Raw genomic sequence first — 66,293 nt, forward strand, 5'->3', positions numbered from 1 at the left:
TCATTTATTGACGACATGTCTGAAGTTTGCAAATTATTTGGACCAAAAGCTGTACTTTTTATTTCCAACGATGATAAAGCCAGAGTTCCATTGGGTCTTGCTGCAGCAAGCCTTCAGGCGCTGTTGCTGATGCATATGGAATACAAGGTCAAACTCATGGATCACGACTTTGTTGTTGGCCCACAGCATAAATTGATCCCATCAGTGTATGGCATATGCGAAGTTAACAAAACTAGAAATGTATCTTACTGTGGGGACACTTTCATACGCATAAGAAGTGGGAAACACGATACATCAAATGCTTTTATAAATGCTTTTGATGTTAGAGAGCTTTTTAAAACCAAGTTGGTTGAACGTAGACCAATTATGTTAATAAAGACTGATGGAGCTCAGGATGTGGCACCGCGCTTCCCTAAAACCTTAGCAAATGCTGTTGATCTCTTCCGCTTGCTTGATTTAGATGCCTTTCTTTATGGTGTAAATGCAGCTGGGCTTTCAGACTTTAACTTCAGGAAAACAATCGACCAAAAATTGGAGCTAGAGAACTTTCAAAAAGTGGCTACCGTTTTAGCCCAAGTTTGGGAGAAAACAGTCATTGATGGGTATCCTGTTCATTGCCAGGCTGTACCAGTTGGAAAAGCATATGAACCACCTACTCCTGATTCTGTTTGGGTAGAAAAATATTGTCAGCAATCATGATATAGCCTTCAAATCGTAAAATGCCAAGACAAGTCATACTGCACACCATTTCAAACAAACTGGATGAAAAACCTCCCCAAAGTTTCATTCCATTTCCAGCCATTTACGAATACTGCGAGAATGATTATAAAGCAATAGAGCCGTCTACATATTTTAAAAACGTATCAAACCAATCAACATTTGCACCACTGACACATCGCCTTTTGCTACATGATATACCTACAGAAGGATTAAAATATAAAATAATACCATTTGATCTGTATTGCCCATCGATGAAAGAATAGCTATCAAACGGAGTTTGCGTTAACTGCAATAAATACTAGCCAAGTGAGGCTACAATGAAACGGCATAAAAAAGCACATAAAAAACAAAAAAAACGATTGAATTGGAGAGTGAGGAGAGTGTAAGTGAAAGTGAATATATTAATAGAAGTGAAGATGTCAGTGAGGAGGTTGTCAATAAAAGTGTGGAAGCTGAGTTCATGCCTGTATTTGATAATATGTTTGACTTATTTAAGTCACCATTTGTGGAAATACAAAATATAACATACTCGCAAGAATCCTTTTTCATAATATTATTCTTTATTTTTATTATTAACTTACCGGTTTTTAATTAAGTACAGAGAAATGTCGAAATAACTAGATATTTTTTGGTCTTTAATGTTTTATAGCAGCCGTGGTGCAGTGGTTAGAGCATTGGACTCGTAACCCAAGGGTTGAGGGTTCGATCCACGCTCGAAGCAAATAAACGTTATTGGTGAAGTTGGAAACTGAGAGCTAACTTAATAAATGATATTCTTCTTGTGGCGGTGCTCTTTGATAAGACCATTAGGACTTCTTAGAGCACCTAAATAACTAAAAAAAAGTTACGCATTCAGTAAGGGGGGGGCTTTATTTTGGAATAAATAATGCGTACGTACGCAAGGGAAGGGGAGGGGGCGTCGAAAGCGTACAAGGGGGGGTTCAAAATCAGTACTTTTACTGCGTACGTACTTTATGGATGGTTCCCATGATCTCGGTTTTTTTTTACCAAAAGTTTTTGCTTTTGCCCTAGTATTTGGTAGTCTTCTTGTGACAACAAGTTGCAATTTCTTTTTTTAGTGAGATATGCAATATCTTTTTGTAAAATAAAAATTTCTTTTTTTAACTGATCTTGTTTTGGGGCTTGTTTTGTTAAAACTTTTGAGAAATTAGAGTTTAAATTAGAATTTAAATTAGAATTTAAGTTAGAGTTTTAAATTAGAGAAAAAGAATTTTACACTCTTCACTTGTTGTAATTGATGGGGTCGCGTCAGTCACGCCACCAAAAGTGATTTTAGATTAAACCGCACGCTTTTTAGGTGTATTCGGTACTTGGTTCGATAATTTTTTTCGGAGTTCAATTTCTTTTAGCTTTTTCCATTTTCTTTCAACTTCTACATTTAATTCAGATGATTTTTAGCTCTTTGTTTTAATCTCAGACCAGATTTTATTTGTTTCTTCTTGAGACTTTTGCTCTGGTTTGTTTGCAAATGCTTTTAAATATCCTTCATAAATAGATTTGTAAAGTTTTTCTTTTCACTAGACATTTTGATTCTATAACAACATCAACAACAAGAAATTAATTTTCCTTACAACCATTACGTTAAATAGGTATATAGTAAAGATTGTATTAATAATACCAAAATGTACTATTACTATACTACTATTACCAAAATGTTATGTCATAGAAACCAAATAACTTAAAATATAATAAAAATAACTAAACGTAGCTGAAGTAGTCTGCCAAATTCATTATAATAGAGTGTCACAAAACATTAAAGTAATAATAACAATATAATATAAAAATATTGTATAACTAAAATATCTATAAATCAGATGACAATCAAGAATGACATTTATGTTTAAAGATCAAATTTTAAACAACTATTAATACTAAAATTTTTAGTATAATTATACAAATATTCATTAAAAAATAAAATAAGATTTTTAACGGTAACATAAATTGCTTTTAAATAATCGCCCACTATCTGATTTTTCTATATTTGTAGAATCAAAATTTCTTTTTATGCCTGCGATTACCACAAGGAATTAAAAAAAACTCATTTAAAATTTTTATTTTCAATTGTTATGACTCCGTTAAACAATAAACGCTACTTAGCTACTTGGGAAGTCGTTGCATGTCATTTTTCTTGAAAATTTTCGTATCGTATATTTGCAATTATAAAAAATTATACGGTGATAAAAAATTTAATTTAAAAAATTGTTTGTCACGTCACACTGTAGCAAGCCACCCCCCTCCTCCATGTGATATTTGGTGACATTTTCCAATACCTCCTTCCCCCTAAGACTGTCACGTATTACTTGAACTGCCCCTTAAAATATTATCGATTAATGTTGATGAATTTCTTGTAATTCGAGTTGGCCTATTTATAAGAGGAATTACACCAAATTGGAAAATATCATCGTAAAAATTTTGTGTTTCTTTGTTATTGTTATAGTTAAGATTAAAATCTCTCAGTACAAATAAACTCTTTTTTTCTTGGAAGCTTTTCAAAATAATATTTTGAATATGGTTTGAGAATGTTTCTGTTGAAGACTGTGACGGTTTATAACAGCATGATATTATGGTACTTTTAGAGTCATTGTTATTCATTTCAATAGAAACAAATTCCCTGTCGTTATCAGATATGCATAGATCGTGTTGTAATTTATACCGCAAACTATTTTTAATCAATTCAATTTTCTTTGCAAATGTACTCCTTCATAGTTATTTAATTAAAAATGCACGCTTTCGTTAAATTCGTCTTCAGTTAATCATGTTTCGCTAAAACAAATAATATTAAAAATGAACATGCTTTCTTCGAAGTATATTTTAAAGTTTTCAAAACTTGCTTCAGCACTTCTTATATTAAGATGAATAAGAGACAGACCCTTATAAGGCTCAACCTCTTTTAAATACTTTTTTATTTCATGTGGAAGCATATAAGGTGTTTCCATATTCGTTAATGAAAAGTTATCAATAAAGCTATTGTCTAAGTCATGCTCAACAAAAGTGTTTAGATCATTTATTTTAAATACCTTATCTGAAATGTTTTCAAAAATATTTTCGTATTCAAACGTTTTTGGATTCATTTTTTCCATTAAAAAAAACTGCGCACTTTCACACAAATGTATCTTTCACACACACACACACACACACACACACACACACACACACACACACACACACACACACACACACACACACACACACACACACACACACACACACACACACACACACACACACAATTGCTGTATCAAGTAATCCATACTTGCTAATAAGAAACAATTGCTTTATTTTTAGTTTCAACTTGTTTTACAATGATTTTGTTTAATGAAGTAAAGACCTTATGAAATATAGTTTACAAAATAATGTTACTTACCGAAAGACTCATTGAATAACATAACTTAAAAAATGCTTTGTCATCAAAAAAACACAAACTTCGACCCCTCGCAAACCTAATGATGTCAATGATATAATTTTTTATCAAATAGTAAATAGTTTTATCTCTAATAGTAACTGTTGCATCATATAAAACTGGTTGTCACTACTCTTAAGATGCCTCCACAATTACAATGTTTCATAGTACCCCATGCATCATGATGTCCCATGATACATGGGTATTTCTTTCCGTTTTTAAATTTTTTTTAAAAACGAAAAGAAATACCCATTTTCCTCTACTATCTTTTTGAGAATTCAAAAAGATAGTAGAGGAAAAAAAAGTTTGAGCGAAAGCTGCCAGTAAAATTTTTAAATGAAACATAAAAATTCATATAAGCACTTGTGTACCAAGCATCTAAATGGCTTATTACCTTTTTTGAAAAAGTAGAAATAACCTTAAATGTTTATCACACATCTTTAAGGTTATATCACATATCCTACCCCTTAGCGTAGATAATTATTACGTATATAATAAGTAATAACTTAGTAGTAATAATGTAGGTTAAAAAAAATAATAATGAAGGTTAAAAAATAATATAGATAATAATGTAGGTTAAAAAAAAAGTATTTTTTGAAATACTGATTTAAAGAAAAGACTTTAAATCAGTATTTCACTTCTAAAAATAAGAAAATTTAAAATATCATGCCTGACCTATTTATTGACAATATAATCCTAAAAAGAGAAAAGCTTAAAAAATTTCTAGGAGTCATTAGAGATAAAAACCTTAGAAATTAAAATCTTTGAGACAACAACTTGATGTTTTCACAAAGAGTGAAAAACATTGGAATTTTATGTAACATTAGACATATGCTGGCGTTAGAATAATAGGGATTAGACATATCCTGACGTTAGAATAATAGGAAATAATAATAATAAAATAATAATCTCCATTTTGTATTGAGAGAATTTAACAAAATTTGCTATATTCTCCTTAATTTTTAAAACTAAAAAACAAATTTTGCTAAGTTAGTTAAATAAATGATTAAAAAGTCAAACTTATTATTTTGGTTGCTTAGAACACACATTAATTATTATTTATTATTAAAATGCATACCGTGACGTCAGATTTATAAGGTTCTGTTTATCATTTTTCATGTTGAGAAAAGTTAACTTGCTGTTTTTATTTATTATATTATTTTTTTGTTCATCATTATATAAATATAAAAAGAAAAGTTAAATTCTTTTAAAACTATAATCGGATCAGAAACACGCAGCTCGCAAATTTTATAATTAATAATAAAAAAAAAAGTTAATTAAATTTGTAAATCGTTTTTCAATACCACTTCTAAAAAAAATAAAAGCTTTGAATATTTATGAACTAAATAATTACAATTTTTGCCAATTAAAAAAAAAAAAGGTCCTCGTTTATTGAAATTTGCCGAATACCTAGTCGACATTTGCCGATTGACTTATTTAAAAGGGTCAAATTTGCCAACTAAATGAACAAAAAATTCTTTTATGTGAAAGGGGGAGGGGATCGCACACCCATTGCGCCGGCCTTGGGTAAAGGGCTTAATCATAAGATCATGCGATCTTCTAGAAGTCTTGCCAGTAATATATTTAGTAATATATCAAAATAATAAAATTTTCAATTATTTATACGAAAAATATTTCCATAAAAAACTTTATTATTTTATTTTTGGCATTTTCCCTTGAGGCCGGTTTTCGTGTCACACCAAATAAAAAATCGAAAAAAACTTTTTTTTGGACTCATCCTACAATATAATCAACATAACTTTTTTATTTCATTAAATAAAGTCGATTTCGCTTTTTTAAACGTTGTTGGTAATAATATGAGTACCATACTTGCGTTTAATACCACTGAGAGCATTATCTTAATATCATATAACTTCTTTATTCGATTAAAAAAAAATGAAGTATGAAAAAAGATAAAATACAGCATAGAATAAGAAACCATAGTAATAAAGTAAGAACAAATGACGTATTTTATTTATTTTATAAATGTCTGAAAGCATTTTTATAAAGTGTAATAAATAAAAAGTTTGGTTGCAGCTATATATTTAAACTTCCAAAAATACACACACCAACACCAAAACCACGTCGTTGGTGAACTGATGAGTAATATAGTTGTTTTTTTTATTAATAAGTTCGAATTGGATATTTGTTTCACCACACTTACACCAAGTTTCTGTTAGATAAATAATTTTAAAATCGTGTTTTAATTCACTTAACAAAAACCTAAGATTTTCAAAACTTTTATTTAAACTTCCGCATTTACTTTAACGGCGAACAGACGTGTTTTTTTTGATCGAAGAAATTTTTTTTTTTTTTAATTTGATAATACAAATTTAAAAGTATAAAATACAAGTTGCTATCAATTATTAAATATGGCAGTAGCCATTAGTGAAATTCGAACAATGTTCAAGGAAATGTTTGCGGAGTACAAAAAAGACATAGTATTACTGATAAAACAACAAGAAGAAAATATTCTTAAACTCATCAGTGCGAACGCAAAAATAACGGGCGACCGACAACAAAAAGCTGAAACAAACATTACCGACAGCGAGGAAAAAATTAAACGATTAGAAAAGGATGTATTTGATATCAAGGAAAGTTTAAATTTTCACGAGGAACTCATCAAAAAAAGGTCAAAAATAATATTGATTCTATTGAAAAAAAAAAGATTTTGTAAAACCGAAGCACATAAAAACGATGAATTTATTGACTTTAAAAAAAACTTAGAGAGATTGAGGATCAGTCACGAAGAAATAAACTTAGGATTGATGGCATAAAAAATAAATGAAAATGAAACGTGGTCTGATAGTGAAATAAAAGTGATTAAACTTTTTGAGTAGACTCTAGGGGTGGAAAATGTGAGAATCGAACGAGTGCATCGCAGTGGACGCCGAGATGCAAAAACACCACGCACAATCATTATTAAGCTGTTAGACTACGAAGATAAGGTAGAAATTTTAAAAAGTTCTTCTAATTTAATGGGTGAAAATATCTACATAAACGAAGATTTTTGCTTTGAAACGAATTTAATAAGAAAAGATCTTAAAGAAAAAAATGAAAATTGAGCGGCAGCTGGGAAAATTTGCATACATATTTTATGATAAGCTGATTGTATTTTATAACTCATCTTAAACCATTCTTAATAAATATAAATAAAACCCGAAGTCATGCCTACTTAGTTAGGGATTTTAACATTGACCTAATAAACCATACTTCCAATAAAAATGTTAACAATTTTATAAATACTCTTCTTCAAAATAATTTAATTCCGACAATAAACAAGTCAACGAGAGTGACTAACAACTCTTCTACACTTCTTGATAATATAATAACTAATAACCATCTTAATAACCGTCTTTACACAGGCGTAATCAAAACTGACTTATCGGATCATTTCCCATCATTCCTAGTTACTAACAATATATTATTTAACAGTATTCCTTCTCAATCCATTATATTTAGGCGACAGATCAATAAAAATTCGGTAAAACAACTTCAAAATCTTTTAAGAGAAAACGTTGATTGGAATCTGGTATTGCAGTCACATGACATTAACAACGCATATGATCTACTTTTAAATCGATTCTGCAAGCAATGTGATCAAGCATTTCCTGAAAAAAAATCATTGTAAAAACCAAAAACTGTTTTAACTCCATGTATGTCTAACGGGTTACTAAAATCTTCAAAAAGAAAACAAAAGTTATTTGATAATTCAATTGCTGAAAAACTAAACAGCTTCTTTACTAATGCTGGTCCGAATTTGGCATTAAAAATTCCTATGAATTCAACACTATTTGAATCTTATTTAAAAAATTACGATAAAGTTATGGATGAACCTAATTAAAAACTAATTGAATTGCAAACCGCCTTTTTTTACCTTAAAACTAACAAAAGTGCTGGATTTGATAAGATTAACGTTAATGTTGTAAAATTAGTATATAATATCATAGAACCCTCTTTATTTCGCATATTTAATCTTTCATTAAAAACAGGTACTGTCCCTGAAAAGCTAAAAATTGCACGAATCACGCCGATGTTTAAGTCCGGAGATGACTCAAACATCTCTAATTATAGGCCTATATCTATTTCAGCTTGTTTTTCAAAATTACTTGAGAGAATAATGTAAAATAGGCATTTTAATCACTTATCAGAAAACGACATGCTGTATTCAAAACAATTTGCTTTCAAAAAAAAAATTCAACGGAACATGCAGTGGTTGAACTAGTCAATCAAATATCAAGTGGATTCAGTAGTAACTACTTTACCTTAGGAGTTTTCATTGATCTGTCAAAAGCTTTCGATACCGTTAATCATAATATACAAATAAAAAAACTTGAACACTATGGAATAAAAAATAACAATTTACTTTGGCTCAAAAGTATTTATAGTGTATAAACAAAAACAAACATTCCCGACTGCCGTAACTTGTGGGGTTCCCCATGACTCTATTTTAGGACCACTGTTGTTCCTAGTGTATATTAATGATTTAAATTTAGCAACAGACCTATTAAATTGTATTCTTTTTGCTGATGACTCCAATCTTTTTTATTCCCACAGAAATATTAATACACTATTTGAAACAACAAACGAACAATTATTGAAAGTTAATGAGTGGTTTAAAAGTAATAAACTTTCTCTAAATGTGAATAAAACCAAATTTATTTTGTTCCACAAAGTGAATAAATCAAAAAATATTTCCATCAAATTGTCTAATCTTATAATCAATAACAATAACATTAAAAGAGAAAACTCAGTAAACTTTCTGGGCGTAATTTTAGATGAACATTTACGTCGGAGTTTACATATAAAAGTATTGAAAATAAAATATCAAAAAGTTTAGCAATAATAAATAGGACTAAACCATTTTTAAACAATTGTTCTTTAAAGAGTTTATATTTCTCTTTTATTCATTGTTATTTAATTTATTGCAATATTGCATGGCAAGCACAAACAATACAAAATTAAAAAAATTGTACTAAAAACAAACACACGCGTGCAGAATAATTTTTATAGCTGACAGAACTGTACCTAGTGAGCCTCTTCTGAATATACTTGGAGTATTAAATATACAGTATCGAACAAAACGAGTGCGACCAAATAATGCTGATGTAGTTTCTCTATATAAAAGTGCTGCATTTTTTCAATTTAGAGAAATAACTATGTAACTGTTTAGAGACAAAGTTCTTCAAGTTTTATTCATCACAAAGTTCATTATTTGTACACGAAAATTATTAAATTAATCAAAAGTATTAAAAAAAGTTGATTTCCTTCTGGACAAATTAAGTGCAACTCGACAAAATGTTGACCAAGCTGTATTTCGCTATCAATATTACGTGGTGAATCCTTTTGTTGTCGATCACAGCCTTGTATCTTCGAGGCATAGATTCGATCAGGTGATCAATGAAACATTGTGGAATCGCTGCCCAGGCCTTTTGGAGTTGTTCAAATAGTTGATCCTTATTACGAACACCTTCACGATTAATTCTGTGGTTGACGATCTCCCACAGGTTCTCGATAGGGTTGAGATCCGGAGATTGAGGCGGCCAATCCATCACCGATTGTTGGTTGTCTTGAAACCACTGCTTGACTACTTTTGCAGTGTGTTTCGGATCGTTGTATTGCTGAAAAACCCAGTTTATTGGCATATTCCATTCAGCATGAGGTAACATAACATCTTTCAGGATATTTTTATACATGAAACGGTCCATTATTCCATTGTTTCGATGTATTGGACCTAGACCGTTAGCAGAAAAACACCCCCAGACCATTACATTGCCTCCACCATGCTTCATGGTCTTATGGAAGTAACGTAAATCGAGGAGTTTTCCGGCCGGTCGACGTACACGGCAAATGCCATCGCTCCCAATGATGTTGAACTTTGATTCATCACTGAACAGGACAGTTCGCCATTTCTGCACATTCCAGTCAATATGAGATGTAGCAAACAGGAGTCTTTTGTTCTGGTATTTTAGTGAAATCAGCGGTTTCTTTGCAGGGCGTCGAGAAAACAATCCGGCTTCAACAGCACGTCGTCTGATTGTTCGGTCCGATACAGGCAGCTCTAATTGCTTTTGTATCTCGACTGATGATATCCAGGGATCCTTCTTGACGGATCTGACGATCATAGAATCCTCTCTAGAAGTGGTGGAACGCGGTCTTCTACCTTAGTTATCTGCTGCCAACTTCCCCGTAGAACGATATTTGGAACATAGTCTTGATACGGTCCATTTTTTCACGCAATATTCATCAAATACTTTTTTGTGACGTTCCATTTACGCAATCGCCAATAATTTTCTTTCTTAGTTCCAATCCAAGATTGTCGGGAGCCATTTTTGCACTTGAAGTCATAAAAATAATAAAAATAAATAATCACGCTTCTCAAGGCTTACCGTGTTACATTTGCCTTGTGATGATACAATAATGCTCTGTGGAACACAACGTCTTGGTTGGATGTGGACTGTATTGATGTAATGAAACACTTGTTGTATTTCACTTCTTGTATTGATGTTCTTCGATAAAACACTTTGATAAAACTCACTTCGATAAACTGTCTTGATAATACTGACTGATTGACTTCCATATACTGACTGAATTACATGTCGATTTACATGTCTCTTATATAGTAAAATGAACCTGTGTGAACCTGTTCTGGAAGATTCTAGATGCTTCTTTTCGATGCTTCTGGAAGCTTCTGGATGCGTCTGGATGCTTCTGAATGTTTCTGGAATCTTCTGGATGCTACTGGATGCTACCAGATGCTTCTTCTGGAAACTTTTGGAAGCTTCTGCATGCTTCTGGAAACTTTTGGATACTCCCTTTAATGATTAAAAAACTTCTGTGACGTTGAGACGGACCAGACTTAAGAAAATGAAACAAACCAAAAAAGTTGCACTTGTTTTGTTCGCTGCAAAATGGCACTTGTCAACGAAATTCTGCCTGTGTGCTGTCACCTGTCAGCTGATTGCTCATGTCATGGCATGCTATGACTCCAGACTCCTGAACTGTTTGCTGTGGTAGTATAGTTCGTTTCGTTTTTAAGACATGTAAAATTAGCAACACTTTTTAGCATTGTTCGATGTTGGTTGCAAATGTTTTGTCCATTACTGTATATAAAATCAACTTACACCAAGTTTTAATGTTCATGTATAAAACAAATATAGAATTATCTCCTATAATATTTCAATCCTATTTTGACAAAATAGTTCATAAATATCCAACAAAATTTTCAAGTAACAACTTTGTTGTCCCAAAATATAATTCAAAACTAACTTCATATTCAGTTCATTATCGTGGAAACCTTACTTGTGGAAAATGTTTCCCAAAATTGTAAATACATATAAAACTAGTATGGAGCAGTTTAAAGATGAATCAAAATAGGCATTCTTACTTATGGACTTTAATATATCCGATTTTAAATGTTTTTTTTAATTAAAACTCAAATTCAAAAAATAATTAATACAAAAATTATGTCACTAAGTTTATCAACTTTTTTTTTTATTATTATCTTAATTATGGTATTACCTCTGTGGCGTTTGCTAATTTATTTACGTTATTTCTATGAAGTATACTAATTTATTTATGTTATTTCTATGGTGTATATTAATTTATTTACTTTTTATTTTTAAATCTTAGTTTAAATTTTTAAGTTTTAAGCAAATTATAATTTATTTATTTTTTTTCTTATTCACTTGATCTTACTCTTTCCTTATATTTTTCTTTAAAAGACAACGAATTGTTATCCATTTTACTTATATATATTTTTTAATAAATAGTTTGTTAACTATAGATATTTAAATATTACGGTTTTTGTAAATACGTGAGAATGGGGCTCGGTGATAAGGCTAAGTAAGTCTTCTTTTTGCCCCGCCAATATTTATTTTTATTTATATGCTTCGAAACTATATATTATTAAACGGCAAAAAAAAAAAAAAACTTGCTTTCCGTTATTTTTTTGCATTGATACGCATGAAAGATTACTTTTTTGAATTGGTTTAAGTTTTGTACTTTGTTTCCATAGTCATAAAAATTTACTCCATTTTAATTGGATTTAGTTTTTTGTTTCGATAAGCACGAAAGTTACTTTTTGTAATTAGTTTAAGCTACGTTTTTTTTTTGTTTTTTTTTGTTTAATGATAAATAAGAAAGTTTACTATATTATAATCGGTTTCAGCGTTTTCTTTATATTTGATTACATTTTGGTTTCAGCGTTTTCTTTATATTTGATTACATTTTGACTTTTTTTGCTATTGTATAAATGCAATAAGCATAAGTTTTTTAACACTATAAAGTTTAAATAATACGTGGCAATAATTTTTTAATGCCTTTTTTAACCATTTTTTTTATTACGCGTTTTGCTTACCTATAATAGTTCACTTTATTTACTGTTTGTCTTTAATAATTTTTTTTTCATTTAAACGTCAAAAATTTTTTTTTTTTTTAAATAAGAAAAAAAAGCAGCGTTAAAAGCTTTAATATAAAAAAGATTATTTCAGCAATTTAAAAGGACAAAAGAAAACTTAATCTCAAATAGTATTAAAAAATTGTGTTACTTATAATTTTGCGTATATGCTATAAACATTCATAATAACGAATAAGAATATACTTAACGCGTATAAAATAAAACATCTATTACTAGATGTTTTATTTTACACGCGTATTTATATAATCATGTCTGAAAGAACATCCAAAGAATGTTTGCTTTCTGAAGTTGAGACTTTTAAACTTCCAGTAATGTTGGTGATACGGTCCGATTTCTCATTAAATGAAAACCTTATTCTTTATAATGGTAAAAAAATTGCACTTCTGCAACGAGAACTTGTCAAGCTTTTATTTGGTACCGATTGGTATGGAAAAGAGTTTCGTTTAAATACATATGACCAGATCAATATTCTCGTTAACGTTGTTGACGTTGTATACCCAGAAACTCTAGAAGAAGTTAAAAGTTTGGTTCCAAAAAATACATATATTTTATCTAAATCTCAATATGACTATAACATTGTAACGTCTAGTTCTTGCGCAGAACTCAAGTTCTCTAATGATGAAACTTTTAATGACATTAATAAAATCACACTTACTACAATAGATGATAAAAAAATATTTGTATCACTGGACTCTCTTCTTAACAAAGAATATTTTGTGTTTGTTGTATCAAAGGAAAAAATATCTTTACAAATGCTGCTAGTTAAAAATGTTTTTCCGCAAACCGTACGCTTTTTAAACTCGTCAAACTTCCAGTTGCCAGATGGAATAGCAATTTTGCAAAACGTACACGTCTACGATACTGTTGTAACCGTAACCGAAAACCAACCTTGTGACGGGAACCTTACTTATGAGATATTTCAACTTAATTCGAAAATCAGAGTGTCCGTTTTAAAGAAAGAAAGACCAAAGTATCTAATATCTTTTGGCGACTACCATACAAAAAGTTATCGAAACAAAATTGGCGAATTAAAGAATAAAATGAAGTTCAATATTTATTCCGCTCAATTTTACGGTGTTTTTATTGAAGAAAAACCCACTAAAATGCCAGACTTAATCAGCAGGGTATCCACCCCAAAATTGGCTTTTTTGAAAAAAGGCAAGCTTAATCAAAGTTTTATATCAGAAGATGACGAAACTTTATTGGAAAGTTCATTAACAAAGTCAAGTGAAAATTTATCAGCCGAAAGAGATAGCTTATCTACCGAAAATGGACATCTATCAAGCAAAGGTTCTATTGGGAAAAGACGTATGGCAATAAAAAAAAAGTTATCGGCTCAAACAAACTCATTTCATATTGAGGATGATGCTTTTAATGATGAATTACCCATGTTTCCGCTAAGAAAAGACAAGACTCAAAGACTTTCACAATCAGAAAACAATTTAATAACAGCTTTTACTAAGACTCTCAACAAAAGTTTAGACGAAAACACATTATTGAGTATTATGACGAAGCGAAATAGCAAAAGTAGGCAAAGTTTTAATATATACACTTTACAAGAGGAAAAAAATGGACAACACATCCAACTCTTGAAAACACGTTCTTTAGATAGCGACAAAAGTAAACTGCTTAATTCTAAAACTAAACTTGAATACGAGGCTGAAGAAACATCAAGCAATCAAGATAAGAATAATGTTTACTTAACGAGTTCCGAGAATAAAGCATATAAGAGAGCAAAATGCAAAAGTGAATCCTTTTTAAATAGATCTGTTGAATCTCTAAACACATATTACACAAGCTTAATTTACTCTGACGTACCTAAAGCAAGAGTATTTACAAATGATTTGCAGATGCGTGAAGTTTACAGTATTGAAGAAATAAAGTCTTTTACAATTGAAGAAGTTGGAAATGTTTTAAAAAAACTTAATCTAAGTAAATATAAAAATATGTTCAAAAAACAGTTGATAAATGGTCGCCTTTTAATAAATCTTAGTGAAGAGGCACTTCGTGAAATGAAGCTTACTCATTTTGAAGCTCGCAAACTTTATAAGTACGTGCACGGTTGGAGAGCAAAAGAAAAAAACAGTAAATTGAATTCAACAATAGACCGATGGTCTGTTAACGACGTTGTATCTGCAATGGATAAAATTAACTTAAAAAAGTTATCAATGTTTATAAGTGATAACCAAGTTGATGGTGCTTTACTTAAAGATATCATTGACAACGGCATAATAAAAACATTAGAAAAAGAATATGGAATTCATCTAATTAGAGTTGAACAAGAGAGATTACTTACATATATTCAAAATAGTCTTATGTATGAAGAAAAGAGCCCTGAAAGAATCTGTAATCGTTAAATAAACTAATGATAAATGATAAAATAGAAATGTTTTTTTATGCTTATTTTTTATATGCTAAAATGATTATTTAAAATTAATTAAATATGGTTGTCTTAGAAATTTACTTTTAATCTAAACACAGTTCATTTTTTCGGCGTCAAATCACTTAATCCTATTGAATATACACTGGTTAGTTTTAGCACGAAGATTATGTTTAGTAACTTAAACTGACTTGCAGACGTCTGCATTACTTAAGATGTTTTAATCAATAAATATCAAAGTTTCATCCTAACAATAAAACTTCTTTATTTAATTTCTGCCATATAACCATTCATTTGACAAGTTAAATGGTAGAACAACGTTTATTCAGGGTAAAGTTAAATAATATATATTTAAATAAAAAGATATATAAATATAAACCAATTAGGTAAGAGGCTCTATTAAGGTGGTTGTGCTAGAAAAAAGCTAATTTTAAAAAAATTATTTTTTCCCAAGTATTTTAAAAAAATTTAAATTAATGTTTAAAGTAATCTGACAATATTTTATATTAATAGCCTCGCCTACCCATACTTATATAAAAAACAAACCCGAAAATGAGAAAAATTCAAAACACAATATCATAAAATCTAATCAAAAAATCACAATAAACTTTTGACAGTTTGTTCTTCAACGGTAAATGATTAATTTGAACTAAAAAAAACGTATGGAGTCTTATTAGAAAAATATGCGTTATTTAATAGGTTATACACTAAAAAGTACCAAATTGAGAATAAAAAACAAATAGTTTGCAATAAATACATTCCATTATTATAAGATTTTAGTTCAAATGAATTTTATATGTACAATGAAAATACCGTGAAAATTGCAAGCAAACTGAACTTTTCTAACCTTGCAAAAACCTAAATCTTGCAAAATATCTAAGTTCAATAAAACGCAAAAAAAGTTGTCATATATATATAGTGACAATGGTTAAATGTTGACGTCAAGAGCAGGCCTAACTGGTTTATTTTATGCATTTTCTATTCTATTCATTTTTGCACCTTGTCTATTGCACCTTGTCTAAAAAAAGAAAGAGCATTATTCGAAGATCCGCTCCAGATATGACAACTGTATTCAATACAAGGACGAATTTGAGATTTATAGAGATAAAGAATAGAATCTGGAGTAAGAAAGTGACAAGAACGATTAGGGGATGCAACCATAGCTAACTTCGCAATAAATTTGATATATGGTTTTCAAGAAAAATTGGAAGTAAGAACTAATTCTATAAGACGAAGGGTAGATGACTCATCGACTGCATTAACGTTCATAAATATAAGAAGATCTAAATTGTTGCAATAGCAATTCGCTGAAAAATTTGAGTTTTATTGAGTTAAAGTTCACCAGCCACTGAGAGGCCCATACTATAGCAGAAGTGAGATCTTTTTCAAGCCCAAATTCCCCTTTCAAGCATCAGAGAGTTTTGGCTTCTTATCAAGAGAAAGAATAAACGGTTGTGTCATCAGAAAACAATACCACCTTGGATGTGAGAATTTTAGGGCGACCGTTAATGTAAGTTAAAAAAATTGTGGGGTCAAAGATCTAACCTCGAGGAACCCCTAAATTTACAGGAAATGAAGAAGAGTGCTGTCCATTGAGGACTACTTATAATAGTTAGACTTTATCTTCATGCTCTTTAAACGTAAAATATTTTGTTTGTAACATTTAGAGTTTGTAACAACTCCTTACAGTCTGAATAAAAGTAAAACATAGTTAATACCTTTGGTACCATCTTTATATTGTGAAATTGCTGAATTAATACTTATTTAAATTTAATACTTCGTCATAATTCATTATTAAACACATCATCTTATTTTAAAAGTTTGTTTACAAACAAATATGTTTTTAGGGCAATGAAACAAAACTAATGCATTAAGGCTTTTATTTGTATTTTGGGTCTACCTATGTATATATTTAACGATAATTATTTTTTGATAGACAAAACACTGGTTTTTAAAGAGTACTAACCCATATCAATAAATTTATTTCTTTTTACTTTGAAGTTTTATGTAATTTGTCATTTTGATATTGACACCAACCAATTTCAGTTCTTGGACAAAAACAGTGGCAAAACTCTTGATTTGAGTATCCAGTAGAGCGGAATAAAACATATTGTCTTTTCCATGGCATAAATTTTATTTGTATTACTTCTTATAGCTAAACCATAATAGTTTTGCATACTATTGATAATATTCTCCGACATTTTACGTACTATTGATAATATTCTCCGACACTTTATTTTTTCCACCAAGTGGAGTTAACGTTCCTTTCTAACTTTTGATAAAATAAGTATAATCTAATTTTTCAGGAGTTACGAGGTCTTTTTAGGAACCAGATTTTAATACTTTTTTAAAATATGAGCTATCTTTGTCTGCAAAATAATGAGTATAGATAATATTATTATTTTTAATTGAACGTGCAAATATTTAAACAGCACCAGTTGCTTCCATTGACCCAGAAGATTTTTTAAGATTTATATGACAGGCATCTTGAGCATTCCAAGCATTATATTGTGATGAAGCTTTTTTATTTTTTCGTATTCTACAGCCCATGCAAAATTTTGAAATTTATATATTTGACTTTATAATTAACTTACTTATCATCTTCAACTGCACTTACAAATCCATTAAGGGAGGTATCGCTTCGTTGTTGCAATGCAACTTAAACCTTAAAATGCTTTATTATTGGTTTACTATCATCAGTATAAATATCAAATTTTTAGCAAATTTATCATAAGCTCATAATATCTTTATTTGGTTTTGTAAATAAAATAGCAACCAAACAGCGTATATTCATACAGCGACTAAATTTTTTCGTAGCTTTATATCCTTATTCTATTTCTCTAAACCCAAATTTCATTCCAGTTTTTGCTGCAAAGTTTTTTTTTCCCTAGACCATTTTCCATTTAATTTATAACTCTTTTTAGAGGAATTTTTTTCCATTCACATGTACTACACTTAATTTCAAAATGATGGGCAAAACCAATGCACTTAGAAAGACTATCGACAATGGTAACAAGGCTGAAACAATCTGAACATCTAACACTTTACACAATATCAAACAAAGTTGAAAAATCAAAAAATATGAAATAATCTTTATTCACTGTGTCATTTGCAACATGATTTAAAAAGATTTCAACTAATCATTTCATTAAGAGACGATGGACTCATGTATGTAACTCTATATGGACGAAAGGCTCTATCTTCAATCCAGGCTTTTAATGTGGGGCTGTGGCAAGAGATGAGATTCATTGCTGCAACAAATTTACCTTGGTGAGCACTGTCAGATTCTCTAAACGCTAGCCCTTGACTTCCTAAAGTCTAGCATGTATTAATAAGAATTTTGATAATTTTTCTCTTATGCACTTCTATTTTTTGTTCTTCTATAAAAGCAAGTCTTTTAAATTTATCGATAAAGTGATCTATATGTCTTTTTTTCAGAGAAAAATGACAATACTCACTTAATGCAACTTTATGCTCTTGAGAAGTAAAGTGAGCTTAAAGCTTCCCAAGTTTGTTTTTCCTCAAGCAAGATCTTACCCCAAATTTTATCCAAACATTTTTAGTTTTTCACTTCATTCCAAATCTCTTAAGAAAAAAGCAGCCATAAAAAAATGTAGCATCCTGATGGGTGCTGTAATCTAAATGTTCAAACTTTTTATACCACTGGGGATTAAATTTATTTTTAACGCCATTTCGGAAACTAGCAATTTTGGTTGGTGTGGCACTAACTTGAGTAAACACAATTTTTAATTGTCTCTAATCGAATGTGGACGTAAACCTTATTCGTGGCTCATCGATTCAGATACATCTGATTTGTTAATTATAATATTTTGAGCTTTGATATCGAGTTTTCTAATAAAAACGTTTCTCATTTCCAAAACATCTTTTAATACTTCCACCACTGAACTTGTTGCATTTACAATTTCAATTGCAGCGAATTTTTTATTTACTAATTCTTCTTTATAATATTTTGAAAGAATGTTACTAAACTATTTCTGATATTCTAGAGCAGCTGGCTCCGGTGCTACATTCAAATAGTAGCATGAGGGCATTTTACCTTAAAACTAAAACAAGTTTAAATATGGTAGAGTTTCGCCTGTAGTGCGGTGACCGATATTAATTTAATGTGTAAATTTTTATATAAATAGTTGTGATTATGTTTAAACGTTTTGTAATTTATTTCCTTAATAGTGTAATATATTTTTTATTTGCAATAAATGTTTAGTTAGAAAATAATAGTTTAATTAAATTAAATATAACAATTGTTTTTAGTTATTGTATTTATATTATGATTATTTACTTTAAATACTAATAATTTTTGTAACAAAATAAATTTTTTTTTTTTAATTTTTCAGATAAGAACTAGAACTTTTATTTCAACTTTTTTTACCAAATTTTAAATTTGTTTTTAAATTTACCAAATTTTAAATTTGTTTTTAAATTTACCAAATTTTAAATTTGTTTTTAAATTTACCAAATTTTAAATTTGTTTTTAAATTTACCAAATTTTAAATTTGTTTTTAAATTTACCAAATTTTAAATTTGTTTTTAAATTTACCAAATTTTAAATTTGTTTTTAAATTTACCAAATTTTAAATTTGTTTTTAAATTTACCAAATTTTAAATTTGTTTTTAAATTTACCAAATTTTAAATTTGTTTTTAAATTTACCAAATTTTAAATTTGTTTTTAAATTTACCAAATTTTAAATTTGTTTTTAAATTTACCAAATTTTAAATTTGTTTTTAAATTTACCAAATTTTAAATTTGTTTTTAAATTTACCAAATTTTAAATTTGTTTTTAAATTTACCAAATTTTAAATTTGTTTTTAAATTTACCAAATTTTAAATTTGTTTTTAAATTTACCAAATTTTAAATTTGTTTTTAAATTTACCAAATTTTAAATTTGTTTTTAAATTTACCAAATTTTAAATTTGTTTTTAAATTTACCAAATTTTAAATTTGTTTTTAAATTTACCAAATTTTAAATTTGTTTTTAAATTTACCAAATTTTAAATTTGTTTTTAAATTTACCAAATTTTAAATTTGTTTTTAAATTTACCAAATTTTAAATTTGTTTTTAAATTTACCAAATTTTAAATTTGTTTTTAAATTTACCAAATTTTAAATTTGTTTTTAAATTTACCAAATTTTAAATTTGTTTTTAAATTTACCAAATTTTAAATTTGTTTTTAAATTTACCAAATTTTAAATTTGTTTTTAAATTTACCAAATTTTAAATTTGTTTTTAAATTTACCAAATTTTAAATTTGTTTTTAAATTTACCAAATTTTAAATTTGTTTTTAAATTTACCAAAACAACTTCTAAATTTTATAGTTTAGATCAGTACTGATATGAATAAAATATTCATGAATGTCTGTTTGTTGTGCAAAAAAAAAAAAATTAATTACATCATGGAAGCAACCTCTGAGATAAAGATGGATACAAAATTTGTCAATGTTGTACAAGTATAAGTTTGTGATAATGGATAATTAAAAAGAAAAAGATAATCATAAGAATACCATTTATAATGCTGGTTTAGGTTATAGCTTTTAGCTAAATTTTATACTTTTTAAGCTAGAACCTTACTATCAAAAAATATTTTCACAAGGGTGCATATTCTTGCAAATTGTTTAAATATTAAAATTAAGTTTCTGAAATAACTTAGTTTTTTATTTTTTTTTATTTTTCTGTTAGCAAATATTTTTTCGTAATTTTCTATTAAAATTAAGTTATGCAAAATTTAAAAAACTATAGAGTAAAACCAGGTCAAACCGCACACTTATCAATAAAAATTAAATAACTTGTTTATTTTTCAGTTGTTTTTTTTTTATTAAATAAGTAATAAAAAAATACATAAGATAATATAAATATATGCTAAAAAAAAAATAATAAAATTATCAAAAATATTAAATGTGAAGAAAAAAAAAAAAGGTGCGGTTTTTTTTCTTCTTCACAAACATTGAATTTTTTAAACTTTTTACTTTTTTTTTATTATTTTTTTTAACACAACTTCTATTTAAGAAACTATATTAAAGTTTTTACATTTTTTGCAACAAAAAAATTTAGTTCCAACTACATATTTCTTTGGTAAACATGCTTCTTTGCACAACCGTTCCCGACGCATCGAATTCTCGCATTGCAACATTCCTATGTGTAGCTGTACAATACACTTTTTACATTTTGCAACTTTTAATCGTTTGACTGCTGGTACTTGTTCTTCATCGTTGTTTTGATGAGGTTGCTTAGCATTGTTATGCTCAGGCGTTTGAGTACATGGCATAGAGAGTCTACGCTTTGCGTTAAGTTTCGCAACTTTCACGGCTTTCTTTGTTGGTTTTTCTTCATCTTTTTGATTGAGAAAATCGATCACATTTTCTTTGGAAATAAATTTTCCGCCAAGTTTTTACATGTTGCACTCCTTCGATTTCTTAACATGCGATTGGTTTCTGGCTTGAAAAAACTGCTTCAACTCTATCTCGGTACTGTTTTTGCAACGCTCAACACATGCTTGATACCTATAAAAACTTGAAGCTGGTGTAGTTGAGAAAGATGGTAATTAATGTGTAGTTGGAGTAGGAGCTGGGGCGGCTATTGAAGATGATGAAGTTGTGTCTGAGCAAGATGATGTTGGTGCTGCAGAGGCTGCTAAAGTTGATGAAGGTGGATTAAACGTTTGTGTGATTGCTAATGCCTTATGATTTATGTTGTTTTTATTAAGTGGAAATAAGCCAATGTACTAGAAACCAGCAATTACATGCAAGCGTGTAAAACGTTTACCACTCTCGTACAGCAGTTTGAGCAACGGTGGAAAATTTTGTTTATCTAAATTCTTACATTTTGAGTCTTTGTAATACTTTGTAAGAATTTCTTTCCACGCTTGTTTGACATGACAATAGACACCTCTATCCAATGGTTGTAGAATATGTGAAGAATGCTTTGGTAGACAAATGTTTTTTGCACAGCAATACCGCTTCCGAAGTTATCTGAGTTGTATACCCTTCTAATACTAAAATATGAATGCCACCAATTTGATCAGTTTCGGGTATAAATACTTCTTTCGGCCATTCAATAAACGTATCGAGTATCGTGCTCCATCCAAACTGATTTTGAAATTGAATATTTGATGCCAGCTGAACCACCTCTTATCCAGTTAGGGCCGAAGTTTCTTTAGGCTTTGTATATTACAAATGGCGGTGCAAAATACCCATCAGCGTTACAACAATTTTTTTACAGTGTAATGAATTTTTTCATTGTTGCCAGTAAACTTAAATGCACGTCTCGTCCCTTTTCGACATACTACGGTTTCTTTGCCTTAAAATCACCCGAAAAACCTGTTTCACCGCAATTTCAAATATGCAACCCAGAAGTTATATCAGTTTGTTGATATTGGTTGGCGACGCATTTAAAATAATGATAAATTATTTCTGGCGTACAAGAAGCGACTCTTTTAGATGCTAAGTTATCTGCTTTTCTTGCTGAAATTTCTTTTGACCATCTCTTCATAAAGGCATAAAACCAGTCTTTACCGGGCTTGCTATTTTTAAATATGTGCACTTGATCATCGCGTTTAAGGTAGCCACTTACAAACTCTAGAATTTCATTTTGGGTTAAACTATAACCCCAGTTACCAAGTAATTGAAACGCATGCACCATCAATCTTTCTGTTTCATTAGAGGGTACCGTTGTTGCACCTGAGTCATGGAAGCCTTTGTTGTTATTACTTTTCGAATCTTTGAGCCTTGAGACATTCAAGCATGAAAATAAAACATCACTGAGAAAAGCTGCATTCAAGCATGGAACGCCATTCTTGAATGCAGCTTTTCTCAGTGATGTTTTATTTTCTTTTATATCAGTTAATGCAGCTAGTATATCGTCTTCCTTGTATGCATTCGTTTTTTTAGTTGACATGTTAGAGTGAGTGAGTTAAATTGAATTGAGTGAGTGATGATCATATTGAGAAATAATATAATAATTAGTTTTTAATGAGTAAGAGGTGACTATGTTAACAAATAACACTATAGTTCATTCACGGTTAGCACGGATCCTGATAATGCCTACCTAGCTGACCCAAGAACGCCACTTGTGCGGAAAGATAGCGTACACATCAAGGTACCCTGTGATGCAATTTTTAATAATTTATAAAAATATAATTTAATAAAAATTGATCTATATAATTTGATAAAATTGGTGCAAATGTAGCCTATAGCCACAACAAACTCTTGACGAAATTTCAGTCTAACTAGTTGATTGGTTTAGGATTTATGGCGCCATAAATCCTAAACCAATCAACTAATTAGACTAAAATTTCGTCAAGAGTTAAACTAAAACTGCGCAGTTTTAGTTTAAATTTTATCAGTTTTTTGCTACTTTTACCTTTAAAGCGTTACCAATTACTTTGATATTCGGTCACTATTTTTAAAATAATGGTTACATGAGTGTTCTACTATGTAATACCAAGAATTTTTATTATAAATATTTAATTGGTACATGTACCATTTTAATTTTGTAGACCAAAATATTGATTTGCTACTTAAAGCGTGGTTTGAATCCGTCGACACGACTTTCAAAGTGTGTGTTTCAAAAAAAAATTCAAATTAAATTTTGTGTGTGTGTGTGTGTGGGGGGGGGGGGAGACATTTCTCAAACGAAGGACCTCAAAAAAAAAAGTGGGTAGGCCATGGCTTTTTGGCCCCCTGCCCATAAATGCATAGCTTGAATATATCAACATTTCCTAAGGTATAAACTACTGCTAATATGCTAATATTTTCATCAAAATTGACATTAGGTGTGACAAGAGATATTATTTTAAGTGTGACGATTATCGTAAATGTCATTTCCTCACCAAAGAAAGAACTATTTAAAAATTATTTCTTTGTAGTTTAATATTTCCTTGATTAAATCAAGTAAATATTTCCTTGATTTTAATAGTTTTAAATTAATAATATGTGTTACTATGTTAAGTGGATTGTTATCAAATATAAATTTAAGTTAAATTTTTTAAAAGGCAGAGTTTAATTTAAAGTCAGATTTAGTTAATTGCCACAATGTCAAATTAAGCAAAGATTCATAATGAAAATCAAAAGTTTGTGAGCTTGCTCTGTCTGAAAAAATGTTCTTATCTTACTACTTTCCGAGCAGATCGAATATGCGAACTGTACAAGTCAAAGATCAATATCACTGATGCTCGGGTACCAAAACGATTCTGTGAATCGTGTAGAACTACTTTGCGCAGGAAACAAGTGGGGAAAGAAGTTGAACTCCCTCCTTTGTTTGGTTTTAAGTCAATACAAATGAGATCTGAAACAAGAAACACAATTTGTTGTTGCCTAATATGCCGAATTGGTCGTTCAAAGCTGCAAGAAAAACATCCTCTTGTAGAGCAAACCAATATTGAGAAAAAACCAAATGTGCATTGCAGCATATGCCTCAGCCCTTTAGGAAAAGGCTTGCCCCACCAATGCTCTCAAATAATGTTCAGGGAAAACCTTCAATCTTTAGCAGCAAAAAATGCCAAAGCAGCCAAACAAATCGCATCTCGAGTTATTTCAAATAAAGTAATATCTCCGGAAGGAACCATTCTACTTGCTAAAGCATCCGGCGGGCCTCCACTTACAGTTACACCAGATAAATATTTAAACTTAAATAACTTTTACATATATATTGAAGTAAAGTCTTGAAATAACACTAGATAGATTTCAGGAAGAAAGCTATTGACAAGTTTCTAACTTCTTTAAAAGTCTAATCTAATTTCTTTAATAACTAATAATTTGAAAGTTTTATACAACCTTGCTAAACAAAGTTTATTGTAACTATAAAATATGTATGTTTTGGTTTTAGATCAAAGTAGTACTCAACCACCATCAAGCGCTCCAAAATTGACTACTAAAGCCCTTGTAAATGTACAATTAAATACGGGCCTATCAAATAACGGAATAAAGAAACTTGTTAAAACTGTAAACCAAACATCACGCAGCAAGATGGTAGAACCAAGTTTCTACATGAATTTTCTAAGAGCAGGTAAACACTTGAGCGATTTCTTCACCTGCAGTGAATTGAAAATCACGGATGGAAAAGGATATTCTGGTACAGTTTGGGTTGTTGCTCACTGCAATGATTTATCAAATCTTGTGAATCATCTAATTCATCTAAATCATGTTATTCAGTCCCGAAATATTTTTGGTGGCTATTTTGTTAAGCTTGGAATTGATGGTGGCAAAGGTTTTCTCAAGTTTTGCCTAAGCATTGTCGATACTGCGTTACGAGATAAAACCAGCTCACCGCGACAACAACAACAACCTCACACTTAAAGGAGTTGTAAAGACACTGGAGTCAAGAGACAAATTTTTGTTGGGGTATCAGAAGATTTGCCAGAAACATACTCCAATATTGAACAAATCTGGTCACTGATTAATGCAAATGGAGTTAAACTAATTTTGGCTTGTGATATGAAAGTTGCAAATATAATTTGTGGTCTTCAAACCCATTCAAGTACGCACCCTTGCACATGGTGTGATGTCAAATCCAAATGTCTCGCCTAATCTGGAAACTTGCAAACACTGGGCTCAATCAATTCAAGTCTCACGTCTTTTCATCAATCTGGCGGGGTTGTTGCTAATGCAAAGCTGTTCGGCAATGTCATTCGAAAGACAATCGTCTGCGGGCCTGTCAATGTTCTGATTTTGGAAATTATCCCACCAATGGAATTGCATCTCCTCTTAGGAGTTGTCATCCATTTTTTCATGATCCTTAAAACTGCTTGGATAGAAGCTGTTAAGTGGCCAGCCGCCCTCCACATTTAACTGAGCCCATATAATGGGGACCAGTTTGAGGGAAATGAATGTAGGAAACTTCTTAAAAATGTAGAGGTGCTGCAGCAACTTGCTGGTACAAACATGGTTCCCAACATTTTGTGCATAATTGAAGCATTCAAAAGCTTCAATTTAGTTGCGAAAGCTTGCTTTGGATTTCGTTGAAAAAATTGAAAACTTCAAAAGGTATTACTTAATGATAACTGGTCCAAGTGTAACACCTAAAATTCACGCTGTCTACTACCACAAAGGATCACCCTTGGGGCCCTATAGTGAACAAACTGTCGAAACTTCTCATAAAGATTTTCACCAACATTGGTCGAGGTATAAGCAAAACAATAATCATCCAGAGTACAAAAAAAGATTGTTGCGCTGCATAATTGATCTAAACTGCTAAAATAATATGAGTTATTAGAGATTGGGCAGCTGAAATTCATAGCATACGGCTTATAATGAACAAATTCACCATCTTTAAAAATAGTATTATAGAGTATTTTTATAAAAAGAGTACATTGAGCTATTTATTAATAAATATTTTGTGGAGAAAATCAAAAAATAAGTCTTAAAATGTAATCAGTTACTATATTATGGTATTACAATATAAATGATAGAGTTTAAATATTTATTTTTTCACTTAAATTTGAAAGTAAACTTATTTAAGATGGTTTCAAGAGTCAATACAAAAAAATTTAAGAGATCTGCTTTTTTGTTTGTTTTCACAACTGGTAGTCATTTGACCAGATTTTGCACTTTTTTTAGCATTTTGGATGTAGTTTATACCTTAGGAAATGTTGATATATTCACGCTATGCATTCATAGGCAGGGGGCCAGGAAGCCATGGCCTACCCACTTTTTTTTTGAGGACCTTTGTTTGAGAAATGTAGGCTCTTTTTTTTTAGATATGTTGTTTTTTATTTAGAAATAGAGGAGTTGCTTTGAAAGCCGTGTCGACGGATTCAAACCACGCTTTAAGTAGCAAATCAATATTTTGGTCTACAAAATTAAAATGGTACATGTACCAATAAAATATTTATAATAAAAATTCTTGGTATTACATAGTAGAACACTCATGTAACCATTATTTAAAAAATAGTGACCGAATATCAAAGTAATCGGTTACGCTTTAAGGTATAAGTAGCAAAAAACTGATAAAATTTAAACTAAAACTGCCATAAATCCTAAACCAATCAACCAATTAGACTGAAATTTCGTCAAGAGTTTGTTGTGGCTATAGGCTACATTTGCACCAATTTTTATCAAATTATATAGAGTGGTTCATATTTTACAAGTGTTTTTATTGGAGCTCTATGAAGTCAAAATTTTACTCATTACTCATTTTACTAACTTGAACATTCAAATTAGATTTTTTTTCGCAGACAAAATTAAAAGATTTAAAAAATTGCACCACAGGGTACCTTGATGTGTACGCTATCTTTCCGTACAAGTGGCGTTCTTGGGTCAGCTAGGTAGGGATTATCAGGATCCGTGCTAACTGTGCATTTTTAATTAAACTGAATTTAACACTAAATTAATTAGATAAAGATAGGTGCTTAGTAACTTGCCAAAAAACTAAACTATGTAATTAATCGAGTGTGCGTTTTTATCAGAAAAAAGAGTTTTTTTTACCTTTTTTGATTTTTGATTTAACTTTTTGTTCTAGCTACATAAAAATTATACTATCAGAATTAAAATTAAACTTCCAACAAGATTGAGCTAAAATTAATATTATATCAGTTTCGGTTCAGGCGCCATTTTGTTCGCAAGGATAAAAAATATATAAAAAATTTGACTCTCCCTTAAAGTTGTTTAAAGAATAAAATGGAGTTGAATCGGTATATAATTTTATCAATTCGAATAGAGGAGACAGTTCTGTATTTGAAATTTTTTTTTTTTTTCATAGCCATATGCGTTAAGTTTTTATTTGATAATTTCGATCAGTGTGCGGAATGATACGATGAGCGGTTTGACCCATTTTTACTCTATACAATATTTTATGAGTTAACATAAATTCACCATTACAATAAAAAACACAAAATGTTATTCAACAACAGTTCTTGCTACTGCAATCAATGAACTCACAATTGGTGAGTGTTTTTTTTTTTTGCAATACTAACAAATATATGTATACATATATAGAAGCTTACCATTTGAAGTTGTACACCGGGAAGTAGAGAATAAAATGGATGGCAAAATACTAAAATAAACAAGCGGAGAGGAAAGAAGGGGGTGGGAAGAGATCAACAGTATTATTGAAACCTTTACTAATGCAAAACAGCTTGTAAATCGCTCCATTATTGATACATAGGTCTGCTTTTTTACCAATTTTGGTAAAAAAGTCTGTTTTTTTTTTTTTTAATTGCAAATACTAATTGTTGTTTTTTTAATTTTAAGTTGCAAACTTAATTAGTGAATTTGCGATTTCTTTTTAGCATTTTACACTACTCCTTATACATATACACTATTAAAGTCAACAAAGATGAAAATAGAACCAAATGAAAACTGTTGGGACAATGGAACAAATGGTATAAAGCTATAATAACAGCGAGTGAGTTAAAAACTCGCTTTGACAGCTTTTAAAAATTTATAAATATGCAATAATTTACTAAAAAAAAATAATGAAAAATTTAAGAAAGTTATTATTTTATTGCTAAATGTTTCAATCTTGAAACTGTTTACATTTCTTGAATTGACAACTTCTAATAGCAATGTGTTCCATTAATTTGTAATCATGAGCGAGACTAGGTTTTTTTCAAACCGAGACGAGACCGAGACGAGAAGTTAGTACTTCTCGTGAGACCGAGAACGAGACGAGACAAGACATTTTACAATTTTTGAAAACAAACTTATTAAAATCCAAGTAAAAAAAAAAAAAATGTAAACATGGTTTTGACAAACAGACACAAATGACATTTGTCAAATGTAAACAACTTTTTCAAATATTTATTCAGAATTTTTTTGCCAAACTTTTCCAACAAGACAATGTTTTCTCTGATTAAGATGATTTGTTCTACTTTTTCTGGGTGTAAGTTGTGTCTGGATGATCGGACGACATTTCCACCTGAGCTAAAAACTCTCTCTGATATAGTTGAACTTGCTGGAATAGCTAAAATTTGTCTAGCTAATAAAGAGAGTTCTGGCAATGTATTTAATTGCAATTTCCACCAATCAAGAATCGGAAAGTCTTTTTTGGCATTAGGGAGATATTCATTATCCTTAACCTGTGAGGCTGACCATTCTTTTATTGTTTGAAATTTTTTGAATAGCTTTAAGTGAAGTCCCTTTAAAGCAGGATTTAAGTAGTTTGCTGCAGCACTAAATAAGTTTTCAGTGTGACAAAGAGGAAATCTTTTCTCAATGCAGCTTTTCAAGTTTTTTGCATACAAGACACTGTAGCCATTTTTTCCATCCGTCTCAATAAATTGATCATTTTTGTCATGGATTAAATAAAGAGAATCGGTGACAGTGTTAATTAATGGAATAGACTCAGCCGACCACGTTTCTGTAGCTTCTTTAAGTGGTGCCGAAATTTCTACTGCTTCCTCGATTGATTTCCACTGTGATGCACTGATGGTCTTTGAAGAAAAAATATCTTCATTTGCACATAAGCTGATAATTGCACTCTTTAGATGTAGGACAGAAGCCATGCAATCCAGTTCACTATTCCATCTTGTGTCAACAGATTGGCGTAACTGTCTAAAATTGATTCCTTGAGCGTCTGATTCTGATTCAAGCATCTCAGCTGCAACTGTTGACTGGTGAGTTAAAGAAACCAAATCTTTGCATGTTTGCCACCCATCATCCATTTTAGCAGTCATTCCAAATGAGTCTCGAACTGCACATTGCAAAAATGATTGTTGCACAAGTATTGGTCAAGGCGCTTTGACAATTCGACTGCAAGTATCATGTTTCTTGCCTGGTCGTTCACGCAGTACATTGGCAAATCAGCAGGCAAATTTAGTTCTTCTAAGAAAGAATCCAGCTTTCCTTAATTAAGATACCTGTGTGTCTGCCTGGGAACTGTTAGACATGGGGTGTCCAGTGATGTAGTCTTCAATTTTCGTCAATAGCATGAAAAGTCCAAGAGATTTAGCTGTCCTGAGCTCTAGAAGTCCAAGGGTCAGAAGTAAATGCAACACTTTTTAGATTTGGCGTAATCTCCGTTATTGTGCTCTTCATTCCAGCTTAAACTGCTTCCTTCGACTGCTGAAAAGGACGCCAGATCAGTGCAAAAGTAATCCAGCATTGCAGACTCAAACTGTTTTTGAACGGAGTTGTCTTTGTCATATTTGGACTTTGTTTCAAGCATTTCGACCATGGTTCGTTGTTTCTTCTTAGAAGGAAGAAGAAGAGAGTCGTCAGTTTTTTCAGAATACTCAACGTAATCTTGGCTGTGTTTTTTTTCGAGGTGACAATGAAGTCCGCTTGTGTTTCCATCTTTTGTTTTCAAAGACTTTTTGCACGCCTTGCATTCAGCACCGTCTGTTGTTTTTTGAAAATATCTCCAGATTTTGTTTTTTCTTGGTGACATTTTTGATCGTTGAAATGAGGCAAGAATATTTCTTTTCAATATGAACAAATATGTGTCAAGTTGAATTCCACTGGTAAATTAATGAAATTAAGTCGAAAGTGCACCATTTTATACAAAAAGTTTTTGTATTTAAAATCTAATTAAAAATATTTAAAATCTAATCAAAATTTTTTAACTAGATTTTTAAAAAATATCTAATTAAAAAATCTAATTAAAAATCTAATTAAAAATAAAGAACTAATAATTCTGAGTTTATAAATTCGACCGATATGTTTAAATAAGTTTTTTGACAAAAACTAATTAAATTTTAAAAAAATTTAATTTGTTTTTGTCAAAAACAAATTAAATTTTTAACTAGATTTATTAAAATCACGGAGTCAAAATATTAATTAATTAAAAAAACAAATTATTAAGCATTTTGTAAATTATAATAATTTTTAATTTGGAAAATATTATAATATTTAAGTCTCGTTCTACTTCTTCATTAGCTTTTGAAGAACACTTTATTATGTGTTTCTTCTATTTAGTGATGTATCAAAACTTATATATGATTTCCGTTTTATGAAACCATGTTAGCATTTTGTGATTATATTATGATTGTCTAAATGTTTTAACATTTCATTTCTTAAAACTTCTGCAAATACTTTTTACATGCTATTGATGTAATTGATACAAGTCCGTAATTCAATGCGTTTAGCTTACATCTTTTTTTGAAAATCGGAGTCACATTATCTGCGCGCTTCTGTAGTGGCAGGCTACTTGTGTTGTATTTGTTTGTACTGATTTTGCGCAATGCTTTCATAAAATAGGATGTAAATTATCCACACGCTTTTTCTGTGTTTAGTTTTTTAAGACAATTCAGAATATCTATGTATCATTGAAATTGTCATTTAGATCAAGTGTGTGAATTAGTTTATATGCTATCCTTGGTCCTAGAAAGACGTCTTATGAATGTTCAAAATACGTTTTAAACGTCTTTTGAACGTTCAAAAGACGTCTTTTTAGGATCAAATGCCGGGATTTTTGGGATTTTTGGCATAATGGTGCTTTCGTTTACAAAGGCTGTGAAACTAGTCGTTTAGAATATTTGCAATCTCGCACGGGTTATTTGTTACATTACCATTTCGATTCAAAAAAAGCAGGCTTTTTGAGACAGAGGGGGAGGGGATGAGCCACAAAGTGCAGCGCCCTGACTAGACTAATTCAAAATTACATATTAAAAAAAAGTTTAATTATAATTATACTATCATTTAATTGGATGTGGTTTGTGGTCAGGTTTGTGGTCAGCAAAATAAGTTCAAAATCGCAAACTTAATTAATATGTTTAGTGATTCAAAGTTTTAAAAAAATGATTAAAAAATTAGTAAGCATTCTCTTTACATAAACTTGTTTGAATATAAATGTTGTAACATATTTAAGTTTGTTATACAATGTTTACCAAAGTATTCACAAGAGTAATAAATGATCACTTTCTCCTCTATTTAAAGGTTTTTTTTTATTTGAACTGCCATGAGTTTTATGTGAAATTCAACAATCTTTTAATCAATAATAAAATAATTAAAAGGGAATTGACTACAAAATTTCTGGGAGTGCTCTTAGATGAAAAATTGTCATGGAAATTTAATATTAAATATATTGAAGGTAAGATCTCAAAAAATATTGCCATGTTATACCGAACAAAACCTTTTCTTAATAATAAGTCTTTATAAAATTTATATTTTTCGTTTATACACAGTTATCTTTCATACTGTAACATTTCCTGGGGTAGCACTAATCACACTAAACTCAAAAAAATTTATAGTAAACAAAAACATGCAGGATAGTATTTGGGGCAAATAGAAAAACACAATGCGAACCACTCTTACGTCAGCTTGGAGCTTTAAATATTTATAAGCTTAATATTCATCTAGTAATGTTATTTATGTTTAAAGCAAAACTTGGGTTTTCTCCAGTAACATTTCAATCCTACTTTAATGAAATCTCCCATAAATATCCAACCAAATTTTCAGTGAATAACTTTGTGGTTCCCATAAACCTTCTTAAATTAAGTTCGTACCAAATTCAATATCGGGGACCTTTAGTTTGGAAAAAACTTCTTCCAATCTTTAGTAAAAAACAAAACTTCGTTTTAAACTGCACTTTGCAAAGTTTTAAGAATGATTCAAAACGGTATTTACTGAACATGGAATTCGATATATTAGATTTCAAATACCTTTTTTGAAAACAATTTAAAGGTTTGGACTGAATCGCTTGAAAATAAATTAAATCTTTATCACTTTCTTTAGCTTTTATTAAAATGGTTTCTAACCATTAGTATAAAAGATAACGAAAATAAAATTGTCTTTTTCGTTCATATTTTTGATGATATTAAATAATCAGCCCAAATACTTATGTTTACATATATTGCTTTTTTTTTTTTCTTTTTTTTTTTTTTTTAATTAAACAACGCATTTTTTTGTGTGTGTTTTTATAACTTTCATGATTTTCTGTCGTTTTTACTTTTTTATTTTTAAAATTATCCTGCTGGAAGATTGTTAGCAACAAATTATTTTATTGCTAAAGTATTTGATTTGTTTTTGTTTTTGTATTTATACTGTCTTTTTGTCTTGTATCATTTATTGTGCATGTAAATTTTTGTGCGACGGGGCTCGGTGATAAGACAACCTGTCTTCTTCTTGCTCCGGCCAGGATTTTTCTTTTATTGTGATTTCTTTTTTGTAATATTTATCAACGGCAAAATAAATAAATAATTAAAAAAAAAAAAAAAAAAAAATCTGAAATATTACCTGTCATTCAGCTTCATCTAGTGTTATCACATTATTGATGCTTATTTTTAACTTAACAGCATACTCAGCACAGATATTGTTGACTCTCACACTTTCTATGTTTTGCTTGGTAATGAGATAGACAGAACAGAAAACCGTGCACTTGGGTTAAGTAGAAAATATTAGTTCAGTTTTTAGCGCAGTGAACAGATTCTTTGTTTTTTGAGTGACAAAATCTGACAATGTCATATCCTAAAAGTGTGCAAGTAATTTTGAATCAAGTCTTCTAAGATCAGTTTTCAACGGTTGCATCTTCAGAGCGGCAATCATAAGCTCTTTTTTAGTAATTGATACAAAGTCAGAAATAATGAAATTTCAATTAAATCTTTGTTCAAATGTAGTATACGTCCTCTAATTTTTTAAATTGCAATGTCTGCAACCTGTTTGTCAACAGCTTAATTAGACTCAAGAGTTTGGAGTAGACAAACTTTTTCCATCCAACTGGCACAATGATAGGCACCTGGAGGGTAAAATGATTTTAATGGTTATATCATTTTCACCTAGTGTGATTAGTGTTAGTCGAATGAGTTCCAGATAATCTGGTCATGGTTTTCTGACATATTTTTCTTCTTATGGTTTAGCCACACACAATTAAAAACTGTCAGCTCAGATTTGACTTCAATGCCCGGACCCTCAATTGTACTGTATTGGGTAGTGTCTTTAATGCCATCAGCTTTAATGGCTGGCACAACAATTTGTATAGCCTGGTACCAAAGTAGTTTTTGTACAATCAAGACTAGCAACACTATGAAGTTTTTTTACTAATATTTTGTTCACTTTTGCAAGAGTTTGAATTCGGTGATTTTCTAATATAACTGTCTTTCTAGTCTTTTGTTGGTGATACTTGCTAATTAGAAGCTCCTAATTGCCAGTTTCTTCATATTCTGAACCTGAAATTTGTTTAACCATTCCATTCTTAGTATATTTTTTTTATTTCAGTTGTCTTTCTTTTGTGATGCTCTTCTTGGAAATGTTGATACAATTGTTTTTTTTTTCACGTTCTTTAAATTTTTTTTTTCTCTTTGGTTTTGTAAAAATATTAAATTTTATTGAATTTTTATTAATCTGTCACATTTGGCATGGATCACATCAAATAGCTTATTAAACTTGTTTACCAAATCAGATTCCAATTTTAACTGTTTTTCAGTTCTGTGAGAAATATTTTTCCTAATTTTAATATAAGAGTTATACAATACTTTAAGTTAGCAATAGCATTCCCTATTTGTGTTGTTGGAACATTGGAAACAAACCAAATTTGTAAAACCTGATATAATAGTAAAACAAACTTGTAGGATTAAAAAAGCTTAGCGAAAGTTGAATTCTGTTTGTCTTTACTTCATAAAAGAGAGAACAAGACATATCTGTCTATTTATTTGAGTATTTATTTGAGTATTTATTTGAGTATTTATTTGAGTATTTACTTGAGTATTTATTTGAGTATTTATTTGAGTATTTATTTGAGTATTTATTTGAGTATTTATTTGAGTATTTATTTGAGTATTTATTTGAGTATTTATTTGAGTATTTCTGATGCTAACAAAGAGATTTTAATAATTGAAATTTCAGCCAAAAAAACATTAAGATATATTTATAAGTTGTTGTTATCGCCCACCATTTAGTGAAATAAATAGTTTTAAGTCATATTTATTTAACGATATTATAAAAAAAACTACGTTGCAAAAAAATGAAACAGTGACATAAATTTAAACGCATTTTACCTATCACATAAATTGCAAAATTAATGGATTTTATAATGATTTATTTAAAAACGGCACAATTCCGTTAATCAATAAACCAACAAGAGTAACTTCAAATTCAGTTTCCTTAATAGACAGCATTATTACAACGGACACTTTTAATGAATCCTTCAAAAAAGGTTTAATTAAAAGCAATGTTTCATTTTCATCATTTTCCGATTTTTTTTTTCTCAATAAAAATTGATATTGAATTGGTACCGATACAAAATCAAGTTTTCTATAAAAGATGTTTCAGCCAAGCAAATGTAAAGTCGTTTAATGAATCTTTACTGCACTGGAAACATATAAATTTTTCGTCTGAAGCAAATCTAGTTTATTACTCGTTCTTTAAAACATTTTTGAAGTTTATAACGCAAACTTTCCTCGATACAAAATCTATGGTGAATTAATACTTTTTTTTTTCTTAAAAAAAAGTAATAAGTCACCATGGATTACCAAAGAGCTCAGAAAATTGTCCAAAGTTAAACAAAAATTGAACTTTAAGTATTAAATATCAAAAAGTGAAAAAAAGAAGGCAATTTATTAGGATCACGTGAAGCATTTTAAAAGTCAAGAAAAACTTGAAAAAATACTACTCAAACTTACTTGAGAAGTTTAAACATATCGCAAAGTACTCATGGTAAATTTTAAATAAAATTACTGGAAATCATAAGATTAACCCTGCGGGCACAAGTACGTTTTTCAAACGTTTAGTAAACGTTTAATGGTCGCTTAAACGATGATTGTATTAGTATTTAGTTCACATATATGCAAACACATATATGTATTTTGTTTATAATTAATTTTTTTTATGTATGTAAATTTTTTTTTTTAATATACTGTAAAAGTTAAAATAGCATTCTCAATTTTGAGTAACAAAGATGCGAGTATAGTTACAATAAAATGATCATAACATAAAACAATGTAAGTTTAGATTAGAAACATTTCATAAATAAATCTTTTGATGAATGTTTAAAGCTATATCTAGATTAGATCTACTCCAGCTAGCATTTACTCTACATTATTTATACAAGTACAACTTCTAGTAGAAATGACTTTGTATACATAATATTAGGCAATGATTTTTTTTTTTTTTTTAGCTTAAACGGAAGACTTTATTCAGTAGTAACAATCATAGATTATAAAATAGTTAAGAATGCGACTGTACGTAAAAAAATAGAAAAATATTTAATTCACCTTATAAAGAATGGCAAATATAAATATTGGCAACCTAAATCTTGACTAAAGAACTAAAGAGATGTAAGATGCACTCATACCCAGTGGGCACAATGACGTTGAAATAACGTTGAAACAACGTTGCAAACCGACGAAATGCAATGTTGAAACAACGTTGAAATTTGGTGGAATTGGAAACAAAATCCGACGTTGAAAACCACGATGTTGAAACAACGTCGATGAAAACGTTGTTTCAACGTTGTTATAACGTCTTATCGACTACATATCATCCATATTTCAACTTCGATAAAATGAAAATTAAAAGTTCAACGTTAAAACAACGTTAAAACAACCTAATTTCAACATTAAATTTTGGTCATTTGATAAAAATTATACAGCCTATTGGATATAACTTATATCCAATAGGCTGCAGCCATGTTAAATTGTCATCGTTAACATGTTAAATTGTCTCGACTTGGATTGCGATAAAATAAGAAAATAAAAAAGCAATATTTTGCGCTAAAAGTAGTGTATTTCATGTTCAAAAAATTATTTTAAGGGAGTTTATATAAGAAATAGATAGAATGTTAACATTACATATATACATTTTATATTAACATATTCGAATCGTCATTTACGCACCAACCGCCACCATTAGATCTGTCGGGTGCATATTTCAACAAACTCATGATATCTGTTCTGACTTCAGCAACCGTAGCAGTCGCTTTACTAAGCATGACGCTCTCTATAAAAAAAGGTATTGCCTGAGTAGTTTGCAACAAGTACAGCTAGAACTTAAAATAAAAGTAGCACCAAATCATCAAATTGTGTTTTTCAATAACAGATAACATTACTCATGACTTACCAACAACAACCTTACAAATATTTGTGCCTTCAAATTTCTCTTTAGCCTTGCCGCCAGCCATGTTGAACTTTGATTGTAAACCATTGGTCATCAACCTACAACAAAAAGTTATTATTTTTATAAATACATTAAACTTTGATACAATATCAGGTTAGGTAGCCCAATGGCACCGCGTATACCGCGGAAATCCGAATGGTTTTAAAATTTCAAAAATTCAATGACTTTTTTTTGTAGAAATAGGTCAATTTCAATAAAAATTATACATATATATATATATATATATATATATATATATATATATATATATATATATATATATATATATATATATATATATATATATATAATAGATCATCCAGGTCCAAATCCGAAAAAATGTTTGCGGAAAAAGTCCGGAATATTCCCCCCCTCCCCCCTTATTTTCCCTCTTAATTTGCTTTCATCTGAGTTGCTTTTATTTTTAGTTTTAAATTTCATCCTGTAAGATAGAGTCTGAATTATATTCAGAATCTACTATTGCAGTAGCCTCACAATTGCTGCTGCTACAAACATCTTCATTTAATGAAGCTGAGCAATCAATACCAATGTCACTACTAAGAAGCTCATTAACCAAAACATTATTCCGTCTCCATCGCTTTAACCGGGTAGCCATTTCCCTAAACAACAGAAGGCACTTTTATAATATATATATATATATATATATATATATATATATATATATATATATATATATATATATATATATATATATATATATATATATATATATACAAGTGGAAGTTTTTAGAATAAAATAGCTAAATTAAAATAACATAAAACACACTATTTAGTTATATAGTGTGTGATTCTTCACCATTTCGTAAACTTGGCATCGATGTTCATTTTCACGGTATATATTATATATGTATATTTATTTATATACTTATATATACATATAATATATGATATATATATATATATATATATATATATATATATATATATATATATATATATATATATATATATATATATATATATATATATATATATATATATATATATATATATATATGATATCATTATATATAACATATGATATATACATAAAATATGTGATATGTTAATAAAATATCATATAGACTATAATAATCATAATACTATATTATAGTATTTTTATTATTGTTATTATTATTTTTATATTTTTTTTATAATTAGGAAGAGCGAAAGGAAAAAAGTGATTCTTACGCCAACACATACGTCACTTTTAATTTCTTTTGATTTTCGTCCAACATTTGCGATTTGTCAGAAAGTTAAAACCATTAATTGAATAACAAACTGATTGTTTTTTAAAAAAACCACAAAAACGCAAATTTAATTTACCAGAATGTTTTTAGAAACATTCTGAATGTTTTTAACAATATAAACAACGTTTTTATTTTAATTTTTTTTAATAAAATGTTTTTATTTTTAATTTTTTTAATAAAATATTTTTATTTTTATATTTTTTACTGTAAATCATGCGCGGAGTGTTGCTACATCGACTATCTTATAGCCTGACTCGCTAGGGAGTGCTGCTACATCGACTGACAAATAGCCTGACTCGCAAGGGAGTGCTGCTATATCGGCTGACAATTAGCCTGACTCTCAACGGAGTGCTGCTACATCTACTATCTTTTAGCCTGACCCGCAAGGGAGTGTTGCTACATCGACTGAGGGTTTGGTTGGGGCAGGCAGTCTATCAATTTATAAAAAAAATTCCGGTCTTGCATTGATAATATATATTTTATATTTATATAATATAAAATTAGTATAGTCAAATATACTAACATACATAGTAAAACAATTTAATCAAACTCTAAAAAACTACTTACTTAAACAAACTCTAAAACAAATTCAAGCAAATGCAATACACACTGATGAAATAAAAAAAAAGATCTATTTAATATTTATCACTAATGCATCGCAAATTAAGCAATGTGGTATCGTTAAATTGACAAACTCAAAACCTTATGAAATGGCAATAGATGGCCTAATCAATGACTCGTAAAGTCACGCATGCGTATTTGAGTTCTAAAAATGTAAAACGAACGGTGAAACTCATAATATAGACGTTGAATTTACGTTGATTTAACGTCGCGTTAAGTTGATCGTTTTCAACGAATTTTCAACGTTGATAAAATGTTGATTTTTGGTTATATGACGTCGCGACTAAAAACCAACCGTAAATCAACGTTGAAATTACGTCGTGTGTCCACTGGGTAAAGAGTCTTCAAGTTCAAAACTTCAAGAATTTTTTTCTTGAAAAAAAAAAAGTTTTTATCTTTTTAGGAACATTAGTGTCACATACTGCAAAATTCAATTTGGTCGATAAGTTGATAAGCAATCGTTTGAAGAGAGCTCTTGATAGACAAGCATAAAAATTACTTTATTATGTATTGTATGCTTAAATTGTAAATAAACACAAAATGTTAAAATTTTTAGTTATTTATCTGAATCTGGGTTGTTAGACCTAAGTTTTCAATTGTGAAAAGATTTTTTTTCTGTATAACATAAGTTATTTACATAAATAACTTACACTTAAAAAAAAGGTTTTTAAAAAAACGTTAAAAACAATGTAACTTTTCATTTTGACTTAATAAAAACCAATAAATAACGTTTTCAGAAAAACATTCATTCACCGCTTCATATGGACGTTCAAAAAACCAATAAAAAACGTTTTTGTTGGCCCCTTAAAAAACGTTCACAAATCGTTTTTTAAAAAACGTCCAGTCACCGTTTCATATGGACGTTTAAAAAACCATGAAAAACATTTTACGGGACCATTAAAAAATGCTCAAAAAACGTTCTTGTGCCCACTCGGAAAACATGTACCTTACCAAAATATATTAAAAACAATAATGATTTTTTTTTGATAATCCAAAAGATATAGCAAATAAGATAAATAACTATTTAGTAAGTGTTGGTCCAAACTTAGCACAAAAAATTTCAGTTATAACTAATACAACAAATTATTTTCCCTTTCCCGTAATTTTTGTACTAAATAACTTTAAAGTTTCTATTAAATAGTTTGGATGCGCTTATAAAATGCTAAGAATCAATAAAGCGAGAGGTCCGAATGAAATAAGTGGTAACATTATTAGATTTTACGAGATCAAAAACACTATACTCGTCCAGGTCTTTGGTAGCTCAATTAAACAAGGAATATTTCCTGACAAAACAAGGGTTGTTAAATGTTAAAAGGAAGGGGGAAGGTTGGGGGGATTATTAAACATAACTAATTATTGTCCTCTTTCTGTACTCTCTGGTATTTCAAAGGTTTTTGAAAGGATTCTTAACTACGAAATATATGATCATCTTTCTATAAATAAAAAATTAAATACTATGGATTTAAATTAAATAATATGGATTTAAAATGGATTTAAAAAAAAAAATTAAATAATATGGATTTAAAAAAATAGTCTTACTGAACACGCAATACTACAAATATTGCGGATTCATTTGAGAAATCACAGTTTACTCTTTCATTTATCTATCAAAAGCCTTTGATACAATAGATCATGAAATTCTTATGCAAAAACTTAAAAACTATAGATTCAGTAGAAACTTCCTAAAACTACTAAAAAGCTGTTTAAGCAATCGTAAACAGTAAGTTTAAATTAATGTATCCTCCTCTAAAAAGTTACTAGATATAACATGTTCCCCAAGGGTCTATACAAGAGCCACTTCTTTTTCTCGTTTATGTTAATAATCTTTATAATGTCTCAAATTGACAGTAATGTTTACTGTTGGCACAAATCTTTTTCTGTCCAGTAATAATATCTTAAAAATTTTTTTGACATGAACATAGCGCTAAATAAAATTTTAAACTGGAAGTCAAATAAACTATTAATGAACATAGAAAAACTAAATGGATTCTATTTATCCAAAATTCAAAAAATATTTTTTATCAAATAATATGCCTCAAATATATATTGACAATGTTCAAATAACGCAATCAAAAGTTATACATTTTTTGGTGATTTCATTGATGAAATCTCACGAAACATACCAAAACTTTGTGGTAAAAAAGTTATAAAAAGTATAGGAGTATTGTATAAAGCAAGAATTTTTTTCAAATAGACATCCATAAATTCAACTTTATTACTCACTTATTCAATGCCATGTAAACAATGCAAATATTGCATAGGGTAGTGCTTAAAAAAAACCATTAGATCCTCTTTATAGGCAACAGAAGCATCTAGAACGTATAATAAACTTTAAAAATCGTTATACTTATGTTAGACCTCTTTTATTGGAAATGAATGTTCTAAATATATATCAACTAAATGTTTTTAATATTCTTTGCTTTATGTAAAAATGTAAAATAAACTTAACACCTATATCCATTCAAAATTTATATGCAATGAAACCCAAAAACTAATATGACCTAAGAAATGATAATCTTGTTCATCAACATTATTCGCATACAAATTTTGGAAGATCTCTTATATCATATAGGGAAGCTTATCTGTGGAACTAAATAAATTTTGGAATTTTTTTATTTTCAAAAATAAAATTAAAAAAGTTATTTGGTTAATTGATAATACATTCAATTTCTCTTAAATTCAATTCTAATTGTGATCCGTAATGTGTAATTCCTTTTTTTTTTTTTTTTTTTTTTTTTTTTTTTTTTTTTTTTTTCAATAATATTTTTAAAAAGGTAAATTTACAATGAATATATTACTGGTAGGACTTCCAGAAGATCACATGATCTTATCATGAAGCCCTTTACAATCTATATATAAAGAAGGTCGTACATTAAAAAATTACATATGCGTTATAATACTCTTCAGATGTTTAGCAAGTTTAACATAATATTTTATAATATGGGTATATAACATTCTCAATATTGAATATTATAATATAAAGTACTCAATATATTTTGTATAAATTATATTCTTCATACAGTAAACAAAAATAATGTATTAAATCATATAAACTTGAAATACTAAAAATAGATGAATATATTTTGTGTTGAAAATATTATTTTTTTTAATTTCTTTTTAAAGGAAGGAAAAGACCACTTGAAAGAAAAATCAAAGTTAGGTAATACTATTTTATTCCAGAGAAATGGACCTCGATAAGAAATACAAAACTGGTTATTTTTTGTTTTGCAAAATGGCTCTTGAATAGTTTTACTACAACGAAGTTCATATTTGTTTTTGGGTTTCAAATTATAGAGATTAGTAAATACTCTAGGAGATACATTTTCTTTACATTTAAACATAAAACATAAAATATTAAAAATATTTAGTTCGTATATATTTAAAACTTTCATTTCTATAAGAAGTGGTGTTGAGCTTGAAAAACGATTTGCAAAATTAATTATGCGAGCTGCGTGTTTCTGATGCCGATAGAGAGATTTAAGTTTGGTTTTGTGAGCGCTTCCCCATATAATATTAGCATAGTTTACATGGCAATGAATAAATGAATAGTATAGTTGAGTTAGTTGTTGTTTATTTAGTATATATCTAGCTTTATATAGAATTCCAATGCTTTTAGCAACTTTCATGGAAATATTATCAATTTGTTGATGCCAAGATAAGTTTTCGTCTATCATGACTCCTAAGAATTTTATAACTTTTTCTCTTTTTATGATTGTATTGTCAATTAATAAATCAGGCAAGATATTTTGGATTCTCTTTTTTTTAGATGTTGGGTAAAAAAGTAAAAATTTTGTTTTATCTGTATTCAAAGATAATTTATTTTTTCTAAACCAATATGATATTCTTTTTAGTTCATAATTCATTTTACTAAAAAGTATATCTATGTCTTCGTGCGACTGAAATAAATTCGTATCATCCGCAAAATTTACGGTCGTTAGGTTAGAAGCTTTGTAAAGATCATTTATGTATACTAAAAATAACAGTGGCCCAAGTATGGACCCTTGGGGGACACCACATGTTATATTCGTTATTATTTGCGATGAGGATTCTTTATTATAAACAAATTGTTTGCCATTACTTAGGTAGCTTTTGAACCAATTTAGGGTTTTATCTACTACACCATAGCTTTCCAGCTTTTTAATTAAAATATGATGATTAACAGTATCAAAAGCCTTTGACAAGTCAATGAATACGCCTAGTGTGAATTGAGAATTCTTAAATGAGTCGGCAATACTGCGCGTTACTTGGAGAATAGCGTGTTCAGTAGAATTATTTTTTTGAAAACCAAATTGATTTTTATAGAGGAGTTTATTATCAATAAGATAAGTGTATATTCTGTTATACATTATTTTTTCCAATATTTTTGAAAAGACTGGTAGAACTGAGATAGGACGATAGTTTGTTATATTTGTATGATCACCTGTTTTAAAGATTGGAATTATTTTTGCTATTTTCAAACTATCTGGAAAAGATCCTTGAGTAATAGATGCTTCAAAGACTTTGAAGAGGATATCTTTGATCACATTAAAAGAGTCAATTATAATATTTCCATTTATATCATCAGGCCCAATTGCTTTATTCCTTTTTAATGATTTAAATGCTATTTCAAATTCATAATAACTTAGATTTGAAAAATTTATAGTTGAACTTGGTGACGATATAAATTCGTCAACAGAGTTGTTGCCTACATAAGGAATCTTATTTGATAGGTTATTTCCTATTGTTGAAAAAAACTTATTAAATTCGCCAGCGATTTCACTTGAATCGGTAACTAATTTATTTTCTACTTTTATAGCATTCGGCATCGAATTTGTGCTTGTTTTATGTTTGCCAGTAATTTCTTTCATTATTTGCCAAACCCGCCTTGAATTATGTTTGTGTTTCATAAGCAAGTCAGAGTAGTAAATTTGTTTGGCTTTTTTGCGGAGTTTTTCAAATAGATTTTTATAAGCTGTGTAGTTATTTTTATGTTTGTCTGATTTATTTTTAAGATATTTAACATAGAGTTTTTGTTTTATTTTTGAGGATTTTTTTATTCCTCTAGTTATCCAAGGACAAGAAATGTCTTTGGCGTTAAGAATAATTTCTCGTAACGGAAAATTTGCTTCGTAGATTTTATAAAATATATTAAAAAAAGATTTATAGATGATGTTTATATTCTCATTAAAGTTTATATAGCTCCAGTCTTGATGTAAAAGTTGCTGTTTAAATAAATTTAGGTTTTTGTTGTTATAAATACGTTTTTTTATTGTTACTTTTCCGTGCGTATTTGTTTTGAGGTCAGCGCCTAAGCAGAGAAAAATTGGAAAATGATCCGAAACATCAGTTTTTACAATACCTTTTTTGAGCGTTATATTGAAACAGTCATTGGTAAGAACGTTGTCAATTAAGGAGGATGAGAACTCTGTAATTCTAGTGGGTTTATTTATAATAGGCACTGTTCCCGTTTCAAATAAATGGTTATAAAACTTTGTAATGTTTTGTTTTTCATTGTACTGGAAACAGTCTAGGTTGAAATCCCCTAGTATATAATTTTTTTTCTTTTCATGACTTGCTTTTTCTATTATATTATGAACAAGATAACTGCTTAGGTACTCAGTTCTTCCAGTTGGTGGCCGATAGCAGCAGCTTAGTATAATATTTTTAAATTTTTTGTTTAATATTTCAACCGTTAAAATCTCAATATTTTCATCAGAAACACTCATTTCGCTTCTAATATTATACCCAATGTTTTCTTTTATGTAAAAAAGAACTCCTCCTCCACGCTTATTAATATTACGCTCTAAAAACACTGTATTAAACCCTGTAAGATGGAGATTAGAGTTTGATTTAAAATCTTCTTCTGTACACCAAGTTTCGGTTAAACAAATAACATTAAAAAAATATTCCGTTTGACAAATCATATTTAAAAAGCTATCAAAATTCTTTTTTAAACTTCTGATATTAAGGTGGATTATATTAAAATAATCACGATTATCATTTTTTAATATGCTTTTAATTTTATCTGGATAAAAGTAAGAGCATTCGAATTTTGATCCATTAATCTCATTAAAATAATTAATATCTGGATCAGATTCATAGTCTAAATTAAAAGTATTGGTTTGAAATAAATTCGATATTTTTTCAAAATCATTTTGATAAGTTGAATCCATTTTGTATGTTTTTTTTATTTCGAAAATATTCAAAAGTTTTTATATGCATCAGTATATATGTATGCACACATAAATGTGTACATATTACATACATATATACTCGTATACATAAAAACTTGAAATTTTAATTTTTTTTTGATAATCAGATAGTCTTTTTGAAAGACTTGGTGATTAATTTATTATATACCACTTTGGCAAAATTACCTGACGAACGTATTTCTTTGGCTTTAATAAATAATTGCTTACGAATGATTGTTGTTCGTTCACTAAAATCTTCATTGATGTACATCTTTTCGTTCCATAGTTTTAGCTTTTTGTAATTTTCTAGTATATTTTCACGATCTTTATAATCTAGAAATTTAACTACAACAGTTCTTCTTCTTCTTATGCTGCCGTCTTCGTTTTCTTTCTTCCTCGTTCTGTGCGCGCGTTCTATATGTATTTCTTCGTTTATATTTAGTTTTTCTTTTATTAGTTTTCTTACTTTCTCCTCGCTGTTTTTCCACGTTTCCCCTTCAGTTTCCTCGATTCCTTCAAACCGAAGATTGTTACGACGACTCCTATCCTCTAACTCTGCCAATTCCTAAAGACGATACTTGAAAATATTTGGTTTTATATATATCTTTTATATTGATAAACGATAATTTATATTTAAAATATTTGGAGTTTTTAAATATTATTTTTAAACGGTGTTATTTTATTAACGGTATATTATTGCATTCTTTTGATATCTTGTTGTGTTTTTATTATATTGTTAAACGATTCTTGGTGACAGTTCCTACGATTCTCTTCGAGCTTCCGTGTTTTTAATTTTTATGTACAACTGCATTTTACAAGAATATATAGTAATAAGAACAAACAAGAAACAAACAAACAAAAAAAAGACCAGCTGTGAGCTTGAACAACTTAGTTTATCTAGAACTAGTAACTGGTGAACAATTAGCCACATATTAGTGTCACATCTTGTTTTAATAACTTACTTCTTTAAAATTTTGGCTTTGACTCAGTAAATGCTAAATATTATTACATCGCAAAAAATGCAAATTATGTGTAACGTGCATAGTCACATATAAACATTTAGTCACTACTTGGCAAGCTCGTTGAAACTCAGATAAGTTGTCTTTGTTTTCCCATTGAATATCATTCAAACCAAATACCGTAAGAATGATTATTCGTTTAAAATAAACACATTTGTAAACAAAAGTAAGTTTGAACACTATGCATTATGCTAATGTTATTAGCACTATGCACTATGCTAATGTTATTAGCATACTGCATGTGTTATTAGCATACTGACACTATGCAGTATGCTTATGTTATTCTCATACTGCATAGTGTCCAAATTTATTATTTATATAATTCATTAGTAATGAGTTATTTAATCAAATTAGTTAATAGTTTGAAAGTTAATTAAGCTATACATTGGATCCTGAGGTTTTTAGGAGTTATTTTTCTCAAAAATTAACATGGTTTAAATATCTACCCAATTATACTTTTTTTTTTAATTTAAGCTAGTCTATTTGCTTCTTTCTTATGTTTTATTTTTTTGATTAACAGTCGTATAATTTTTTTCAAAGTCTTTAGACATCCGATCCCAATGAAAACTGATGTGATTTTGATAACTCAAATTTTATTTTAATCTACAAATTAACGTGAAAAATGAGTGACTGAGAATAAAAAAAGCGCGACGGAGACATGCGATCTCATTTAATAATAATAGTTGAAATTTGTGACATTTTATTAGACATGAAATCAGACATCTCAGTTAAAACATTGTCAAACAGACATATCTGATTACATCATATATATCTACTGCGTCAGACTGACATATCAGATATATCTGATTATAATTTGGCATATTAACTACAAATATTACAATAAACTGAAATCATTTTTTTAATATGATTTTAATTAACAAAAAAGTTCAAAGACAATTGACAAAACTAGCACTTGAGTAAAATCCTTTAAGTTGATGGAAGACTAAAAAATTTGGGTCTTTAAACACTAGAATAAAGGCCTTGTTTAGGCAGAATTAATATTAGAAAACAGTGTATTAAAAATACATATAAGTGAAACAGCGTGTCGGAACAGTGGTAATATTATTGACTATTATAAATTAAGCTTTTGTAAATTAATTTTATAAAAAAAACCTCTTCCACATTATCTTTGTTCCACATTATCTTTGTAATTGAACCACATTATCTTTGATAAGATAATGTGATACAGACAGCTGATTGTTTTTCTATTCCAATTGCGTTATTATTTACTTTTTTTCTTTTTTTTCTTTTTGCAATTACTTGATGACTAAATATTTTGTCCTGAATTTATCAATTGATAACTTCTGGACAAAATAATTAACAACACTTTAAAACTTGAATGGCTTAAGAAGTAAAAAATTAGAAAGTAGAAAGATTAAATAGAAAAATAATGCCTATTTTAAAAGAATGTTTGTTGTTCTTTAACTTAATTTTAAATGTATAATTCTTTTTGCATTATTGTTGACAATAATAGTAGACGACACTAGTCGCCTACTATTGTAACACGCCAGACAAAAAGAATTTAATTTAACTTACTTTATAAATATTATTTACTTTTATGTCTAACAGTTAATTATATATAAAACACACAAATTATATAAGTAAATTACTCTTCACCATTCCCAGTTAAATATAAAGTTTTAAATTAAAAGTATAATTCATCTCTTAGAGTAATATCAAATTATGGCATTACGGTGTTTGATGTTGATAAATACTGCAAGTTTCTTGAGCTCAGGTTACTTCTTGATTTGTGATGAATAAAATTAACAGCACTAAATGAAGATTCTAAAACTACAGAACTAGTTGGCGAAGTACTCTTTTGCTTTAGAGACTAAAGTTGAGTTTCCACTTCACCGTTTTTTCATGAGAACGGAAAAGGGAAGGGAAAAATTATCACATGGATACGCGTGTTATAAGTTTTAATTTGTCCAAAGTAAAACTAGGCATGCTCACGTGATTATTTTTGCCTTTCCTATCACATTTTCTTAAAAAAACGTGGAAATTAGTGGAAACTCATTTTAATAGACCGCGGGCCATAATATAAAAAAATGCTTTAAGGTTAACTTTCGTGGTGCAGTCCTGAGATCTAAAAAATTCCAATGTAAAAATTTCTCAGTTCAAAGACCCGCAGTTTTTTTACCTACTGAGTATCAATCTCAAATTTGAAACTCTTGTAAACACGTATAAAACACAATAACTAGAGAATATTCAATACGAAATTTTCCTGGTATTACATGCACATTTAAAACTTTCCAGAATACGCTTTATTTACGTATATATGTTAGCCATTTTATCGTGTCGAACGCGCTTTAAAAATAGACATCAGATGCGTATAAAGACAGGTATACAATACGACGCCTAATGAGTATCAAACTCGCATTTAAACACGTATAAAACGCGATAACCAGAGAATATTCAATGCAATTTTATTAACTATTATGAATTCGTAACATAATAATAATGACTAGCAGTAAGCAACCCGTAATACGGGTTATGAGTTATTAAATCATTAATAACAACAAAAACACATTAGTAACTTGATATATAATCTAAAAAATTAAATACAAATTTATCTATAAATACTTTAACTTTGAGTCTCTATCAGCAACGTCATTGCTTATAGTTAACGACATAAACACCGCATTAACATCAGTTGAGTTTTTTTTAAAATCTGTCGCAACACAGGTACCAGAAAAGGAAAGTCAAGTAAAGCCTGCAAATACCTAAAAAGAGAAACGAAAAAAAAATTACAATTTTAATTACAAAAGTACTATTTGCATTTTATTGTTAGTAGAATTAGGATAATAATAACAGAAAATATATATTTTGTGTCTACAGAATAATTTAAAAAGATTATAAAAAGGCTTGACAACACACTGGCAAATAACACCACAACTTAATAAGATATTTTATTAACTTAAATACTTGGACTAAAAAGATTTCATTTATTACAATATTTGAACAATCAAGGGACAAGGGACAAGGGACAAAAAGTTAAACAATTTGAGCAACTATATCATAGAATAGCAAGCAACTCGTAAAATATTTGTCATTATTATTTGTGGTATTAAGAAATACGAAAGAGCTTAGTAATTATATAAGTTTCATTAAATTTCCCTCTCATCTAAGAGAGAGAGAGAGAGAGAGAGAGAGAGAGAGAGAGAGAGAGAGAGAGAGAGAGAAAGAGAGAAATAAAGAGAGAGAGAGACAGAAGGAAAGTGTTTACAAAGCAGCATGTCAATAAAAGTAAAAAAACACGGAACAAATAGTATTAACGTGTTCTATTATGTTACCAGTAAACAAAATTATTTTTACCTATATAAAAAACTAATTTCCAGCATTTCATAATTAAGCTCCAGCTTCTCTCTAACTGTTGACTAATGATTAATAGAGTAAATTTCATATCATACTAAATTTACAAAAATTAAAACCATGTTTCGACAGTAAGCTAACTAATCAAGAGTTGACAAAGGGAAGACACACTAAAAAAAAAATGAAAAAAAGAACATAATTATGATATGAAATTATAAAAAAAATTATAATTATTTAAATTTAAAATTGTCAATTGCTACTATAAATAGTTAAACTCATACTTTGGTTTGTTCTAAAGTGTTTAAAGTAAAATCAAATTAACAGACATTAACACTGCTTGACACTGAATTCTGTCAAGTAAGTTTTCTGCTCGCCGAGCAGCATTTCTTAGATTACAACAACGATAAATTTCATCCTGCCTAGATCTATTTTTTTCATTTGACAACTATTTTCAAATTGCCTATTAGCATTTACATTATTAACTTTGTTGAGCCTAATACTATCTATTTCAATTTCACTATTATCATTAAAAATATTACCAGTTATCTTACCATTGTTACAACTGAATAAATGAACATAAAAGAATCTTACAAATTGTGATCTTTTCTAATTAAAGACTTTATTTAAACTTAAGATTTATTGAAATCCATATCTTTTTATATGTTCATATACATAAATCGTTTTTCAAAAATATTAAACAATATTTATTTACATCAATTATTTTTAATTCAACAAAGAATCTAGACTACAATGCACAAAATTATTTTTACCTTAATACACAAAAATAATAAATGCAAAATCTTGTATAAAAAATTGAAGCAATGTCAGTCAGCATATTTTACTCTAAAGTAATTATATATATATATATATATATATATATATATATATATATATATATATATATATATATATATATATATATATATAAATATATATATATATATATATATATATATATATATATATATATATATATATATATATATATATATATATATATATATATATATAATTATATTTGGATGAATAAAAACAACTGATTAGCGGGACTTAAAGTTTCATGCCCGAAGGCAATCATCAGCCGTTAATACAAACAAAAAACGTAAACAAACCGTTACAAAAACGTAAAAAATTACTGTAGAATGACATCTGACGTTATAAACAAATCTACGTAAAAAACAAATCAAAAAACAAAAAACAAAAAGCCGTTATAGTTTACTAGTCCCCTGTGTCAAATAAAGATAATAGGAATTTTTTTGAATGTCGACACTGAGATACGATTTCGTTTTTTTTATTCAGTAGGTTTTTTCCATTATGCGATAAAATTACATATTTTTCGTAGAGACAAAGGTGGCATATTTTTGTTGCTAGATTGTAAGGTTTACAACGTTTGACAATTTTCCATTCTATAATGGGCTTTATGTTTTGGTCTTTTAAGCTCCATATTTCCTTAGATAGTTCTGTGTCATTTCTATATTTAACTGATGCAAATGATTTGAGATGGTTTGCGTATCTTAGTTCAAATGGTGTATTACTAATGCCAAAATATACTTTTTTATTACGATCATGATGACTGGAACTTACGGTTGCTTGATAGACAATATTGTTAGATAAACATTGATTGTTCAAAGGACAAAATGCTTTATCTACGCAGTTACATTGGTTGGTTTTTAATTGATTTTTGTTGTGTAAAATTTTGAAATTATGCGAATTTATGATAGATTTTAGGTTAGGCATGCAACTGTAGCTAATCTTAATAGAATTTCGGTTGAATATTTTATGTAGCTTGTGGCCGGCTGGAAAATGTAAGTCAATAAGGGCTAGAAAACGGTTTCCTATTTTTGTTTTGACGTTTAAGCTGAACGGAGGGTTATACCAAATAATATTACGTTTACGTTGCTTTTTTTGTTGATTTTGACTTGAGATTATTTGTGGTTGGTAGGTAAGGTTCGATTTGTATCCCGATTTTTTTAAAGCCTCTTCATACGGTGGAATAGCCTTTTTGAAGAATATTTCATTAATTGACATGGAAGATAATCTTTGTTCAATATTGCGAGGGATTGCTTTTATTATGCTTGGAGGGTGGTTAGAATTGGAGTGGATGTACCTTATTTGATTATCAGGTTTAAAATATGGTTGAAACGTATCGTTACTTAGATTTAACGTAACATCGAGGTAGTTAACAATTTTTAAATTAGATTGAATGGTGATTTGAAGATCGTTTCTTTTAAAAATGAGTGTTATATGCTTTTTAATTTTTTCCATATGCTGACCGTTTTTGTTCTTGAATACAGCAAGACCGTCGTCACGATATAGGCCGAAATCTTCTTTATTATAATGTTGTGAAATTTGATACAGTATGAAAATACCTATTAATTCGCAAACTTCAGCACCATCAAATGCCCCCATTGTTACATCGAACAACCCACCTCTTTTTTTAATCCATGCTTCATCGTTGTTGAAGATAAGAGATTTTCTTGCATGCTTTATTAATGCTTTGTCTTCGCTTTTGATGACGATATGATGGTCAGCAAAATTCATAGCATTGTTGAGGGTGCTTTCCTTTATGGAAGGGTAAAAATCGTTAACATCAAAAACTAGGAATTTGTATAAGTGCTTATTGGTGATTTTTTTAAACCAGTCTAAAACATTTTGCGTACTTTGCCATTGATTCAAAAAAAGTTTATTTTTAAGTTCACAATTAATTTTTGTTAAAATTACCTTAGAAATTCGTCCTACCTCATTTTTTGAAGGGTTCAAAAGGCGCACAGATGGATTGTTTACGAAGTTTTCCTTGTGATCTTTCAAAGTGAAAAAACAGTTAGGGGATCCGTTTATTTCTATTTTTTTATATACCTCGTGGTTGGTTAAAATTTGTTTTCCTTCTTTATTTATATGGTCTTTTAATTTTGGATTTGCTTTTTTGTAGGTAGTGGTAATGGCATTTGTTAACAGATTATTGTAATCTTCTTTAGACAGTTTATACATATTTGATGTTTTGTCAGCATGTGTTAGGGTTTTGTGAGATTTACGTATAGTTTTGATATCTTCTTTCATACCATTTTGAAAAGTGTTGCGTATGTCTTGAAACTTTATTGATTTAATAAGATTGATTAAGTCTTTTTCGAAGAATGACATTTCTTTTATTTGCGGTGGACATATAGGAGATCTAATTCCGTAGTTCGTATAATTGATATTGTCTTTAGTTCTTGGATCGTTATTAATAAAAAAGAACGCTTTCCGTCTCATTTTCTTTAAGAGTAATTCCGTTTTGTTTAATAATTTTAATTTAAAGTCTCTTTCTGACGGTATTGAAATGTTTTTTATTGAGTAATCAAAGTTTATTTTATCCATCGCGTTGACGACTTGAGTAAAGTGCTCAACTTTACGGAGCAAATATTTGTATAGATATCGATATATAGAATATATTCGAGGTTAAGTATTTTGATGTAATAATACGAAGTCTCTTGTACGTGTTACAGTGCTCAATATTACTGAATAATAGAGCTATATATAATTATATTTGGATGAATAAAAACAACTGATTAGCGGGACTTAAAGTTTCATGCCCGAAGGCAATCATCAGCCGTTAATACAAACAAAAAGCGTAAACAAACCATTACAAAAACGTAAAAAATTACTGTAGAATGACATCTGACGTTGTAAACAAATCTACGTAAAAAACAAATCAAAAAACAAAAAACAAAAAGCCATTATAGTTTACTAGTCCCCTGTATATATATACTAGTCCCCTGTATATATATATATATATATATATATATATATATATATATATATATATATATATATATATATATATATATATATATATATATATATATATATATATATATATATATATATATATATTAGGCCTTGTTACGAGATTTCGTTGCGTAGCGAAAACGCGTAACGCATTTTTAAGTAACTCAACTCAGCAAATATATTTTGCGTCGTTAGAAGTTATATTGCGTCACTAGCATCTTTTCAAGTACCGCTTTGTAATTAAAGTTTTTTTATTAACGCGTTAAAAATCATACAGTTTTTTTTTTCTCACTATAACAAAAGTTAAAAATAAAATCTTCTTATTTAAAAAATCATTTTTATTATTTTTTTCAAATAAAAACTAAATTTTATTTTGACGTAAAATGTAAAATAATGTTTGTTTATTTTAAAACGTAAAACGTAAAATAATGTTTGTTTATTTTCTTATGATTTTACAGTTGGTTTTTGGTTATTTTATTAACTGTTAATAAATTTTTTCTTATTTAATTTGTGAACTCTTTTTAATAATGTTTTTAAACGATAAAGAGTCTTTTTTTTAGTTATTTATCAGTTACCGATAACATATTCGTGATCATAATTTATTTTCATAAATTAAACGAACGTCTTTAAATCTTTATGTTATTGAATTAACAATAAACAAAATATCTTATTAATAAAATATTTACATCAAAATAAATCATGCATTTTTTAAACTATTATGACTAAAAATAATTTTTATATTTAAAAGGAATTTATATATTTAATTCCTTAAGATAAAACTTAAAACACTTTATTTTTTTTAACTAATTTTTAACAACAACAAAAAAAATTATGAAACAAACTGTTTCTATTACAAAAAATCTATTAGTTTACAATTGCGGTTAAATGCTTTTTAATTTCTTCTGAATAAACGTTACGTTACGTCATGTTAACGACAATCAAAAGATAATTTAAATATTCTAAAAGAATATTTAAATTATCTATATTCTATAAGTTTTTGCGTAGCACAAAACTGCTGAAGGCGTAGGCAAATCGCCTTTTCGCAAGCAAAATGCGAGCTGCGTAGCGCTTCTTAACAAGGCCTGTAATTATTACCACATACATATATTTATCAAAAACTTTTTAACTTTGAACATAATATAAACATATATGCAAACTATAAACATATGTAACTTATTAATATATAAAAATAATTGCCGAACAAAAAATTTAAAAATGATATGAAAAAATCTAAAATGATTCATATATATATTCATATATGAAGACATATATCTGCTAATAAAATATCAAATTATAATCACATTTAATTTAAATCAAATACTTATTGAATAAAGAACAAAATACAGATAGAAGAAATGCAATCCTTATAACAAAATTTAACGTTTAGCAACAATGAAATGTCAGTGTTGGCTCGAAATATTAATTTATTTTTCTAAATTTTCTAAAACAGAACAAAAAAAAGGTAATAGCATAACAGAAATGTCAATAAAATAATAATTAACATAATAAAATAAGCAAGGTATGAAATGATAGGATTTAACCTATATTTGAATTATATTAATTTAGGACTTCATAAAACTGAATAAATAAATTTAAAGGTAGTAATAAATATTTTTATGATAAAGTTTTAGCAACTCTTTTAGTGCAAAAAAGTACTGTAACTGTAAAAAAGTACTGTAACTGATATGTGATACTGCTTAGTAGAACGATATCTCTTCATATAATTTTTCATATATTCCTGACGATTCCTTTTCTTTTCAGACAAACTTTTTATTATATTTCTAAAGAGAAATCTTTTTATTTTAAATTTTGCTTTCGCAATTTCAGTTTAAGCATGCGCTTTAAAGCAAAGATTTTCGTTTTTCCATTATATGTTGATATTTGATCAAAATCGTGTACGATATTGTATCCGATTTTGATCAAATATTAAATAATACGTATTTTTGATAAATAAGTGGTATTGAACTGGAATTCAAAACTTAAAACTAAATGCGTATTTTTCTGGTATCAACGGCGGTATGTTATACGTGGTCAATACTCCGAGTATTTACAATACTAGATATCCCGACTGGGTTGACAATGTTTTCTTCCACAATTTTTTGTTTTTATTATTGCTAAACCATTATTTACCTAAATATTTAATTGTTATTCAATTCAGGTGGGTCAAAAATCAGATAAAATTTATTCAAAAATCAATTTACCCCTTTATAACTAATTTAGTATCCATAGCAACTAAATAATAAAAATTTATCACTTTTTGGCATGAGTTCATATATGAGATCACATAAGAAATGTGATCTCATATTGGAACTTATGCCAAATTTAGTGAATATAGCACTCGTAAAATATCTGCTTATACCAAAAATAGGTTGTTGCTAAGCAAAATAAAGGTATCCATAGCAAAAATATCTGCAAATACCAAAAATAGATTGTTGCTAAGAAAAATAAAGGTATCCATAGCAACGAAATAAAAAAATATTACCTTCATAAAAAGCGCAGATTTGATATTAATACTCATGCTAATTTTAGTGAATATAGCCCTATTATTAAATTAGTAATGAATTTTGTCCAGTAAAAGTAGGGCTACCATATGAAATTTTGGAAAAATTAGGACATCATGTCTTTTTTAACCTGTCAAATCAGGACAAATATAAATAAGCAGAAAGTCTAAATCAGGACAAAAGCTCGTCACACAGTGAAAATGACAAAAAATACAACATTAAAAACCAGCTTTATTTTACATTTTTGTAATGACTACAAGAATTATTTCTTTTCTTTGCTTTTAAACCAGTCATATTTTTCACTAGAGTGTACTTTTTTCAGGAACAACTGGTCATTTTTTATCTTTTCATAGAACTGTGAGCAATTGAGATCAATATTTAACTTACAAAAAAGCAAACTTTTCACAGTAGAAACTAGCAAAGAACCTCTTTCAGGAGACCAAATATTGTTCATCATTGAAAACACCCTTTCCACAGCAGCTAAAGTTCCAGGAAGACTGAAAATGTATTCCAACACCAGTGAAAAATTTGCTACCTGAAATGCCCTTTTCTCCAAAATGTTTCATCATCAGGACCCATTTTTCTTCACAACTCATATCATCAGATTTCCAAGTTTCAGAATTAGTTGACAAGTATGCCTTGACCAAAACAACTTCATCAAATAGTTCATCAGTATTTATTGCTGTACGTCCAATTTTTCGGTTAATTCTTTCTGCAGCTTCTTTCAACTCTGGAAATGTTATTGCACTGTTTTGAATCCACATGAACTTTTCAGCATCAGCAAAGCTATCTTTCCAAAGGTCAATATAAGAAAGACATCTCTCGTAAAAACCAGTAAATTCTTTTTTGACAGCAATTTCGTCAATAATTCCGTCTTCAAATAGTTTTGCACGTTTCTTTTTAGCTTCCAGTGGAATAAACTTATTCTCAAATCTCATCTTCAGATTATTCTGCAATACTTTTATCTCATTAACAATATCACATGCACTTGCTCTTGTTTTTTCAATTCTCAGAATTGTTTTGTTGAATGTCTGAAGCTGACCATGCCTTATCATGTCTGCTACCACTGCCATTTCTGCCGGCAATGCCTAAAATTGCAAGAAAATAGTAAAAATTGAATGGAGAAGTTGGAGTTGCCAAGTCAACATTTTTCCCTTCAAAGCAGGACAGTCCTGATGAAAATCAGGACTATGGTAGCCCTAAGTAAAAGTGATTTATAGCCCACTGTGGAGCGGTTGTTTTTTTAGGACTATCGAATAAATTTTTAACTTTTAAACGTTTTAAACTTTTAATCGCTTAAAACTTTAAAACGTGTAAAAGTCTATATTTTTAAACCTTTTAAAAGTATAGAGTAAAATATAAATAATTATAAAAGTATATATACTTAAACTTTATAAATTTTATTTTTTTTTTGTTGTAATTTGGCAAAACTTTTAGCGTAATACAGTGTGGTCGCAAATTTTTATAAACATTAGCAGATATTTTTTCAATAACTTTTACAATATCCAGTTAATAAAAATAAGTATTTAAGGTTATGGCAAATGATAAAAATTTCAGCATGTCGACTTGTTCTAAATCAGTCAATTTAATTACTTACTATAATTTAACTTAATTTATAGGCATCATTATCAACTCTGGTTTGCTTTAAAAACTAAAAATATTGAAATTTGCTGTTGTTATTTCCCACAGATCTTCTTCAGGTATGACATAAAATTATATGGTATACCATGGCCAACTGTAATTATATATCCTGATTTGTTGCATTTTTTGTAAAAAATTAGGAAGCCAGTTTTTTTACGGCTTATTTTTAAATTTTAAATTATGTATGAAAGGTTTCAACAACAACAACAATAACAATATATTTACCAGTGAATATCATACAAAGGTGTTGAATAAAACATTGAATTATAATATTGTAACAATTACTATATAAATATTTGCTTGCATGCATTGGTTTATGCTTTTATAATCATTTAATATGTAATGTATTCTGAACTGATTAATATGTGAATATATTCTGACTGATTGCCTGTTTCATTATATTCCATTAGAGAGTGGAATAATGAAAAAGACACACAGACAGTCTATTATTATTACTGTATATAGTCGAACTGCTTTTTTATGCGATGTTATTTAAGTGGAGATAATTCCAATAATAAATGTAAGTGAACTTTATATTTAAAAATAACTGTGTTACATTTTTTTGATTTGTTTTAGTAATAAAATGGTTAATAAATGTGTTGTTACAAACTGTAAAACTGGTTACTCTAATGGTCCAAAAAAGTCAAGATTTCATTTTCCTGAAGAATTTGATTTGTGAGAACGATGGATATACTTTGTTAATAGAAAAGAATGGGTTCCATCAAAATATTCAGCTATTTGTGTGAGTCATATGATGACAAATTTATTAATTACAGAAAAAGATGCACCTTGAAATGGAATCTTCTTCCAGTTCCAACTATTTAAACCAATAAAATAAGTGGATTGTTGACTCTAAGGTTCCGAAGTTGCTCCGAAAAGAACCAACTTTGAGATATTTAGGAAAAGATGAGTTTGAAGATTTTCAAAGTGTTGATAAAATAATTAATCTTGATTCTTTGACAGAATAACATTCTCTGCCAGGCTTTACATTTAAAAAAATTCATGATAGTGTGGTTTATTATAAACTATGTTTTGATGAAAAATCTGGCATATCAACTGTTTTTGAGTCAATAACTGTAAATAAAGATCTTTATGTTTCATTGTCATATAAAGGCTATCATATTTCTTTATCTGAATGGTTTCGTAGTGGTCATAATTGCAAATTAACAAACTGTAGTATGTTAGAAAATTTTCCTGTCTATATTAGAAATAAAGCAAATGATATGAATTCAATTTTGACAGAGTTAAATGAAATTAGATTCTCCTCAAGGCAGACCTCCATATTCTGCATCCCTTAACGTTATGCATTAATTTTGCGTTACACTTCAGCACAGTCTTATAAGTTGTTGTTAGAACAACTACCTTTACCATCTTTTAGTTTATTTAGAAAAATCCAAAGTGATATAAAGTGATATAAATGATATAAAGTAATATAAATGATATAAAGTGATATAAATGCATATAAATGATATAAAGTGATATAAATGCATTTAAAGCTATAACAGTTTTGTTACAAAAACATTGTGTATCAAGTGATTGTGTGCTTCTTGTAGATGAAATGTATCTGCAAAAAGCAGCCCAATATCAAAGTGGGAAATAAATTGGTGAAGATTCAGAAAGTAGTCTTTATAAAGGTGTTGTTTTTTTTATGATTGTAGGGCTTCAAAAAGCTATTCCTTATATTGTGAGATTATAACCTGAAGTTTGCACAATAGGATCATGGTTGAAAAAAGAAATTGATGAGTGCATTACCTCATTGCACCAATCAGGTTTTAAAGTAAGAGCTATTGTTACAGATAATCATTCTACCAATGTTAATGCATTTTCAGAGTTACATAAATCCTATACTAGAGATGGAAAACTATTTATTTATCATCCAGCTTATAATGGAGTTTTAAAAACATATCTATTGTATGATATAATCCATATAATAAAAAATGTTAGAAATAACTTGGAAAACATTATGCAAGATATTGTATTGTTGTCTTCAGAGATATTAGTGTCAGCTTTCTGAAGATAGCATGGAAGTTGCTGTTACTATAGCAGGCTTCATTGCTAAAAAAATTTAAAAAAAGATTTAAATGTCTATCTTGTGGTTAAAAAATGGTTTCTACAGACCAAGATGTTCTTAATAACGAATATCTGAAAATATTATCCAGAGGTGGAGTTATATGTCCAAGTCAATCCTTGTCTGATTTTATTTGCCATCTTTTTAGTATTCTAGATATTATTTCTCCTATTCTAATCAAAAATTGCAGTTATTCTTTATCACTTGAAAGTTTTGCAGAACAAATTTTTAAGATTTATTATTGCAGTGTTGATTTTACATGCGAGTATCGCCAAGAATGGGGAATTAAATATGGATCTCGAATCGTCATTAATTTGTTTTTATAATAATTTACAAAAAGATACTACAGATTCTGTAAGAAAAGATCAGGTAAAAGAGTTTTAAAAAAATTACAAACCTTTGTTTTTATTTCCTGATAAGAGTTGTAAGTAGTCTTTGCAACATGTAAGTTTGTTTTAGTAGCATTTTGATACATAGCTATTTAAAAAGCTATTTCAGTATTTCATATGTTATTGAAATATACTGAAACATGAAATCAGTTAGCGAAAAATATTGTATAGCATATTGTAATTACATGATGATAATCTCAGGTATTCCTCGACCATTTAAATAAAATAAACATTTGCCGTAAAAAAACTAGCCTCTTATTTTTTTCCGGAAAATGCAACAAATCAGGCCGTATAATAACAGTAGGCCATTGGTATACCTGAAGACAAAAAATCTTCATAAGATATAAAATCTTTATATGATATAAGGTTTCTTTGTTGTGAAAAAAAGAAAATATATATACAAAATTATTGCGTATCAGATTGATAATAATACATTAATAAAACATTGTTTCAAACTTTAATATAAATTTTGGTATAATAACTATTATATATTACATTGTGTTTCATCAATAAAGATTCATCTGAAATGAATTTTCATTCATTTCAATTCATTTCTGATGAGTCTTTATTGATGAAACACAGTGTAAAATGAGAAAAATTTTTGTTAAGAGATTTTCTATTAATTTATAATTGCTCTGTTCTTTTAAGAACATTGAGCACTCTATTTTGTTGAATACATTTTGAAATTGTATATATATATATATATATTATATATATATATATATATATATATATATATATATATATATATATATATATATATATATATATATATATATATATATATATATATATATATATATATATATATATATATATATATATATATATATATATATATATATATATATATATATATATGTCTTGAGCAAAATTTTAAAGAAAATCAAGATATATTTTAATCTTGACATGTTTCGTAGTTAACATACTATATTTTCAAATGATAAAATTACAAATTTAAAACTCTGGATATAAATATAAAATCAAAATTTGAAGATATTACAGAGAAATATTAACAGACAAATAGAATTGTTGTAAACCAATAAAAATTATAATACAAATTATAATACCGTAAATAGCAAAAAAATTAAAAGAAAAAGATTAAAATTAAAGAAGCACTCCATATTAAATGGAAAAACCTATCTTTAAATAAACAAACAGTTCATTATAATATAAATTTGTCTATCTATTTTTGTTGTTGTTGTTGTTGTTTTTTTTTAATTTACTTATGTTTTATTTTTATTTTTTTGCTATTTACGGTATTATAATTTGTATTATAATTTTTATTGGTTTGTAACAATTCTATTTGTCTGTTAATATTTATATCCAGAGTTTTAAATTTGTAATTTTATCTTTTGAAAATGTAGTATGTTAACTACGAAACATGTCAAGATTAAAAAATATTGTGTTTTTCTTTAAAATATGTTCACAATTATTGCTATTGCGTTGCTCAAGAAATACATTTTACGATCTATCAAAATCTTCACAAGGACATTTAACCGTACATATTTTACGAAAGCTGGAAAGCTTTATGTTAAAAGTAACAAAGCTCGTTTGGATATAAACTTTCTTAAAAACTGTAAACTATTTAAAGTATATCCAAAGTATCTAGGTTTACACATACCTCATGCAAACAATTCTGATATAATTTCGATAAAAAAGCGATTACTCAAAAGTGCGTTTCATAAAAGAATCAACAAACAAAAATCTCTGTTGAACAAATTAAATGGTTTAAAATCTCAAGTAAGAAACAATTGCACGGTGGTATTTTTTGTTAAAAGTATATTATAATGACGTAAAGAAAAAAGAACTTTCCTTTATTAAAACTCACAAGAAGAAATTATGCTCCCCCACAGAATTTACTAACCTTCCTTCTAAACACCAACACTTTATTCATAATATGTGGCCATACACTTTACAACAGGATGAACTAGAATTATTAAACAACGGTCTTAATTTTGCTCTACCGCCAGTATTTATAAAAAAGACGGACGTTTTCGCTCAGTTTGATAGCATTGCACAGTTTCTCAATACTCAACTTAGAAGCAGTGATTCAGAACCTCAACTTAAAAGCGAACTTTCTCATTTAGCGAACAATTATGTATATAAATACACACCATCTGAAAGTTGTCTAAGGAAACACAAAATATTGAAGAGACTAAAGAAAAATAAAAGGATTATAATCACAAAACCAGACAAAGGGAATTGTATAACTATTTTTAATAAGGTTGACTATATTAATTCGTTAACTAATATTATAAGTGATAAAACTAAATTTAAGGAGTTAAAAGACGATCCAACTATTAAAAGAGAACAATCTTTACAAAGGTATCTTAGGAAACTTAAAAAACATAATTGTTTTGAAAATGATGTTTACAATAACATTTACCTGTTGGTTCACAAACAGCAAGAATTTATGCTTTACCTAAGATGCATAAACTCAGTAAAGATTCTTCTCTACCACCTTTTAGACCAATTATTTCAACAATCGGGACATATAATTATAAACTTGCCAAATATCTTTCTGATTTATTGTGTCCTTATATACCTAAACTTTATTCCACCTGTGACTCTTTTTCTTTTGTGGAGGAATTAAAACAAGTTGATATAACTAACAAATATATAGTTTCCTATGATGTTGAAAGCTTATTTACTAATATTCCACTTAACGAAACTATACATACAGCTACTGATTTATACTTTAAAGTCGAAACGTCCTTAAAATATTTTTCTAAAACTCAGTTCAAATAACTACTCCAAATTTCAACATCCGGTTCTCATTTCTTATTCAACAGGAAATATTATGATCAATTAGATGGCGTTGCCATGGGTTCTCCTTTAGCGTCAATTTTAGCTAATGTTTTTATTGGGTTTCACGAACAATAATGGGTTAGTAATTGCTCTTCCTCCATACCGATTTTCTATAAACGTTATGTGGATGATATTATCGCTATTTGTAATTCAGAGTTTGAAGCTCAGGATTTTTTTACACATTTCAATAAACAATATAAAAACTTAAAACTTACGATGGAAAAAGAACAAGATAATCAAATTGCATTTTTAGATGTTATTATCAATAAGTCTGTTTTATTTTCCACATCAGTTTATCACAAAAAAGCATATACTGGTCTTTTACAAAAAATTTTGAGTTTTGTTACCTATTGTTATAAAATTAGTCTTATACGTTGTTTAATTGATAGACGTATAAAACCAACAACACATCGCTAGGATTTGATAAGGACATAAAAAATCTATCTAATGTTTTAAAAAATAACCAATATCCACCTAAAATAATTGACACTGAAATTAAATTGTTTGCTGATAAAAAGTTAAATCCATCCGAGATAAATAGTATTGATAACCATAATATAAGATATTATAAGCTTCCATTTATAGGATTTTACACAAATTTTACTAAATCTAAAGTTAATAAAATCATTAAAATATATTGTAAAGATGTTATAATTAATTTAATTTTCACTACCAACAAATTATAAAAAGTTTATGTATAAAAGATTCACTTCCTAAGCTGCTCAAATCCAATGTTGTTTACAAATTTTCTTGTGCTGGATGTAATATCAGTTATATTAGAGAAACCTCCAGACACTTATCAACACGGATTCATGAGCACCTTACAAGTGACAAACAATCTAATGTTTGTAAGCATTTAATTTCATCTGTTAGTTGTAAAAATCTAAGTAACCATAATTGTTTTAAAATTTTGGATACTGCTTCTAACAAAAACAAATTGAAAATTAAAGAAGCACTCCATATTAAATTGGAAAACCCATCTTTGAATAAACAGACTGTTCATTATAATATAAATTTGTCTATCTAGTTTTTGTTGTTGTTGTTGTGTTTTTTTTTAATTTACTTATATTTTATTTTTATTTTTTTTGCTATTTACGGTATTATAATTTGTATTATAATTTTTATTGGTTTATAACAATTCTATTTGTCTGTTAATATTTCTCTGTAATGTCTTCAAATTTTGATTTTATATTTATATTCAGAGTTTTAAATTTGTAGTTTTATCTTTTGAAAATGTAGTATGTTAACTACGAAACATGTTAAGATTAAAAAATATCGTATTTTTCTGTAATATATATCTATATATATATATATATATATATATATATATATATATATATTATATATATATATATATATATATATATATATATATATATATATATATATATATATATATATATATATATATATATATCTGTGTGTGTATGTATATATGTATTTATTTTTCCAATTTATAATACCTAAAATAAGAAAATCAAAGAACTCAGCTTTTTTGGGTATAAAACTCCAAAAAAAGGGCTTTTCGCTCATTATTCATTAAATATTGCCATTCGGCATATATATGTTTTTTTTTAAAAGGTTTTTATTAATTTTTATACAATGAATATGCAAATTTGCTTGAAACGACGATATTTCATTTAAGTCTTTTGTTTGTCAAGTTTTTTTGTATTTTTGTCAAGTTTTTTTGTATTACATAATTGAAAATTCAAAACATCGAGTTTCAGTTGTAAATAAGAATTTAATTTAAATAATAATTTTTTCAAAGTTTAGGACTTCCATATTTGTCATCATATTAGTAGAATTGTCCCTTCTACTTAGATAATGAATTGCTCTACAAGCGGGGTTTAGCAGACCTTGTAGTTTGATTAATTTTGTCAATTTAGATATGTTTTAATTTTAAAGAGTAGTTTAGTAGGCTAGATAAAATCAATCAATCTAATATAAAATAAAGATATTTGAGTCTGCCGGACAAAAGCGTCGAAGAAAACAAGAATTTGTCGAAGCAAGCAAACAGCAACTTTGTAGTGAAAATGATTAATTTTTGGAAATAAAACATTACATGTCACAGAAAGTTACAAATTAAATGAGCGCATGGTATTATTAATATAGACTCAGCATTAGACTCGTTATCTTGTTTAGATTATAGAACTAAGATACAATAAATCAATTATCAAAACAAGATAATTAGTCCATATCTTGATGAACAATGATACAATCCATAAACTTATTTTTTACAGTTTACATTATACCTTGTTACTTGGATTCTGAAACTTCTTTCTTGGCGGATGACAGTGGCAAACAAGTTCAAGATTGACACGTTTTATGTTATAATTGATGCCATCGTCGTTGATTTGATAAAAATCTATCCATGTATACATATCTATATATACATACATATATATATATATATATATATATATATATATATATATATATATATATATATATATATATATATATATATATATATACATATATGGAGTCGTATGTTATCAATACCAAACATACCTACAGTTTTATTTATAAAGTTTATTTTGTTGCAGTTTATTTTCTGTGTACGCTTAACATGCACAATCCAGAGTGACGGAAATTGTTGACTTAAGTCATGTTTTGACATGACGCAATGTGCTCCACGATTCGATTGCTCCACGGTACATGTTGTTGTTGGCAAAGTTAACAAAAATTAAAAGGCATTCCTGGATAAAATTTGGATAAAATTTTGTAAAAGGCAATAAATCAATAAAATCTTGGCTGTTTTTCTGCTCTGACGCGTTCTAAAAATCGAAACAAATCAAAGGTTTAGTTTTTAAACTATTTATGTTGTATACTTTATTAGTTGCAGAAGTTTTTTCTTCAAACTGTTGGCAGTTTGCACAGACGGATAAAGAAATTCTAAGTTAAACTGTGTACTATTGGCTTCACAATTTCAACTTTCCAGTAAGTTGATTAGAGAATCTAAGTATGGAAAGAAAATTGTTTGTCTGAAGAACTCTTCAATATTAATGGTTCCCGGATTACTTTAATTGTTTGTCTACCGTACTGTTTTAGAATTATCAGTTTAATATTTATCTTCTGTGTCAGTTGTACTGTTTTCTCAAAAATATCCCTAAAAAAATTTTCGAATCTGTTAAGTTTTACAACACTAAGTAATTTTTGAAGTTGCTGTTGAACGTCTGGAAAATCAATTTGAACAGCTTGAAGAGTCTGAGTAACTAGTTCAGGTAAGAGTGAGTACTACAAAATCATATGGAGACACAATATCAATGTATTTGACTTTGATGAACAATAAAGCTGATGTGCAACTTATCGCTGACTTCATTTGCATGCAATGAAAATTCTTCCAGTTGAAAAAAATATCTTCAAATTTTCTACAAAAAGTTTGAATATTCTTATATTTACTTGTCTATCTTGTCTTACATAGAAAAGGAATATTTGGAACAGAGGATCATCTTTTTGGACTAAAAAATGCAATTTTGTTTTAATAATTTCCAAAGTATTTTGTATCACTGCAACATTGTTTAGATTAACTACAAGATTGTTTTACAATTTTGAATAGTACAATCATATATTGTGGCAGAGTCCATATCTTTTAGTGGTGAAATTCTAAGAAGTTCCTCACGAATTATAGTCTTCTCACTAGATGCATCAGCAAACCACATTCGATTTATAACTGTTTAGTTTCTGAAATATCTGCTGTTACACTAACTATGATTGAGAACCCAACAGCTTTGTTGGCAGGTTTTACAATGCCTTCTCGTAAAGCATTTTTAGAAAATTTGAACAAATCATTCTGCCTTCGTTGTGATGTGTAACATGCATTTTCAT

At 28.4% G+C, this 66,293-nt stretch overlaps 2 long non-coding RNA genes across 3 annotated transcripts; both read right to left on the bottom strand.

Annotated features, from left to right (window-relative positions):
- Positions 1 to 36,551: 36,551 nt before the first annotated feature.
- On the bottom strand, positions 36,552 to 38,928 carry LOC136077764 (uncharacterized). The gene is made up of 4 exons (XR_010637259.1): positions 38,736 to 38,928; positions 37,465 to 37,538; positions 36,883 to 36,977; positions 36,552 to 36,762 (listed from the first exon to the last, which is right to left on the bottom strand). It is a non-coding gene; the product is annotated as an uncharacterized LOC136077764 (long non-coding RNA).
- A 9,579-nt stretch (positions 38,929 to 48,507) lies between these two features.
- LOC136078243 (uncharacterized) lies at positions 48,508 to 60,100 on the bottom strand. 2 transcript variants are annotated; one of them, XR_010637632.1, is made up of 3 exons: positions 57,154 to 60,100; positions 49,294 to 49,460; positions 48,508 to 48,701 (listed from the first exon to the last, which is right to left on the bottom strand). It is a non-coding gene; the product is annotated as an uncharacterized LOC136078243 (long non-coding RNA). The 2 variants fall into 2 exon arrangements; XR_010637633.1 differs by having other exon boundaries at positions 59,663 to 60,019.
- Positions 60,101 to 66,293: the final 6,193 nt, after the last annotated feature.

Source organism: Hydra vulgaris, chromosome 03, assembly GCF_038396675.1.
Source record: "Hydra vulgaris chromosome 03, alternate assembly HydraT2T_AEP".
Classification (NCBI taxonomy): domain Eukaryota; kingdom Metazoa; phylum Cnidaria; class Hydrozoa; order Anthoathecata; family Hydridae; genus Hydra; species Hydra vulgaris.